The sequence below is a fragment of the Canis lupus genome, chromosome 17 (genome assembly GCF_048164855.1).
Source record: "Canis lupus baileyi chromosome 17, mCanLup2.hap1, whole genome shotgun sequence".
Lineage (NCBI taxonomy): Eukaryota > Metazoa > Chordata > Mammalia > Carnivora > Canidae > Canis > Canis lupus.
The window spans coordinates 44,329,840-44,401,928 of record NC_132854.1 but is presented as its reverse complement, the minus strand read 5'-3'; the positions used below and the strand labels follow the sequence as shown (position 1 = coordinate 44,401,928).

The following is a 72,089-nucleotide window of genomic DNA, read 5'->3' as shown; positions in this document are numbered from 1 at the left end:
CCCCCCCAATGTCAAATCATCAGAATATAGAAGAAACAAACAAACAAAAAGACGTGATTAATACAGTACTGACAGTATCCTGGTTAATTAAACAGTTGTCCTTACCAAGGAGAGGAGAACAACTCTATTTTCAGCTCAGGAATATCACAGTTTAAGAATTAGGTTGTTCTCTTATCTGTGATAAAAAAAGTATTTTATATTGCCAACTAAATTCAAGTTGTGGAAAAACTGAGTACAGACTAGCATGTAAGTCTTTTCATTTTATTTAAAAAGAAGACCATCCTGAAGAGTCAATATTATTCTCATGTATTTAGGATTGGGTAATTGTAGATGTGAAATGGGTGTTAGAAAAGGCCTTGTGGTCTTTGTACTTCTAAATGCTTGTGGATACTGTAATTTAACATCAGGTAAACAGAGAAAAAACCTCACAGTTTTGAAATTGCCAAGCTATTCATCAAGGGAACATTGTTGGGACACAATTTTTCAGTTGGAATAGGAGGTGGGTAAGCCATTCAGAAGCTCTGCCCTCCAGAAGTCTGGGCTGCATTATCCCTCCCTCCCTAGTCACAGCTATCTAAAGATTTATTTTTTATCACTCAAAGACAGATCTCTAACTTAATTTATAAAATAGAAAATTAATAAAGTGTTAGGCTAAGGGAAAACTCTCATGAGAGAGTTTTAAGATTGGCTTGTTAAACCCGATTGACCACTAAAAAGGAATAGTACTTTCCTATTATTTGAATATAAGAGTATACTCCACTTATCAAGAGTACTCTGAAACAAAACTGAGACATCACTGGTGTTTTCAAAGTCATCCATTATTGAGTTATTCATTTATTTATTCACCATGTATTCATTGATGGCCTCATTGTGAGTCAGGCACTGTTCTATTTGTTGGAATAGAACACTGTTCTCACTATTTAATAGTGAGAATGACAAGCAGTTCCCTGTCATGGTGGATTTATAACATCCTGAGAGTAGGTGGAGATTAGCAAGTAAAGAAATGATTAAGCAAAAAAATAACTTTCAGGCTAGAGATAAAAGCTTCAAAGGAAGTAAATGAGTTAATAAGTAGTAATTGAAGGAAGAGATTGTTTTAGACAGATGGGAAGGTAAAGGCTCTTGGAGAAGGTACCATTTGCATTGAGGTCTGAAGTATGAGAGGGGTTCCTCATATGTGAGGCCAAATTAACTGAATGGTTAGGTAAGAACCTTGGTTAGAAAAGCATATTATATAAGGAAATGAAATTCCACTGAAGGCTTTTAACCAGGCCTAACAAAATCTGACCTTTTGGCAAATTAAGGGAAAAAAAGGTAATATTTTGCTGTTCTGTAACTAAAGGTATCATTATGCCTATTTTTCCAAATAATTTTAATTAATTACATTGTTGTGCCTACATTACACTGAATTAGGTTAGGGATGATAGATGTATTACAATTTTTATTTGAATTTCTTTTTCTTGAATGTCAACTAAAATGGTGCTAGAGAAAAAATTTTACCACATGATTTATGTTACACCCACATCTTAGAGAAATTATTCATCCTAAAATCCAGCTTTTATTTGATTAACCAAATATCACTTATATCACTTAGGAAGTTTCAAATACAAGTACTGGAAACTATGATTTAAGCCCACTCAAAGATTATACAACAAGAGTTAGAGTAGGCTTCGGTAAACAGGATAAGCAAGAATGTGGATTCTCTGGACTCTGGCCTCCCAATGTCAGCTTAGCCTTTAGGTTGACTACTATTATGGTCACACCTTGGCAGCCAGCAGTCATAGAGCAACAAGTTTATTCATCATGCCTAATAAGTGGACAAAGTCTATCCTCTAAATATGAAAGTCCTATCCTATTATCAGATTGTGTCACCCACCTATAGATGAATAACAGTCATTTTGTCATGGAATAATTCTCTAATGTTTGGACTGCTGAAATGCAGAAAAAAAGCACAGGGATTTTAATGATTGGTTTAATCTCACTTAAGAGAAATGCTTCCTGGAACTATGTCACACGTTTCCTTAGATGGGGAAGAGAAGGATTTCACCCACTTTTCGTCTCCTAAAAAATCAGTGTCTCAAAAGGAAGTAACCTTGTTAGAAAAATCACATCCTTTTAATTCTGCAGATATTATTTTTCTACAGGTATTAGGATGAATCTGGGACTTCACTTCTGTCTTCAATAGTGTCTATGAAATACTGCATTGAAAATATGGACTTTAAAGTCATATAGTACCAGTTCAAAAATTTGTTCTTCCTACCATTAAAAACTTTGCCACCTTGGTTGAGTAAATTATTAGCTTCTCAGCCTCCATTAAGATACAAGTTTTAAAATATCTGCTTATAATATAAACTTAACATGTTATTGTTGTATAGATTATCTTATATAATACTGAATTTCTTTTACAGCTTGACATATTGTAATAACATCCCTCACAGGGCCTGATTCTGAGACAGTTTGAGGATGATTTCTTCTTTCTTTTAAAAGGTACATCACTAATAAGTGATTTTGAAGACATAACTATGTCAAAATGTACTGTTCTATTTATATATTTTCTGGTTGCCCATAGATACATTAGATTGTGTACTTGATTCACTGATGATTCTGCAAAGGCCTGGAAGACCTTTGATAAGAACTGTTTCTGGAAACAGATGGTTCAATTTGCTTGCCACTGTTTTAAAGGGTTGTTGCCCCCACTTGTAAGTGTCTCTGGGTTTTCTGGTGTTAATACTATTTGTCCGTTACTGTCATTTTCAGACTTTTTCCGGTTCTCCCATTGCGCTTTTTTTTTTTTTTTTTCTATGATGAGAGTTAATTCTCTTCTGTTAATTACACTTCAGGGCTTCAGGCTCTCATGACACACAAGGCTCTGGAGGTTAATAATAAATAGCTTTGTGTTTCTTAACCATTGAAAATTTTAAGACAACACAGTTAAGCAGAACTTTGTTTAAAAGCTTTTATTAATACTAAGCTCTTAACAATTTTTATAATATCTTCCTGAATCTTTCCAGGATTGGGATTCACTAAAAGCAACCCCACTGTGCCAACACAGCAGTACGCTCAGCTAATCATAAGCATCAAGAATTTTGAAATCCTCTCTTGCAGAATTTATTCTTGTTTTGTTTGTTTTAATGAATCATTCTCAATGTCCTTGCCAATGCTTATTTTTAGTGCTTCATGATCTGAGAACTGATATTATGAGTATTAAAGTTGTTTCCCCTTGCACATTGAGGTAGTTAAGACAACATATTCTAGAGATTTAAACTTTTTCATGTACTTAATCTGCTAGAAAGTCACTTAGAGCATGACTTCAAGTCTCTATCCATATAGACAATCTGGTATTTTCTGTATTGAGTGATATTTTCACATTAGAAATAGCAGAGACAGACTAAAGATGTAAGAGTGCTCTCTCTATAATTCCATAGTTATCTGTCATTGAGAATCATAATTTGGGGAAGGTGTATGAGCCCTCATCTATGAATAAAAGAGATGAACTAATGATCTGTGAGCAGTTCACTTAGGGAAGATTGTTATCTGTTTCTTGCCTTCAAAGTAATTTAACCAGTATTATGATGATTGTTACTAAAATTTGCCTTGATATCTCATTTACTTATTCATTCACTCAGCAAATATGTATTGAGTTTCTTTCCAAGGTATAGGCAATGTGCTAGGCACTACAGACAAAATGATAAACAACATACACATGGTCTTTATAGAGAACTTATGGACTAAAGAAGGGAGGCAGAATATAAAGGAACATGTTTCCGTGAGTTTGATAGTATAGAAATTGACTTGATTCACTTATTTAAAGAAGTGATGACTGAGCTAATGAAGGGCTAGGGATTAGCTTAAGAGGGAAGAAGAGAGCCTTCCAGGAAGGAGAAATTGTTTATATAAAGGATCTTAAATGCAAGAGGGCACGAGTTCTGAAGACAAGCTATAGAGAAGGACAGGGTACTTACCTGAGCAGCATGGTACAGATGAAGCTGAAGAGGTAGGTGGGAATCTGGCCATGCACAGCTTTGAGTTTCATGTTAAGATATTTTGTATCTTTTATAAGAAAAAATATAGGCCACTAAAGAGTTCCATCAGAGGAGGTGATATAACCAGATTCACATTTTGAAGGAGTCACACTGTGTTTCTCAACTGTAGATATTCATCTAAATCAAAATATTATTTTTTCATATACTTTTTACATTTCATTTTCTTCTCCATTATTTTACTTTTCCCCCAGACATATAAATGCATGCTTTCTTCCTTGATTTTTTTTAAAGAAGATTAGACTGATTCGCCATTTGGTCAATGTCTTTTCTTTCAAAATTAGAAGGTCATGTATTTCAGTCTTGAGATGATGAAACTTGACTCAGTCACAAGGAACCATATGTACTTTTCTAGGGACAAAACTGGCTCTACATGATGTTGCCTTGACATTTGATTAACTGCCATTTTTTTCCCTTTTGGCTGTTACTGATATTTGAAACATTTTACAGATTTGCTCTTTGTAATAACATCCTGTCCATCAGCTAGTTTCAATGCTGAGATTTGTGTGTGCAACTCCTACTGAAATCAATGGCAGCTCTGGGAACCAATCCAAGAGCAGACTTGGCTCAGAGTTCACAGAGGTCTGTAGAAGTGACTTCATTTATTCTTTCAGTTTGATACTTATAGACCATTCTTTGATTTATTTACTGAAAATATCAGTATGTCTAAAATCTAGTGAAAAGAATATTTTGTTATGCTTATATATCCACCATATACAAGAAGGTTAACTTCTTATCTTCTTTCCTTCCAATATAAATGTTTATCCATGTGACTTTATTCATTCAAATATATATCATGAGATATTTCAGAAAAGAGACCTGGAATGCCCTATTTGAGATTTCTTCCTTTTGCTGAGGTCCTATCACCTGTCAAAGCCTGTATGAACCATGCTTTCCCTCTTTGAAACTGGTTAAAGACTTCATCATTCTTTCCTTTTAATACCTGCTTTATAACTACTCAGAGTAGCACATATTTACTTGCAAGACTGTGTCCTCCATGACACTGTTTCCCCCTCTTGATTTATAAGAATTTTTTCCCTTCATATTTCTGTCTTGTCCTTCAATATACATTAAGCCTTCAGTGAATACTTTTTGAATGCATGGAGGGAGATTAGAATATCCTAAGGGAAAAGTGCATAAGAGGCCTAGTAAAAACTAGCGTGCCCATATTAAGAAAGAAAAATTTCGAACAGCCCGGGTAGCTCAGTGGTTTAGCACCATTTTTGGCCCAGGTTGTGAACCTGGAGACTCAGGATCAAGTCCCGCATTGGGCTTCCTGTGTGGAGCCTGCTTCTCCCTCTGCCTGTGTCTCTGCGTCTCTCTCTCTCTCTCTCTCTCGCTCTGTGTCTCTCGTGAATAAATAAATAAAATCTTAAAAAAAGAAATAAAGAAAAATTTCCGTGTAAATATTGTTCATCATTAACTAATGTATACAGTAAATATGCAAGTATATAGGTAGATGTACACAGATTCAGAGATGATAGATGATAAATTGATAGTAAGACAAAAGGAACACTTGGAAATTTTTCTATGTGTTGTAGTAGAAAAAAGAACACACAACTAAGAAATCCATGTTTTCCATCTTTCCACCTTAGAATACAAAAATAAGTTTTGAAAAATAATGATTCTTCAATAATGAACAGTTACGAGCATTAAAATATTATTCTTGGATTTGATTTTCTGAGATGTGTTAGAATGATCATACAAACATATTTTCACAGATAGCCAACTTAAAAACAACAGCAAATACTAACTGACCAACCGAAATCAAATCCCAAACTCAGACACTTTAAAATAAATAATTAGATTTGGAAATAGGAAGTCAAGTAAGAGTAAGTTTAAATCTCTCTGATCTTAAAATGACAAGTTTCCCTAAACTCTATGCCATTGATCTTATAGTCATTTTGCTGCTTCCTTTCCCAAACAAACATGGCACAAGAATTATGCTTATTTTATTTGTTCCCACTTCCTCCAATGCAAGTCCTTTTTCAAACCCAGGAGTAATACACAAAATGTCAGAGCACTGATCTTTCTTTTTTTGTCCACAGTATATTTGCATATTTTGTACATTTGATTTCAGAATTTGGATTCACTCATTGGTGGGGTCCAGGGGCTAGCCTGTTGGGGTAGGTATTGGTCTTGGACCCAAAGGTATCTCTTTAAATTAAACTTGAAATTTTTCCATGGTAAGCTGGCACCATAAAGGGCCACCCTCCCTTGGGTAAGAATTGACAAGAATTAACCACAACTACTATCTGCAGCACTAGAAAGGCCTGCTTTAGGACTGAGCAAAATAACTAAGGGAAAAAAGGAAAGGAAACATACTTAATTGTTGTAAACGTTGGGGCAGAGTTAGGCTTTCACATGAATTTATACCCTTGTATGAAAGGCCTACCTGGCCAAGGAACCGTCAAGCTACAAAATTGGTTTGAAGTGATCCCTGATAATGCTCTGAAGCATGATAAAGCCAGGGGGGAAAAGACAGTTAAAAAAATATGCATATACATATCTTCCTCAACTTACAATGGGGTTATGCCCTACCCCATAAACCCATCATAAGTTGAAAATATCACAAGTTGAAAATGTATTCAATACACCTAACCTACCAAACATCATTGCTTAGCTTAGCCTGCCTTGAATGTGCTCAAAACACTCACATTAGCCTACAGGTGGGCAAAATCATCTAATATAAAGCTTATTTTATAATAAAGTATTGAATATCTCATGTAGTTTGTTGAAAACCAGAATGGTTGTAAGTGTATCCGTCGTTGACCCTCATGATCACATGGTTGACTGTCAAACATTAGGAGAGAGTATCTTACCTCATACTGCTAGCCTGGGAAAAGATAAAAATTCAAACTGAAGTATGTTTTCTACTAAATGTGTATTGCTTTCATACCATCATAAAGTTGAAAATTGTAATTCAAACCGTTATAATTGGTACTTTTTGTATTTGGAAATTAAGAAATACAGTTCTAGGCATTTTTAGGGAGTTATTTCCTATCATTGTGCTGTGGGGTCTGGTTGGTCAGGGAAAAGGGCAGGAGAGAAACTCAACATGGGAAATGGAGCTGGAGAAGAATTCAGCACATGGCAGTAGTTGTGAGGGTGGCATGTTGGGAGTGGACCATCTTCATATGCAGGCCTTTCTGACTGGATTAACAGCAGAACTGCCAGCGGAAAGCCACCTGCATGGGACATCATGCATTGCCAAGGCAGAACCAAGTGGGCCACCAGCAGCAGGAGCTGAGCAGTGTAAGCCATGAGGTTCTGTAAAGTCCTGCTGTGGGACAGAAGGCTAAGGCTTTGAAGGCACAGCATATTTCAAACACCCAGATGCTTCTGATAGAGGTTTGATGATGCATTGTGGAAGGCTAAACCATTGTGATCCTGTTCTCTGATGTCCTGCCCACTCAAAGTTAATGGAGTCAGTTGTGGTTTATCCTGTGGATATTGGTTTGGTTGAGGGTATTTTGGTATTTAATAACCAAGACATCCAGCGCATGTTTCACTTGTGCCTCTTTGTTGACACTGACTCCTGTATTCAGTGTCTTTTTTTTTTTTAATTTTTATTTATTTATGATAGTCACACAGAGAGAGAGAGAGAGAGGCAGAGACACAGGCAGAGGGAGAAGCAGGCTCCATGCACTGGGAGCCAGATGTGGGATTCGATCCCGGGTCTTCAGGATCACGCCCTGGGCCAAAGGCAGGTGCCAAACCGCTGCGCCACCCAGGGATCCCCGTATTCAGTGTCTTGAAAGTTTTCCAGAATGTGCACCTTGGGAAGATTTGGGTTAGAATAGGATTTGGTTATAGTAGAGTACATCACCTTTATCAAACCATCTTTCAAGGGGTTCTATTTGTCCACAGGAGTTTGCTGTTGTGAGGATCCCTCTGGGGGTTGACTGTATGGTTGCTGTCACCTTGATTGTGCTACCCATCCAAGACCTTCTGAACAGCAACATCAGCAAATGGCATTGAACAAGGTCCCATTGACAGAGCAACAAAAGGATATTTTGTGAGTCAAGAGTCAATCTTGGATTGTCTTTTGGAAAATAATCCTTCTTAAACCCCAGCAGTGGACTGTATGAGGCAGGTCCTAATAATGATTATGAACACAGTGATAGGGTTTGGAGGTGCCTTTCCTGAGTCTAAGAGTACAACCACAGTATCTATTAAAAGGGGGCATTAGAATAAAGTTGTTACTCATATTTGAATGGAAACCAGTGTATTTTATTGAAATTCAAATTTAGAGGTTATTGAAATTGCATTTCTAATATTTTTACCTGATATTTCATGAGTTTTAAAAATGTCTCTACTGAGAAAAGCCATAAAAGATACGAAAAAGTTTTTTATGCTTGCTCCCAAAAGGAATACTAGTTACATATTTCTTTTGGAAAAATTCAGGAAACCATATTGGCTATGCTACTGTGACCAAGATGCTTTAAGCCAGTTTCTTAGACTTTTATAACCGTGAAGGCAAAGTAAGAAGTATATTTTGTACCATAATCTCATTCACATTCACATACAAAAACAAAAGTTTGAAGAGTATTTTCCCTTATTGCTTGTTATACTCTCTAATATTTTCTGATTCATTATATTTTATAGCAAAATACTAGCTGTGACCCATGAAGCTATGTCATTACCCAGTAGAGGATCATGTTGTCCAGTTATAAAACAGTGATCAAACAGGACCATTTGGAAATTACACTTGGTCTATATTGTCCTGGTTAGTTTTCCTCCCACATAATGGCCATTTCTAAAAAAGCAATCCCTTTGAATTACCTTAAGCAAAACTACAATAGTAACCTATGTTTTCCTTCTTTCTAATACAAATCACTGCAGTTATACAAGATACATTATTTGATCTCGTTTAGGTGATTTATAAAATATAACTGTGCACAAGTTTACTTACATTAGTAACATTTTCTCTGAAATAATCAATAATAACCACCTATTGCTTAGGGAGAAAGAAAAATTTAACACCAAATAAATATGGTGCATTATCTAAAGAAAGAAAAGTAGTAGAGGACAGCATTGGAATAAGTGGCAGATTTCAAATACTGAATGTGAATTACATAGCAATATTGAATCCAAATTAGAGTTCCTGATTATGATAATTGTACAATGATTATATAGACAATGTACACATTCTTGGAAAATACATATTGAAGTATTTCAGGAAAAAGGTGTGTCATGTCTGCAATTTCATCTTAAATGCCAAATGGTTCAGAGAAAAAAGAAAGATATGAGGATGTGTGCATGTAGAGAAAGAGAATAATATAATAACAAATAGGGAAAAAGTTAACACCTGTTGAATCTGGCTAACAGATACAAGATTTATACCATTCTTCATCCCCTTCACACAATTTTAAAATACTTTTGAAATTATATCAAAGTAAAAACCTAGAATAAGAAATATACTTCTAAATAACCTATGATGTATGAAAGAAATCATAATGAAAATCTAAAAATGTTTTGATCTCAATGATAAAAATGATACTTTAGAATGTACATGAAGAACATAGAGGAAGATCTTCAGCTTCAAATGCATAGCCTTTGACAGCTGTCTAAAGATGTTAGCAAAAGAACATTCACCCTCTCCCAGAAGACACACAATTGAAGAAATAAAATAATAAAGACTAGGGATTAATAAAATAGAACACAAAGAAACAACAGAGGGGATCAACAATGCCAAACGTTGTTTCTTTGAGAAGCCAAATAAAATCGGCGAATTTCTGGCAAGATTCATCTAGTGAAAAAGAGAAGGCAACGAGAAGCAAGTCAGAAACAAAGAGGGTTATAACTGGAGAGCTGCAGACTTAGATATATAGTAAGAGCAAATAATGGCTTTCATGAAGACTTCTACAAAGCATTAAAGTAAAAAAAAAAAGTATATCTAAGTGTAAGTGTATATCTTACTGGAAGGAGTTTGTAAAAAAATAATTCTGAATTTCTTTTATAAGGCTTGCAAAAATTGCATTTCAAAATCAAACAATAGTACTGTAAAAAATTACAGATCATTTATGAACATAGATACATATATCCTAAATAAAATACTAGAGGAATGAATGCAGCTATATATAAAAGTACTCCATATAATTAACAACTTGGGTTATCCAAGAAATCAAAGAAAACTTCCTCAATCTGATGAAGGGTATCTATGAATTACCTGCTTCACTGATAACTTGAAATCTTTCCTTTTGAGGTCAGGGACTAGATAAATTGTCTACTATCACTCCTTCTATTTAATGTTGTGGTGGAGGAGGCCTTAGTATGGACATGGAGGTAAGAAAAAAAAAGTTGGGAGAAAGAAACATACTGTCATCAGTATGACATGATTATATGACAAATGTTAGAAAATAATAGAGCTAATATGAAGGCTTAAGCAAGGTTTCTGGAAAGAAAATACATATCAAATAATTAATTGTACTCCTCAATGTAAAGAGATGGATTCAGGGAGAGCACGTTCTGCAGACCCTGGCTGATGGTACCCTTCCATAGGAGTGGTTTTATTTTGCATCTCCTTCCTTCTAGCCTGCAGAGATATTAGCAGAAACTGGAGCCTCCTTAGCCCACAAGATGGAAACTGTGTTGAGAATGACAGAGCACCTACCTGGGAGGGATATGGTCTCCTGACACCATGAAGCCACTGTTTATCCTCAGTCTGTTATGGGAAAGAATTCTCCATTTGTATCTTTTTTAAGCCAGAACTATTTTGTACTTTGCTACAGGAGCAAAACTAGTATTCTAATTAATATATCTAGGAAAAGTTAAGAGAAATTTAAAAGATACATTATTGGAGAACTTGGAAGATATCCGTGACAATCTGGGCTGAGGGAATGGTCTCTGGCAACTCTGTGAGGGATTTCAGACTAAAGTCTCTTTAAGTATAAATATCCTTTAATTAGGGAAAAATGTGAACTTTGAAACTAAAAATGTATTCTATTACGGGTTACTCTATCTCTGTATATAACAAGACCATGCAAACTGAAATATACTGCAGAATTCTAAATAGCTAAATCCTTAGATACTGTAATTGATATCTATCTTCAGGGAAATGGAAAGATAAGATTTAACCTCACAGCTAAAGAAGAAGGCTGTTCTTTAGTCCTCAAGGGAGGCAGGGACATAGGTGATAACTGGGGAGACTCATCAGGACTTCTGAAGCATTTGCTCTCAGCCTATAACAAGTTAGTGTGGAGTGTGTGTTATGTGTAGGAATGCAGGCACATGTGTGTGTGTATGGAGGGGGGGTGTTCAGTTCATTTCCAATTTATGTGTTTAATTTGTATGAATAAATAAAATGGAAAATGCTGTTCATCAAAGCAGAAGAGGGAATGAATTATTAATGTTTTGTTTTCTTTCTGCTTTTCCAGTCTTTCTTCCTCTTGTTCTCTAATCTGCTCATGGTGTGTAGGCAGCTGGCTGCATCACACGGCCATGGACTGTATGTCTGTCATTGTTCTGGTGAGCCAATAGGGTACAGTGGAAAACCCTTGCATTAAACTTGATTTCAAGTTTTCAAATAGCTACATTCTATTTTTGATTTGGGGCAAAGATTTAATTTGCTTAGACCTCAACTCCTCATCAATAAAATGAAGATGGTATCAATATGCCATGCCTGTTTCAAGCCAGAATACATTCTGAAGTTAAAAAACATTGGTTTGAATCTTGATTTTACCACTATCTAGTCATATATTCTTTTTTTTTTTTTTTTTTTAGTCATATATTCTTAAGGATATAAGCAAAATTTCTGGGCCTTGTCATTCCCATCTGGCAAAATGATACTAAATGCACATACATGACAGAATATTTATTAATATTAAATGAATTAATGGAGGTGAAAATGTATAGAATAAGCCCTCACATTAGTGAACCCTTAAAAAAAGTTGATTTAATTAATTTATCATCACTAAGACTGTATAGAATATCAAATAATAATGAGAAGGCATTTTATAATTTAAAAGCAATATACAACTATTATAGGGATGGTATATTCCTAAATAGCTACCTTTCTTTGAAAGATTACCTCTCCGTTTATCATTTAGAGGATGCATCTTCTTAATGCACAGTTGTTATTAGTATCAAGAATGGGTTATGCCTTGGACAAGTAGTATCATGTAAATTATGCCTTTTTAAAAGTATGATTGGCTATTTTAATATAACAAAGGTCAAAATGAGTTTAACCTGAATTTTTTATTCCAGTGCAAAATTCACAAAATTCATATTTTATGAAAAAATTCATGTGATCACATAAAGCTTATTTGTGCTCAAACATGAATTAGAGAGATATTGAATGAATTTTAATATTCATGATCAAAGATTCTCAGATAGCTTAAAAACCTATTCATGCAAAATGAGAAAATAAGGATAGTTATGGAATCATTTCTGACATTCTCTTAGTGAGTTTATGCTATACACCTACAGTAAAATATGCAATGTCATGATTTCTCAGAGAGAGATTTAACAAAACTATGAATCTCATGGAAGGCTCGTTCTTTTTTAAGTTATTTAAAAGTTTAATTATTTTAAATAAAATATATTAAAACATTAATTATATAAAACATTTCTATAGTGATTGCTCTAAAAATGAAAAAAGTCTTATAATTAATTTATGAATTTCCTAATTTCTAGTAAACCATTTCAATATTAGATTTTCTTAAATAAAAGCATTCCCTTATTTCTGAATTACATAAGATGGTAATAGTCTAAGAATACATTTTTTTAATGTTCACTGTGTATAGTTCTTCCTTGGTGTCCTTTCAACAATCAGGTAAAATTAATTTTTAAGAATTAAATACCATAGTATCATTTATCTGTGAGAATATTTAAAATATAAACATTCTTTCTGAACACTTAAAATCTGATATAGTTATGTCAGAAAGAATGAAGAAGCTAATTACATTTTGTGATACAGGAACAAAAGGAGTTCAGAGAAAAAGATCTATATTTTGTGGTGGAAGCTAATTTAATCTGGGCCTTGAAAAATGGATCAAATTTGGATGTTTTATGAGAAAAAACAATCATTTCCCTTGGGAAAATAGTATGAAAACATGGCCATAATATGTATAGTTGGTGAAAAATAAACACATTAATTTGATATAACTAAAGAATTCATACTAAGAAATAATGAGAGACAATGCTAATAGAAAAAATATATATGATCAGGTTATTCCCTGGCCTTAAAAAATAAGCAAGGGTAAAGTAGAAACTAATCTGATAGAATAGCAATATATTATCACTGAAACATCAAAATAGTATTAGAATAAGGTTGCTCTACCAACTAAATGGATGTTAATTATAATATGTAGAATATGTAGATATGTATTCAAAAATTTTGAAAATCTGTTGCCTTAAAGTCATGGTACAAAATATATTACATCAAACAATTAAAGTAATGATGACAAAATAATAATAGTCATCACTTATTAAGTGCTTGTAGAATTGTATTAACTTGTTTATTCCTAACAAAAATCCTTTTGACAGATGAGAAAATGGCTCTATACCCCCTACTTTTTTATTTTTACACTCCAGATGTAAGAGATTTACAAGCAATCATCATACTTGCTAAGCTAGAAAAGAAATTCGAATATCTATTTTTAATATCTGTTATTTGAGATTATTTGAAAATAATTATTTTCTTACTCATTACTAGAAGTTCATCTTTATCATAAAGAGACTTTTCAACTGTGTTTATTCACTCAAAAATACCTATTAGATATGATAAGACATAGAACCAACCAGCTGTCATCAATTAAAAATGTCAATAATTGGGACACCTGATTGAGCATCTGCCTTTGGCTCAGGTTGTGATCACAGGTCTGCATCAGACTCCCTGCAGGGACCCTGCTTCTGCCTATGTCTCTGCCTCTTTCTCTGTATTTCTCATGAATAAATAAATAAAGTCTTTTTTAAAAAGTCAATAATTTTGAATAATGGCTTTATTTACTTTTTCTCTTTTTTTCTTTGGTAAAAGAAAAATGTATAACTCATCTTAAAATTAAATAAAGCCTTTAATTTTTTTGCTATGGATAATCATGCAAACTGTGTGGTTCAAAAGATGTCACATATTACAACATATTTTAAGATTTTAATACATTTCAAGGTCGGTTATTTGTTTGTTTATTGATTGTTTAAAGTGATTGATTTATGAGAGACACAGAGAGAGGGGCAGAGACATAGGCAGAGGGAGAAGCAGGCTCCATGCAGGGAGCCTGATGTGGAACTCCATCTCAGGACTCCTGGATCACACCCTGAGCCAAAGGCAGATGCTCAACCACTGAGCCACTCAGGCATCCCTCAAGGTCTTCTTCATGTAGGTTTAGCTACATCAGAAATAACCTGTAACAACAATGTGCTTCAACTGGCTTTAAGTTTTTGCTACAAGAACTTGCCTATGAATGATGTGTTAAATGAATAGATCTGATATCTTACCCCTGAATCCATAAAAATATCCTAATCCAAGCAGCAACTACACTAGTGGTTAACTTTGGATGGTTACCTGAGAAAATATATTCTATGGTATATCCATATTCCCTTCAATAATTCACAAAGATTAATGGTTAATTATGTTTCATTATTGAAATGTTTATACTTTTCAACTACATATTTTGTTTGTATAAATATTTCTTTAAATATTCAGCATTTTGTTTTCCACAGATATTTATTGAGCAATGGATGTGGTTCAATGGTAATCATATTTTCCAATGTAAATTTCCAAAGGAAAAAAAACTTTTTGACCACTAAAGGAAAACCAAGTATTTCTTCAATACTTTCAGTTTTCCATTAAGAAAACTGAAAAGATGTCTCTAAATATTTAACATTAAATATAGTGAAAGTTATTAAAGTTTTATTAAGTTTATTGCGTGAATTTTAATACTGTTAGAAAAAATTTATAAATGTCCTTAAATTTTGGATGTTACTGTTCAAATGTCTTGCTTTTGATTATAGCATTATGCTTTTATTATCTAGTAGCTCAGCTTATTCTATACCTTACAATCAAGCTTATGGTTACCATATTTCTATATCCATAATTCAGAGAGATTTCTTGAAAATTTTGAAGTATTATGACTGAATATTTAACTTTTTAAAATTTTTCAACATTTTTATTATAATAAACTATGTGTAACATACAAATTACCATTTTAATTATTTTTAAACATATCGCTCAGTGACATTAAGTACATTCATATTGCTGTGCAACATAACCACTAATCATCTCCAGAATGTTTTAATTTGCCTTTTTCTTTTTTTTTTTTAATTGGGGTTAATTGACATATAACACTATAGTGGTTTCAGGTGTATGACATAATGGTTTGAAATTTGTATACACTGCAAAATGATCACCATAATAAGTCTATAATCCATGACCATACATACTTTTAACATTTTTTCTTGTGATGAGAACTTTTAAGATTTACTCTCTTAGCAACTTTCAAGTTTGCACCATAGTGTTATTAACTAAGTCACCATGCTGTATGTTACATACCCATGATTTATTTATAACTGGAAGTCTGTACATTTTAACTTTCTTCATTCATTTTGTCCACCTCCCACCTTGCTTTTCCTTTGGCAACCACTGATTTGTTCTCTGTAGCTATGAACTTGGCTTTTTGTTTTATTTATTTTTAAATTTTGCTTTGTTTTTTAGATTCCACATGTAAGTGAAATCATGGTATTTGTCTTTCTCTGACTTATTTCAGTTAGAATAGTGCCTTCAGGTGCCATTCATGTTGCAAATGGCAAGACTCCATTCTTTTTATGGCATATATATATATATATATGCACCACATTTTTTAACCACTCATCTATCAGTGGACATGTAGGTGGTTTCCATATCTTGGTTATTATAAATAAAATGCTACAGTGGACATAAAGGTGTATAAATCTTTTCCAATTAGTGTTTTCATTTTCTTTGAATAAAGACACAGATGTGGAATTGCTGATTCATATGGTACTTCAATTTTTAATTTAAAAAATACAAATGCCATACTGTTTTCTTATGCTGGGTCTACCAACTTACATTCCCACAGGCAATACACAGGGGTTCCTTTTTCTCCACATTTTCACCTACACTGGATATTTCTTCTCATTTTGGTAGTTGCTATTGTAACAAGTATGATGTGATACCTCATTGTGGTTTTGATGTGCATCTCCCTGGTGATCAGTAATGTGGAGAACCTTTTCATGCGGCATGGTGGCCATTTGTATGTCTTCTTTGGAAAACTGTCTTTTCAGGTCCTCTGCCCATTTTGGATCATTGGTTAACATCATGGAAATTTTCTTAATGCAAAGCCACATACATTTTCATTTTCACACTATTGTTAAAATGATTTTCCAAAATCTCTCTGAATAGACTGAGAAGTTATAAGGCCTAAGTGAAGATCATGTAATCGATGTATGTATAGTGAAAGAGTATCAATCAGGCCTTAAATGTAATTGTTAAAAGTTCCTTAAAACTTTTAAATTCTAGCAATATACTTAATTTTATTTATTTATTTTTAAAAATATACTTAATTTTAAAAAGCATGTAATAAAGGGAAACTATGAGCTTAACCAAAGAGAAAATTATTATGAAAATGCTGTACTCTTCAGAATGCCTCAAAAATGACATTACCAGTTATAAAATTGGTAAAGAAGTCAAAATGACTAATAATGGTTGTGAATAGCAATGCATCCCTGAGATGATGTGCATTATTGCCAATGGCAACACTGTTCAGGAGAATTGATCCTGAGTGTGAAGAAGCTTTGACTCAGACTTGAATACTGAATGTAAAAGAAAAAGTGACCTGTAATTTTGTGTATAAAGCTGTGCTTTTGAAATGGTAAAGAGCATTTTCTGTGAGTATGCTTGTATAGTGTAGTGTTTGGGAAGTTGTAATTTCTCAAAAACCTATCATACCTTTAATGGATCATAAAATTAAGTTAATACAGTATTTATATAGTATGTCTACTTTAGTTCTCCTCTATTCAAGATTGAGAAAATGGAAATACTGGAGTAGAGATTTTTTGTTGCATTTCATATCCCTGTAATTTCATGCAGTTAATAAAAATTAAGTAGTCAAGTGCTTTTCAAGTGCCACTCATTCCTTAGGAGCTATTTAAAACTCTGGCCATATCCACTTTCTGTTTTGTGAGCCTTGTGCATAATGAAGGCAGTCTGTAAATAATAAATGAGAAATAATTGCAGAATCATAAATTTAGCAGTGAGTGACTGAGTTTTACTGGATCATACTGAAATAGTAGTGTTTTTACGCAAAGAGGGGGAAAAGAAGGGAAAGAGAATTCTAGAAAATGCATCAGAGGGGAAATCTTTTCTTGTTCTAGCTTTTTAAATTTTTTTTTCTTAAGAAAAATCCTTGGAGCACCTGGCTGGCTTAGTCAGTGGAGCCTGATACTCTTGATCTCAGGGTTGTAGGTTTGAACCCTACACCCTGTGTGGGGTGTAGTAATTACTTAAAAATAAAATTTTTAAAAAAGGAAGAGAGTTGGGATGCCTGTGTGGGTCAGTGGTTGAGCGTCTGCCTTCGGCTCGGGGTGTGATCCCAGAGTCCCAGGATCGAGTCCGACATCGGGCTCTTTGTATAGAGCCTGCTTCTCTCTCTCTGTCTCTGCCTCTCTCTCTCTCTCTCTGTGTCTCTCATGTATAAATAAATAAAACCTTAAAAACAAAGAGAGAGAAATTCTTTACTAGGATATTTTAAATCCTCCTTCAGTTTAAAATAAATGGAAAATTCAGTATTGTTGAGTGAGCAGAGCATCTGCTCCTTATTAAGTGATACTTAGTATCCACTGAAATGGTGCAAAATGAGAGAGGAAAGCCACTGGGTGAGAACTTAGATGGAAAATGAGACTTATAGATACATTTTATCTAATCATTTGCAAAAAACAGCTTACTAGCAAAAAAGGGGGAAGATTTTTCCACTTTTCTTATATTTTGATAGGAGTAATTGAGATTCTAGAGTACATAAAGAGAACAGTGGTGTGAAAGCACAATCCATATATTTGTAACTGTTTTTGTGTGGAGCACCAGGCTTTACCTCCGGAAAGGGTCCATGATTTATATTGTATATGTATATATATAACATGAGATATCTAAAGTAGTCAAATTCGTAGAGCCAGCAAGTAGACAGTGGTTGCCAGAAGAGGAGGAGCCAGGGGAATGGAGAGTTTTTGTTAAATAGATACAGAGTTTTAGTTTGGGGGAATGAAAAAAGTTCTGAACATGTATTGTGATGGTTGCACAACAGTGTGAATGTTAAAATGGTAACTTTTATTATATATGCTTTACTACAATAAAAACAGTTTTTAAGATGGCATATGTGTGCTCCTGGGGGCATACAAAATCTTTCTAAAGAATACCTTGTACCAAACGTATTGAAGGGAATACTACTTTCAGTGTTCAACCTCTATATATTCCCTCTCTTTAAGATTTTATTCATTTATTCATGAGACACACACACGCAGAGGCAGGGACATAGGCAGAGGGAGAAGCAGGCTCCCTACGGGGAGACCCATGTGGGCCTCCATCCTAGGATGCCAGGATCACGTCCTGAGCCAAAGGCAGACGCTCAACCACTGAGCCACCCAGGGCCCCCTATATGTTCTCTTTTCTAAAAGTGATCTGCCTTGGAGCATTCTTGGGAATAAACTAATCTACTTGCTACCTCCACCACCACAATCACCTACTTTGAATATTGTCATGGTACAAAACCCAAAAGGAACCAAACCAAAGTAAAATGGAAAATATTGGTGTGATAAAAGCTCCTTTAATCAAGGTACAGTAAACTTTTAGTTGGTAGTATTGTCTTTTTCTTCTTATTTATTTAAAAAATGTCTACAAAGTTTCAGTTATACCAGATTAAGTAGTCCTAGAGATGCACCATGTAATATAGTACCTACAGTTAAAAACCTGTATGCATATTTAAAAATTTGCTAGGGCCTCCACCTTGCATCATTTTCTATCCTATCTCATTTTACCTTTGTATGAGTTATAAATGACAAAAGTAATTTTTTACTCCTTCCAGTATAAGCTGTTACCTCATTGCTTTATTTCTGGCACCTGTTATATAGTAGCTGCACAAGATATCTGTGTTTAATGAATAAATAAGGGGAAAAGAGAAAAAAAAAGTAAAAAAGAGAAAAATTTAAAGAGAGAAAGAGGAAGAAAATTGATTGACTTTTGCTTTAAATATAAACACTAAAAGATATGAAAACAGAGCTTCAATTCGGTGTTGTGTACTTTCTAGAAGTTCTGAGGTTCACTTTTACTTTGATTCACCTATACAGTGAATGTTGTTGGACAGTCATGTTGCAGAATTCAGAATCACATTGTGCTATTTCATATCTGAAATCTCCAACTTGCTTTTCCCTACCTCATCCTTTTTCTTTTTCACTAGAAGGTCTGATCCCTGCTCCCAGTGAAACCTTAAATCATGAAGGCCTGTGTGCATTGTTCCTCCTGGAACTCTTCAAAACCTCCAAGAATCCTCCTGATGACTCCCTTTCTCCATGATCACACCCTCCTTGCTCCCTTGCAGCACATACACTCTGTAGCTTTTCAACTGTTACTGTATTACATGCTGTTCTTAATGATTTCTTTGCTGTTTCATGTAAATTGTTCTTAATTCCAGAAATATATTTTGAGAAGGCTGGGCAGAGACCTAGCTTCCCATTTCTCACATGCGGGGCACGTAATGGAATAATCTAAAGATATGACGGGTTTTCTTCCTGCATTCAAGGGAAATTACTACGGTATTTCCACCCTAACGTACAATGTTTTCAGTTTCACCCTCTCCACCAAATATTATCTTTGGTCCTCAATCCCATATTACACAACACAGTTCATCAATCTCTCCCTGTATCTCTCTCAGTTGGTTTTCCTATGATTGCAGCAATATGATTTATGTTTGATTTTATCCAGGATCTGTATCCAGTGCCTGCAGTGTTTCTTCTTTCTTCTACTCACTAATGCACCTTGTGTATGTGATGAAACAATGAATCCCTCAGTTCAACAACTTTATTTATGATTATTATGTTTATGTCTCCTCTTATTTTTCAATACATACTGATTACTCACTGTGCAAGACACCATGCTCAGCATCTCATTCACTGGTGCGCCTGCCATTTGAGGATAATGGGGTTAAATAATATGGAATAGCTGTCTCTCTGTAAATACCATCACATGGAAGATAGTCGAGGCCTCAGAACTGGTCACTAAAATGAAAGAAGCTGATACCTGAAAACCTCTCTAATAGAGAGGTGCCTTCTCCAAGACTCTAAATAAAGTGGCCATGATAGTCCTGCTACCTCCTAACTCAGTCCCAGTCCTTACTCTCTTTCAGTCTGTACAAGCATAGTTACATAAAACCAGAGGAAGTGCTGAAGGCAGATGTCATAGAGAGGACGGGTTTATGGTAACAGGTGAATCTCTCACTTCTAGGTATCTAGCAGACATACTCTCTGGGGTGCAGACACAAAGGGGAAAATCCATTCCTCATTTGGATGTCCTCTGCCATCTTATGCAGTAGCTTACCTGCTCCTAATTGGTTGTCTTCCTAGTTCGTAGACAAGCAAGGGGGAAAAATCAGTGACTACATGTAATTAAAGATCTTTGTTGGGCTAGATTGATTTGGTTAAGTACCTGAAAATGACCTGAAACTAGTGAGATTTTCTCGTTATAGTATTACAAGAAAAAAAAAAAAAAAGATTAGACATAACATAGCTGAAGATATTGGAAGAAAGATATTTTAAAAATAAATTTTCTTTTTTGCATACTACAGAGTTGGAAATGTAGTAAATCAGCTTATTTGAATAAATGAAGGAGTATGGGAATAAAATTCAAGATAAAATACATTCCATTCAACATGAAGTAGTAGAAAGTTCATGGACTTCACAATTAGGGACATTAAAGTTTGAAAATTTTAATCATGACTGTCACCTAGTTGTGTGAACTGGAGAGGGCTGGTCATCATTTCAGTTGTTTTTAATCCATAAAATATGCTCAAATTTATATCAGATGAGGATTTGATGGAGAATAGACAGGTTCGGATCTCTATGCATAATAACCTCTCAAACCTTGGTAACTCCTTTCCTTATTCTTTTTCCTCATTCCCCAAGAATTGGCACCTGACATAAGAGATTTTATCTATAATACAGGATAAGAAATCATATGACAATCACATTTGATTACAAAGACAAGTAGTGTAAGAACTCACAACATAAGAAGCACCTGGGCTCAGTCGGTTAAGCATCAGACTCTAAATTTTGGCTCCCATCATGATCTCTGGGTCCTGAGATCTAGCCCCCACATGGGACTCCCTGATGTGTGTGAAGTCTGCTTAAGATTCTCTCTCTGGGACGCCTGGGTGGCTCAGCTGTTGAGCGTCTACTTTCAGCTCAGGGCATGCCCCTGGGGTCTGGGATCAAGTCCCTCATTGGGCTCCTTTCAGGGAGCCTGCTTCTCCCTCTGCCTGTGTCTCTGCCTCTCTCTCTCTCTCTCTCTCTCTGTGTCTCATGAATAAATTAAAAAAAAATCTTTAAAAAAAGAATCTCTCTCTGCCCCTCCCTGCAAAAAAAAAATAAATAAATAAACAAAAAACCCCTCAAAATATCAGTATAGGACTTCTAGTGATGACTTCCGGTGTTCCTCTGGAATTTGCAGAACAGGTGGAATTTTGACAGACTCAGATTTTGAAGGGGGAGGAATTTAGATAGCAGTATGATTGGAGAGGAAAACAGCTTTTATCTGAGCAAATCAGTCACTGGTCAGCAATGGACAATAACAGGTGAGCTGTGACATGGGCGGGGCCTCGTGGAACTCTCCTAGATGTTGCCAATGAATGGTTTTGATACTACAGATGTCAGTGATCACAAATCATTAGCTTCAAACTTCACTTATAACAAACTATAACTATAGAAGCTATGTTACATCTTTTAAATTAATTGTATTAACTGAATTTTAGGAAATGTTGATAGTTTGTTCCAGAAGTTTTAAACTAAATCCTGGATAAACACATAAGAATGGTACTTAACTCTTGACATTTGAAAAATCTGTTTCCTAAATCTTTTATTCTTTTTTATTTACTAAGTCAATCACCTTAATTTTTAATTCTATTTTTTTAACGCTAAAAATGGTAAGTAGTGTTTTCTGTGGCTGACAAGCCTACTCCTAAGTAATTGTTCAATTCAAGAAGTGTGAAAAGTCTGCTTCTTCTCAAATTAACTAATCAGGAATTAGTAAAATAACATGAAGAACTTGGAAGGGGAAAACTAACAAAACATTCTCATTTACCAGTAGGTATTGACATTTTCTTAAATACATAGATTTGCTCCTCATCCTTCATTTTAAGTTTATTTGCCATTTCCTTTAAAATAGAGATTTTTTTTTAATATTCTATTTATTTATTCATGAGACACACACACACACACACACACAGAGAGAGAGAGAGAGAGAGAGAGAGGCAGAGATAAAGGCAGAGGAAGAAGCAGGCTCCATGCAGGGAGACCAACATGGTCTCCAGAATCAGGTCCTGGGCTGAAGGCGGCGCTAAACCACTGAGCCACCAGGGCTGCCCTAAAACAGTGATTTTTAACACTAGATGTGTGTTATAATAACCTGGACAGATTTTTAAATTTATCAATGCTGAGGACCCACCCACAGAGATTCTGCTTTAATTGGCCTGAACTGGGACCCTGAGTGGCTCAGCGGTTTAGCACCTGCCTTTGGCCCAGGGTACGATCCTGGAGTCCCAGGATCGATTCCCATGTCAGGCTTCTTGCATGAAGCTTGCTTCTCCCTCTACCTGTGTCTCTGCCTCTCTCTCTGTCTTTCATGAATAAATAAATAAAATCTTAAATGACGTTTAATTGGCCTGGACTGGAGCGTGCTTACCATTTGTTTCCAGAGCTTCCCAGGTGATATCAATGTGGATTTACGCTTGAGAGCAATTTCTCTAAGGCTTCCTTCTGCTCTTTCAGAAATGGTGAATTACTCTGTTTTTTGGGGGGTCTCTTGGATCTATTCATAATTCTGGTAGCATTTGTCATGCAGTACTGTAATACATCCATTTATCAGTCCTCTGGGTCTGGATCTGAGAATGTCTAAAAGTAGAAGTTCCTTGTTGAGCATCCAGCATCTATTATAGTGTCTGAGATGATTGGGACAGAGGTCACTAACTTTTCATGGGTGGTCCAACTCTATGCAGGTATTTTAAGCCACATCCCAGGAAAAGCAAAGAGGCAGCCTGTAGCAGGGATCCTGAGCTAGGGTCCATTTCCAAAAGCCTGGACTCCAGCTGTGAGCAGGGTTGTCAAACTGTAGAATTCTTAGGCAGCAACTCAAAATAGATGATTTCTCATCACGTTCATCAATGAATGAACAAAAGATGTGCTATGTAGTGCTCATGTGAGGTAATCTATTAAGATTGATGCAAATGTTAAGGGAATAACAGTATAGACAATAGTTCTGGGAGAAGACAATTTTAGGTAGAAAAATCCTTCATTATGACTCCCTCAATGCTTTTGCTTTTTAACTTTTCCAATTTGCCACACGGATTTAAGAACACCAGCCTTACAGTTTATTTTCTTTATAAAAGTAAGGAGATTATGTGGTGCCTGGGTGGCTCATTCAGTCGAGCATCTGCCTCTTGATTTAGGCTCAGGCCATGATCTCAGGGTCATGGGATCAAGCCCCTCATCAGGCTCCATCCTCAGAGGGAGTCTGCTGGAGACTCTCTCCTTCTGCCCCCCTCACCCCCCACCCCGTCAAACACGTGCATGCTCTCTCTCCCTCTCTTTCTCTCTTTCATAAATAAATAAATCTTAAAAAAAAAAAAGGTAAGGAGATATATCACCCAATTAAATAGCATTCTACTTCAAAGAAGTACTAACATGCATTCAGACACCTGGTTAGCCACCCAGGTGCCCCAGATTAACAGCATTTTAAGACAAATATAGAAGTAGTAAGTAGTTTGTGCATATTTTAGAAAATACATGTACTCATCACTCTAAATGAGAAGCTTCTCCTTGCCTGTCATGGAAGAGTGACCAAAACTCAGTGGACTCAGTCCATGTGGAAGAGAGTTATTGGTTGGAACAAACTAGAAATGAGGGTGAGTTCTTCCAGTGAGACTGAAGAAGAGGCACATTGGTACGCAAACTCCGCCATTTTCTCATCTGAAAAATGTTTTGCCATGCCTCTGGTACTTGCTTGGCAGTCTGTTTCTTACTGTTTAATCAGACCTGCTTAAATCTCAAGACATTAGGCCTTGCTGTGTCTAAACACACTATGAGCTAGAAAAGGACTATCAAAAGAAATCAATATTGCTATAAATATTTCTCTCACATAATTTCATATTTTGCAAAAATGGACGAATGAACGTGTAATCAATCCAATATACTACACTTTCCTTATAGGTCCTCAGAACTAATATCATTCAGGAAATCTCAGAACAAGGGGATGATCTGCAGGATTCAACAGAAAACTCCAAATTAACTAAAAAAAAATATAAGTTTTAGAAAAGCAAAGACACCTGGATGGACTCTAAAGTATACATCTTTGGTTCAATGGCACACATTTGTTGAGCCCTGCAAATTGTGGGATGGTAGGACAGGAGCTGAGTGACACGGATGCTTTGCTTCTCTCTGTCCTTGATATCAGTGGGCAGGACCCCCTCCAAAACAGAACTGTGCTTTGAAATTTTGGGACAGAACAATTTGCATTTCAATCACCTGAGGTGCTTGTTAACACGAAGGTTCATGGACCTTGCACATTGAATTAATTTCTAGCAGCAGAGCTCTGGAATCTGCATTTTAACAGCTCTCTGGGAAATTCTTCTGTATGTTAAAATTGGGAACTTTCCTCCTACTGTGGAACAGTGGATAAGACTTTGGAACAGAAAGTAGGTGATTTGGACTGTAATATCAGTTCATCTAGTAATTAGATATCCCACAAGGCCAGTTCTGTTGTATTTGCTTTTGTATTCCTGATACTGCTTACAAAAAAGGCATACAGTAATGTGTGTTGAGCTTAAGTTAATCAAACGTAAGTTAAATCATTAAACGTTTAGATTTCAGTTTCTTCATTTATAATTTGACTATTCTGGACTAGATGATTTTAACACATCCTCTAGTTCTAACAGTCCATGATCCTAGGTCTTTCTGTAGAGAAGGGAATTAGATTCAGCTTCAAATAAAACAGCTACCTTTTGTTTGTAACACTGTGTCTTATCTGTTTGATCTGCTGTAATAAGATATCAGAGAGCAAGTGGATTATAAACAATAGACATTTCTTTCTAGAGACTGAAAGTCCAAGATCAGGGTGCTCTCTTGGCCAAGTTCTGGTAGGAAGGCCTCTTCCAGATTTCAGACTGCTCACTTCTTGCTGTGTCTTCACATGGTGGATGGGGCAAAGGAATTCTCTAGTGTCTCTTTTATAAGGGCACTAATCCCGTTCATGAGGGCTCTCATTTATCTAGTCCTATGACCTAATTGCCTCCTAAAGGCTCTACTTCCTAATACAATCACTTTAGGGGTTAGGTTTCAACATATGAATTTGGAAGGACACAAACATCCAGACCATAGCATGCAACTTTGAACCCTGAACTTCCTTTCCCTGATAGATGTTCTTTGGAGTATGGGGACCTCAGGGGATTTGTATTGGACTCACAGCTGAGAAATCAAAAATAAGAGAACATGACCAGTTGGCTGGTGTAAAGAACAGCACATAGACATTCGTTGCATTGGGGCTTACTATGCATACAGCTTATAGAGAGGGAAGCAATGCCTGAAGGCTTCCACAGGGAATGGGTCAGCTCCTACCTGAGCAGTTTACCTAATGATGTAGGTAGTCATTAGCGCCAGGGGGGGGGGGGGGGGTGGAATTTGGAAATGGATCAGGGACTCCCTACAAGGGAAATAAGTCAGCTTTAAACCCCTGCCAAGCAAGCCAAGAGTCACACAGTTAAGTCACCATGACAGTACACAGCAAGTAAAACTTACCTGCCCTTTCCACCATTTCCAATTAGGGAGGCCCCAGTGGTAGGCTAGTGATGGGAGACAGAACACCCACACCTCCCTTCACAGTGCAGGCACCTGCTTAAAGCAGTCCCCATCCAGAGAAAAGGAGCAGATTTACATGGAGCTGGAAATTTTAACTATTATATCAAAATAGATGTTTTAGTTACTAAAGCTAGATTGTTTTAGGGATTAAAGAAACTAGAAGATTTACCCTGGATTTCAAATCAGTTTAAAGGAGAAAAAAAGCAGCCTTACAGAGAGGGTTTGAATAAGTAATGAAAGAAAACAGTAAGTTTGGGTTTTTTTTTTTAACATTATATTACAATTCCAGATTCTTGTGTTTTGTTCTAACAGTGAACTTACCAAGATATGTTGAATATTAGTATATGAAGAAAATTATTCCTAGTCTTTGGGTGGTAAAAGGTGTGTATGATATTGCTCCCCTTCTTAGTGAGATTCTATTTTATATCTGGAGGGTAATATGTCAGTAATTCTATTTCAAGATAAAATAACATAAATATAAGTCATATAAAGCTAAATCATGAATCTTAACTGGAAAGATTTGGCAAGTTTCCATATAGCAAGGGTATTATCAAAGTTTCTCGGAGAATGGTAATTTTTTTCTTTAAACGGAGGCAAAGAATAACAGCTCAATGAAAATGGCAGACTAATAAAAAAAAAGGGTATTTTGAAAGAGCATGGAGTTAGAGTGTGGTGGATAGAAGAATGTCAAAAACAGTACCTTGGGAAGGTATTTGTGAGTAAGAACAGAAAGTTTTTTTTTTAACAGAAAGGTTTTTAAATCAAAAAGGCTTGCACTGAACCTATTGAAAGTAAAATGTCATTTTTGAGGTCCAAATGAGAGAAGATATGATTTTATGAGGTTGTAGATATTTGAGTCTCACAAAAAAGCAGAGTATGCATTTCATAAGCAAAATATGTATTTATAGAGTCTAAACTATTAGCCGAATTCTAGAAAATATTACAATATAAGTGTCCCTATGTTTACATTAAACAAATGCCAATGAAATGCTGGTCCCTTTTGGAAAGAGTATTATAAATGAAAGGGAAATATTAATTATCTTTGGAACCAAATTATTGGCCATCTGCATAAGGAAAATTGTGAGTCTAAGAGCTCTATTTCAATAAAAACTTTATGAAACTGGAGATTTAAAGAGTGAAAAGAAAAAGCATATTTGGGGTGATGGTAGTGTATTGTATCAGGAGAAACTAATGTTGACCTTAAAAAACAAAAGAGCCAGCAAACTTAGTTCATTCAGGCAGAGCAGAGGAATTGCAATCTGAGGCAAGCAAACTGTGATGAACCATAGGGAAGTCTGGAGATCAGAGGAGAGGCCTGCTTTTATAAGGGAAAGGAGGAAGCTGGGAGAAGCTTTTTCACTGATTCTCATTGGCTGGGCTGTTGCTGGGCAAGAAGAAATTCTTTCTTCTTCCTGCTGGAGTATTGAAGTAACTGTTGGGGAACGTGAGGTATACTTCTTACCTTGAGCAATACCTGTACTAGTGCTCCCCTTCAGAACTTCCCAGCTCTTTTAAACAAGGATTCCTCGATTTATTTTAACACTAAATAGGTTAGACATTTTTAGTCTGGAAATTTAAAAAGAAAAAAAAAAGTAAATGATGGCAAAACCCATTATGCATATCACCCTGTGTAGCACTTCTCAGTTATATAGGAATGAACACTAGTTAAAAGGAACACTGAAAAAAAAAAAAAAAAAAAAAAAAAAAAAATAAAAGGAACACTGAAATGGACAAAGAAGAATTTTGCAAAATGTTGTCATGCAAATGGTTAAGGACTCCTATGTTTAGTACCATATGATGTAGGTGTAAAATAGAGTTTATTGGGAAGTAATTTACTAGCAGAGAAGTTGCAAAGCACATCCAATTCCCTGAGCTTTTCAAATGACATCACTGTACAGGGCAGAGGTAGGCTGCATGCATGGTGACTACAGTCCCAGTAGAGGGCACCCTGGCCCATAAGAATCTACACATTTATAGGTACAGCAGACAGTAGTGGGGGAAGTGGTCTTTTTGAAAGGGAGAGCTCCAAAGATTCTTAACCATAGGAAATGAACTGAGGGTCGCTTGAAGGGAGGGAAGTGAGGGGATGAGGGTAACTAGGTGACAGACATTAAGGAGGGCACGTGATGTAGTAAGCACTGGGTGTTATATAGGACTGATGAATCACTGACCTCTACCTCTGAAACCAATAATACATTCTATGTTAATTGAATTTAAGTAAAATTTAAAAAATAACACAAGAAATGGAGAGCTCTAGAGTTCACAGTGAATGTAGAATCAAACAAAGTAGAATATTCTTTGGAACTCGACAGCTTTGGATTTTATCTTCGTTTTGCTATATAGACAAATTGCTTCACCTTTCTCAAGCTCATTTTTCTCATCTGTACAGTAGGTTTGTTTTTTTTTTTTTTTTTTTTTTTTTTTTTTTTTTTTAAAGATTTTATTTATTTATTCATGATAGTCACAGAGAGAGAGAGAGGCAGAGACACAGGCAGAGGGAGAAGCAGGCTCCATGCACCGGGAGCCCGACGTGGGACTCGATCCCGGGTCTCCAGGATCGCGCCCTGGGCCAAAGGCAGGCGCCAAACCGCTGCGCCACCCAGGGATCCCTGTACAGTAGGTTTGTATACCATCTGACGTATCTGCTGTTAAAGAAGAAAGTAGAATACAATGTATATAAAATGCATGGCACTGGTGAACACTCCCTGCATGAAAGATTTTATTAATATGACATGTCCTTGAAATATATTTTCCTAGTTTATCAAAACTGGGGGATACTTTATAAAGCTTGAAATATATAAAATGAAAAACAAATATGAGACAACGATATGACACATACTAGGAGGAATGAGCTAAAAATGTAGTTTCTCAAAATTGAATACGTTTATAGAGAAGAGGTTCATAGCGGACTCTTAACAAAACACACACACAAAATTTCATGTTGCCATGTTTAAATATTGTTAAAAATATTTTGGTCCTCTGGAGAACATCCTTTTTATAGCATCATGTAACAGAGAAAATACCAAACTGGTCATCCTTTGTATTTTTATAAAAATAATAAAATATAAGATTATCCAACAATTAATACCATGTCAATGAAAAAGTGAAAATCACTGCTCCTCCGGCCCCTCTCCCCACCTCCATTCTCAATAATCACTCTGGATAGATTTTGATAAACATTTATCTCAATTGAAATTTTAATGTAGCTTTAAAGACCCTACAGTGAATTATTATTTGAATATAAAAGCTTTCCTCTCCTGAGGCAGATGCTAAAATCTGTAGTGTTGAGGTTTCAGGTATTGAAATTTGTTTAGATTTAAATAAATGTTTTCATTTCTGTAACACTAATGGCTTCCCATTGAAGGTATGAATGCACTCGGGGATTCCTGCCGCAGTTCATAAACTACTCAAGTGCTGTGGCCATCTTCTGAATTATGGTATTACAGTCATTTGATGATCATCTATTATCCTATATATCATAATCTTCCATTTCTAGGCTTTGAGTGCATAATTGAAATAATATGTTGGTGTTATATTATTAGAAATACGAATCTATAAGTTATCTTCTCTTGCCGAGTTTAGAGAAAATTTATTAGTATATGTCTCACTAAACTGATGGAGTTCATAAATACAGGTTACATAAATATCAGTTTTAAAGCTATGAATTTTTTTAGTACAGCTTCTCCAACTCATTTTTATCATTCGATTTTGAGGAAATGTCTTTTTTTCAAGGATTAAATAACTGAGCTGTGAAATTAGTTGTTGTTGACTATATATATCAGATGAAAGTAGAATGGGAGGGGGCAAGTGAAAGTAACTCTTCCTTGAGACTTCAGTGAGCCAAGTTCCTGGGAAATGCTTAGTGAGAAACAATAAATTAAAAAGAGTTGAAGGAAGTGCCTTTTATGCAACTCATAATTAACCCTTGGAACCCTGCCATAATATATTATGAAGGCAAATAACTTAGCAAGATTCAACAAGAAATTAGATACTATATCTGAATCAGAATGTCACTTGCAGTTAATCTGCCTCTAGTAAAAATTATAGAGGTTATCAATTGTTAACTTTAAACAGAGCAAAGAGCAATTTTATTTAAGTAAAAAAAAAAAAGTTCATTCTGGAATAGCAGAGGAATTACAATTCTGGACAAGCAGGCTATGTTGAACCATAGGCAAATTTGAAGAGACAAAGGGAAGGTCAACTTTAATTAGGTTTCAGGAGGAAATTGGGAGAGGATTGTTTTGAACAAAAGTTTATTGGAAAAGAACAAGAGTATTGGGTCGTGGCTAATACCCATTGGTGGTTAGTGTGCTCTTCCTGGGGCAGGGAGGGATCTTCTTTTCTTCAAAGCAGGAGATAAAATTCCTATGTGCACTATGTCCTCCCTTGTCAGAGTACTCCTCTTCCTTCTTCCTGCTGATTATGCAATCTTTTGAGAGAGGGACCTGAGTGAGAGTGCTCCCTTCAGGATGTTCTGACTTTGTTTTAAATGAAGCTCCCTCTACTTTCACACAATGCTCATTATGCTTACATTTTAAATGATCACAAACTAGGACAAAAGAATAACATTATTTATGAATTAGCACCAGAAGCTGAGCTACATGTTTTGGAGTTTGGTTAGATCGTGCTACCATGGAGTTTTTAGCTCTTACAAATTTTATTCTTCTGACGTCTATGGTAGTGTTGCAAAAAAACAAAAACAAAAACAAAAACAACAAACAAAAAACAAACAAAACAAAACAAAAACAAACAAACAAACAAAAAAAACCCCAGAAGTATTCTGTCTTTTTCTTTCTGGATCAAAACATCAGATTATTCTTTTTTTCCTCACCTTACTCCCACCCTCATTCATATTTTTAATTACAATGGCAGCTTTCATCATGCCCCTCGACACTGGATAGTGAAAACAGTGAATAGCAGGAACTAAAAGATGCTCTGAATTGTTGTTCGTATTGAATTGGATGTTCATCCGGTTATCATCTCACATGTTGAATTAGGCAGTGGACAGGAGTCTTTTTTAACTTAGCCAAGTAGGTCTATGAGGGTAGACATGCATGTGCTTTCTCGCCTCAGAGGAATAAACTGCCCTGGGAAAATAAGCTATGCAGAACCTCCACAAAATAAAGTGGATCCTGATTTGTTAAGGGTTCAACCCAATTGGAATTTACAAAAATTTAAAATTAGATAATTCCTTTGAGATGTAGTCTAAAGAAAATCTGAGCATTTTCTATTACCCAAAGTCAAAAAGGAGAGTTTGGACTCATTGCTGTCTCTAGTCTGTCCTAGTGATACTGGCTCTTATTTTCAGTATTTTTATATTCATTTCAGTATGTGACTTGCCATGTGATTTTACTTATGACAAGAAAGAGAAGGCAACGGAGTAGGAAAAATCAAAACACAGCAGAAAAGTGCCAAAGTGAGAAACTGTCAGTTTGTGTCATTTGAATACCGTGTCTCCGGTTTGGAATCAGTTCCAGCTCTATCAGTTTGGCCATTTTGTTCCTATTAGTCAGAATATCATACTTCGAGTTATTATTAGGTTCATCCTTATTTATCCTCCTTAAAGGAATGAACTATGAAGAAGCAAAGATTTTTTTTTATCAGAATAAATTAGATATCAAGATATGAACAAATATCCAACAGCATTTTTTAAAAATTAGTATTTGGAAGAGCACTTTTTGTTGAAGCTAAACTACATGTTTCTGTTCTGTGTGTCTGAAGACTTCTCATAGAATTTAATGTGAAAGACTGATGTGGGTTTTCTAAGACAAAGTGAAAGCTTCCTTTCATCAAGTCATAAGTTAGATAATTATAGTAATAATTTTGAATATTTTGCAGTATAATCTTCCAAGCATTTTTACTTTGCCGGAATAACACAAGCCATCTCAACTGTTAATCTTCTGAAAGACAGTACGGTTGCAGGTCTTTTGTTTTATAATGTCCTGTATATGAGCAGATCTGTCTGGTCCCATATTCAGTTTGCAGTTATTAATATAAATACTTTGCGTATATAACTTATTTAAAAGTTTAATTTCTCATCTGTTCCAGTGATCACAGTTGTAAAATCTACTTTCTGGCTACATAGCTCGTTATTAAACTGTAATATTAGTTACCTTATTTTCATGAAAAACTGCGCTGGTTATACTGTGAATATATTAATGCCTATATAAAGTAAAAGTATTGATGCAGAAACTATCGACAGCCACATTTTTCTTCATTATAAATTTTCAATTTAGAAACAACCTGCCATTTTTTCCCTAGGTAGGAGAGCAATTTTTGGCCATTTGAGGGCATGCAAATGTTTCAGTTTAGTATTATAGAAAAGCAATGCTTACTGAATCTGTGGTGGTCTCAGAATTTTCATGTATACCTAGCAAGTTTACTATTAACTACATTTTATTTCTTTATCCCTATTTGGAAATTGTGATGGTAAGCATGTTTGTTTGTTTTTATTAGAGAAGAAAAGGACACAACAGCTGTAATATAAGTGCCTGACAGTTTTGGCATATATATTTTTTTATTGTAATGCAAGTGCCTGACTTAAGTTTTTGATTGCAGAGGCAGACATTTCAAAGACTGGCATCTTGAATAAACACATTGCAAGCCCCATAGTGAAGAGTTAGGCTGGTCCACCCCCCCCCCCCGCCCCGTCGTTTCCTTTGTTTTAGAGATACCTGATTGACTTAATAACAGATTTTTTTGACCTCTGATTTTCTTTTCCTTGCTTTAATGCCCACTCTGATGTTTTATATTCACCAAAGTGAACCTGAGAAACTCTACCCCCTACCCTCACCCCAATCAAAGCAGAACCCCAGGCCAGCACTCTCTCTACCAGCGACCTCACTGTATGGCCCTAGGCATGCTGTGTTCCCTCCAGGACTTATGAGTAATAAACCTTGTCTTTCAAAGTTTCCTGATGCAAGGAACGTTATTGCTTAGGGCATCTTGCAATCATAATAAGAGCCATAAAGGCTGGCCCAGCCACAACATTGGTTTTGAAAGGGGAGAAGTCTGCAAGGAGCTTGCCTGGCTCAGGTGAGTGCCCTCAAGCATTTTTAGCTGGTAACATCTCTACTGATAGGCTGGATCCAGCACACATAGCAACACACCTCTTTAAATCAGTTGGGTTCAAATTTATGAGTCTTGCTTATAGGGTAGAGTGAAAGAAAGCCTATTATGGGTGAAAAATGTTGCCAGATATTTTATATTCACATGTCTTGGTACATTTAAGGTTCACTCAGACTCTACTGAAAGTATGCCTCATTTACATTATCTGGAAAATTGAGGTATTGAAATAAATGCATCTTCAGTAATAGGGCAGGGTTTTGAGATACACACAGAGACTTTCTCTTCTTACTCTGAGTTGCTCAGAGGTTCACCTCGTGATTCAGAGCGCAGCCTGTGGTTCACATTCACTGGGTTTACTGAACCCTAGTTTCGCCCTTCACTACCTTCTACGATCTTAGGCAAAATGGTTAACTCTCTTAGGATATTTTCTGATTTTCCAGTTATAAAGAAGAGAGTAATAATAGAGCCTGCCTCATTCCACATGATGGTTGTTACAGGGATAAATGAAGCAATCCATGTAAAGTGCCGAGCATGGTTCCTGGCATACCAAGCCTAGATACTTATCAAAATTAGTTACTATCATTTACATTTATAAGTGCTCACATATATCCTTGCACAATCTAAAAGATTTCAAAACGGAGCAAGCAAGTAAGCCTCCTTAAGACAGTCTCTTTTTAAAAAAGGGTTTCGTTATTTTTTTTTTTTTAAGATTTTATTTACTTATTCATGAGAAAGGCAGAGACACAGGCAGAGGGAGAAACAGACTCCTCACAGGGAGCCCAATGTGGGACTCGATCCTGGATACCAGCATCATGCCCTGAGCCAAAGACAGACGCTCAACTGCTCCCTAAAGTAGGGTTTTTGAGACTATAAGATAAGAGGAATTTATGCATATTCTCACAGGAGGAACCTTGAACTTTTTAAAAAACCTTTCAGCCAGCCATGAGCCTAATCATTCCCATTCTTGGGAGCCAGTGTGATTTCACAAGTTTCAATACCTCATTTACATATCAACTCAACCAATCCCAGTTAATCTAGTTTTGATCCCTGTTTTGAATAGAGGACCGAATGAGAACTACACTCATAGCCTTTTGCCTATATAACTCTACCTTCCTCTTTGTCTTTCTGGGAGCACAGTTCAGGTTTCTGTTTGAATCTGTGTCCCCCAAATTGCAATTCTAATTGCCTGATTAAATTCCTGTTTTCTTAAATTTTTACTTAAGTCTTGGTCTACATCAAATATATCCTTTCTCTACTCCCATACCTAACATCATAGCAATTATCAGAGCTAGACTTCAATTCAGAGCTTCCACTTTTTATTTTTCTCTTTTTTTCTCTTTATTTTGAAATATCTATACCATGAAACATAGAGTCTGAAATAAAAAAAAATTAAATATATAACAACTGAAATTTAAAAAAATATGAAACCTGGTACAATTTACTGTATGTCATTAAAAAACAAAATTCAGCCCAGTAAATTTGAAGATCTAATTGTCTTTAGACAATGATTTATGAATTGGGCAACATCCCAACTAGCAAGTAGAGGGGAGCTCCAAGGCGCTGTATAATATGGAACGTTTTTAAAGGCAGAGATGAGGTGGGGAAAAAAAGGAATTTAATAGCAAGGAATATGTTGCTTTCAGCAAGGCCCTAACCTTCTGGAAGGGAACTGAAGGAGCAATTAGGGATCATCTCCTGGTGTTAACCAGGAATTTCCAGCTTGGCTGGAAATTAACGTTTATATTCCTAGGGAGGTTGAAACTGTAGTTAGGTTAGCTATTAAATCTTGATTTACTACCATGGGGCCTTAACATAAGTGACTCCATTTGGGGCCTGTGATTTTCTTTTTAACAATGTTCACATGTTGTTTCATTTGCTTTGAATATTTTATCAGAATTTTATAATTCTTTGGGTGCAATTGCTTAAGCCTCCTTTATACTTTATCTCTCCGTAGACACTCCATTCCAATCCCTCTTTTGCTTCTTAGAATAAATCACCACTCTGCAGCTTGTGAGTATCTCTCCCAGTCAAGTTTTTAAAAATTCACCGCATGTGTATGTGTTCAAAAATAATGTAATGATATTGTTTTGTAAGTTTTAAAGTTTTATGTAAATGGCATTATGCCATGTGTATCTTTCTGCAAATTGCTTTTGCCTTCAATATTGTAGTTCTGCAATTTATTTATGGTGAATATAAAGATACAGTTGGTTTATTTGAACAGTTCTAGAATATAACCTGTGTGACTATATCCATTCTCCTATTGATAACACGTAGATTGTTTCCAATTTTCTCTATTACAAAAAGTACAGCAATGAACAACTGTATTCATATCAGATTGTGCAAAAGTGCAAGAATTTCTCAAGAGCTTATATTTAGAATAGAATTGCTGACTAATAGGGCATGTACCTCTCCTGCTCTATTAGTTTTTTATGGATACTGTAATGAATTATCACAGACTGTCTTAAAACAACACTTATTTATTATCTTATTTTTCAGTAGACTCTCAGTATGCCACAGTCTCACTGAGCTTAAATCAGTGTTTCAGCAGGGCTGCATTTCTTACTGGAGCTGTACAGAGAATCTGTTTCCTTGCCTTTTCTTGGTTTTAGAGGCTGTCTGCATTCTTTGGCTCTTGATACCCTTCTTCCATATTCAAAGCCAGCGATGAAGAGTTGAGTCCTCACATTTCATTCCCTGGACATCTTCCATAGTCAGATCTCCCTCTGACTAGAGCTGAGAAAGATCCATATTTAAGAACTCAGGTTATTACATTGGGTCCAGTTAGATAATCCAGAATAATCACCCTATTTTAAGGTCAAGTGATCACACTTGATCTTAGCCAAAAGGCTGAGAAGCCATTAAGGGTCAAATGATCAGTATCCTGAATTCCATCTGCCACTGTAATCCTCTTTTGCTTGTAACCTAACATATTCATAGGTTCCTAGGTTTAGGACACTGACATTTTTGAGGTCGTTATTCTGTCTACCACATCAGCATTTTGTAATATTGTCTAATAGCTCTCTAAGATGTTTGTACCTGCTATGTTCCCACAAGGAGTGGCCGAGTGTTCCCTTTTCTTTATCTCTGGTCAATGTTGAATGTTGTTGGGTATTTGCATTTTTGCCAGTCTGAAGTCTCTCATTGTTGGTTTAATTTTTATTTTCTTAATTAATAGTGAAATTAAACTTTTTATGATATATTCATTAATTATTTTGACCTCCCCTTTTGAGAATTGTTCTGTTATCTATTGTTCCTTTTGCTAGCTGCATTGCTTTTGTTTTCATATTAATTTCAGGAGTTACTTATGTTATCTGTTAATTCTTGGTAGGTTGGGTGGCTTCTCTCAGACTGTCACCTTATTAAAAACTGCTTTTTTTAAAAAAAAATAAATAATGCTTTTACCTGATTTTTATTTAAGAGTTAAAATTTCTTTTTTTTTTTTTTTTTTTTTTTTTTTAGAGTTAAAATTTCAATGCAACAAAATTTATCAATCTTTTTTAGTTTGTATATTTTATTTTTTATTTAAGAAGCCACTCTTAATCACAGGTTAGATATTGCCTTATATTTCTTTAATATTTAAAAAAGGTTTTTCCTTAACACATTTAAGTCCTTAATCCACCTGGAATTTTCTGGGCTGTAAGGCAAAGACTCAATTTTATTTTATTTTCCATATGGATTGCAATTGTTTCAATCCCATATTGAAACATATACTGAATTTTCAATCCTTTCCCCATGCCTTTCCTCCTTCTGGAAGCCTGCCATTACAGATTTCTATTTAAGATTTAATCCTTTGTCTTTAACTACTTACCTGCTTCTACTACAACCCTACTCTCACCAACATTTAATGAATGCTTATCTGCTCTACCTTAACCTGGGTTTTGAGGACATTCATGTATTAGTTTTGCTGCAATAATAAATGGCTTCTAATTTCTTTTAGTTTTCAACACAAAAGTTTATCTGCCATTTAGGTTACATGTTGACTGTGTGTCAGTTGCTCCCCTGCTTCTGCCCCATATGTCTTTTCATTTTTGAATCCAGGCTGAAGTTGGAGATGTTCCCTCTCTGGAAAGTACAGGAAAAAGAGAAAGAGAGCTGTTGGAATCATGTAGTGACTCTCAAAGTCTCTGCTTGAATGTGGACTGCATTATATCCATGCATTTCCATTTGTCAGAGTCATGTGATTAAGCCATATCTTAATGGGGCCAGACAGTACCCCCCTTCAGCAGAAGACATTGCAACTCACAACATACAGAGCAAAGGATGTAGAATTCTTTTTATTTATTTATTTATTTATTTTTTTTTTTAGAATTCTCTTTCAGAATGGGAGAGTGAATAATTGTAAAAATTAATAAGTTTGCCAGAATGAGTATGATTGTATCACTTATATTTGTTAATTGTATATGTTTTAGGTACTTGCATATTTGATATATTTTACATTAAAAATAGTAAATTAATAATCTGTACATCCCAACTGAAAGACTTACTGGATGCAATAGCAGAAAGTATGAAACAAAAAATGAAGAAACTCATGTAGTTTACACTCAGAATATCCCGGTAGAGATAATGATGACATGGTAATATAAAGTTTGAAGAAAAATAAAGAATATTTTCTAGAAATAATGTTTCACATATAGATGAGAAAGGAGCTCACACAGTTCCAACCAAGATGGATAAATGACAAAGTAAAGGAGGAAATTCATAAAAACGAAGAATTGGTTGAACCTGTTACTAATGCCATGTCAATGAAGCTTAGAGTTTTAAGCTGAAGATGTAGCATGTTAGATTCATCCATATATGATTCATCCTGAATTCATTTTCATAGATCATACCAGTTTCCTCTCCATTCTTCTTAAGATCTTTACTTGCCATTTCAGGCATATTGATTTTTTATTTTCTTAAACAGTCATGCTCTTTCATTCCTGCCCAGGCAGTTCTTACTGCCTGGACTTTCCTTCATCTTTTCTATGCTAATAATCACCCCATCCTCTGTGCTTCATTGACCTTTATACATACTTTTGTTATAGTCCTTATCACTCAATGTATACTATGCTTCTCTCTATTTCTACTTACCGACTAATATCTAGGGGAGCAACTTACAGAGTATTTGATTAGTGGGGGAATTGTGCCCCTTACTTTTTTCAGTACTTTTTTCCAACTTTTCTGCTGAGATTTAACCCATCATTCAATACAGTAATTTTTAATGGTAGTCACACCATTCAAGTAGTGCCTCCTGAGAGGAGTAGAAATAATTTTGGGAAAGTGCCACTTCAAGGAAACTTTGGCCTGAAGTCACAGATTCTGTCTTAAGTGTTGAGTGGTCTAAGTGGTTATTTTAGTCTAAGTCTTCTTTATCAAGAAAAAACAAGCCTTAATTAACTTAAAGGTGTTAGAAGGAAAAGTAAGAGATGCCCATTCATTTTTATCATTGTTGTGAAAATAACTTATTATTATAATTACTTTGAGCATAAACAGCACAACTGATCACTTGATTAATGATAAAGACTTTATAAATTGTGGAGAAACCTATATTTTTAAATTATAAGATAAAAATTTAAATAATTTTTCCTTACAGTTTTTGTAACTTTGAATCTCAGGCCTTATTTTTACTATGATAAAATAAAAGATGAATTACAGAAGTGTTTTCATGACCTACAAGTGAGCCAAATATTGTGTTACATGTATTAGAGAGGTACACAATGATAACTTATCTGGGATTTATAAATCCCAGTGGAACAGAGCATTGTACCACCAGTGTCTATTTGATGCAGTTTAAAATTATGAAATACCAACCACATTATAGGATAAGGCAAGGCAGAGGCAGCAAAATTAGGTACCTGGGGGTACCTAATTACCTACCTAATTTATTTTAGTCATCCTCTTTAGAGTGTTCAGTATAATCTAATTTGATTAAATTTGATTTTGAAGGCTGCTTTCATAAATTAGATAGCTGAATGAATATCTGATTTGGGGGTTGGATAACTTAGACTACTATATATTTAGACATTTATATCTGTATATTTGAGGAATTTAGGAAACATTAAGTGTATTTATTCTTATAGTAGTGAATGCTTGAAAATGTAATATAACCAATTAAGCCCAAGGAGGAAAAATAAACCAGAGGTAGTAAAGAGAATGAAAACATAAAGAAGTGTCATAATTTTAAAACATATTGGATATATTATGCCATATAAACTTACAAGAAGTAGTAAAACTTTTGTCTTACATAAATTGTTTATAATGTACTAGAATTCATAGACATATTGGTGGAGGGTTTTGTTTTTTTTTTTTTACTTTAGTTTACTTTTTTTTTTTTTCACTTTCTTATATTGCACTAAATAATTTCGTTTTGGGCAGCCCAATATCTAAATCCATTCCATTCCAGTTTGGGTGAAATCTTACATGAATCATTGTATGTGGCAGAGGCCATGTTTCCCATAATAATAGAATCAGCCATTCTGTCTCTTCTAATGACCCATACCTTGTACATCTTCAAGAATTGTTTAGGTTAACACAGATTTTGTGCTATAGATGTCTATGACTTAAAAAAAATAAACAAGAAGTTATTAAATGGATTCAGATTGCCACAATTCTTAAGAGACTCAACTAGTTAGCAGTCAATTTGGGGTCTCTTTGTACAAAGATCTGTGAATGGTTTGAGATTTTACCTACTTTCAAGTTAACAAGTTTGTCTGTCACAGTTTAATGGATCCTGGTAAAGATATAAGACTTCGGCATCAGAGAAAAAGGATAGTTTTTCCACTCACAGGAACATGCTCACAGCAATAGCAGTAGCCAAAGTACTAGCACTTTTGCATGTTTCCTGAGTCCCATTGTCTTCAGAGCTATATGAAGAGTGGTAGATGACACTTGTATACTCAGTGAGGTGCATGACAAAATAGGAGCATTGAGAGTCTGAATCTTTCATGGACAACAAGCATACCTACTCTTTGCTACAGAAGGAAGCACTATCCGACTCTTGTTTTCTCAAGTGCTTCACTATACAAACATCCTTGAAGGGTAGTAAGTGCCTTGCTCACAAGATGTACAGAAATTTGATAGACTGATCAAAATTTTTTTGATATCCAACACTCATGTATCAGGATTATTCTATATTATAAGATCTATGCCTCAGAATAGTATGCTCTTAAGTGATAACAAGAAAGAAAACTTTAATCTGGAATTTTTTTTTATAATTTTGTATTAATGCTACTATTCTTAAGTAGAAAACACTTATATAAAGAATATCAAATTTAAATTCCATTTACAGGTCTCTTATGAGGAAGAAAAGTGGTAAAGTGTTCTGAGTATAAAGTTTTATAACTCTCAACAAAGATTACCACATATATATTTAATAATTGTTTTATGTCTATTAAAGCCAATGATGAGAGGCAAATCTAATTCTGTTCTAAAGACTAATCATTGACTAACTTATTCCTTGTGATTTAGGAAAAGTTTTGTTTTGTTTTTCCAATTTGAAAAGATTCATTCCATTTTAATGCTAGGTTTATAACAAGCAAACATACTGGTTGAACATGAATTTTTAAGATTTTTTTCCCCATGTTTATTAGACATGTTTTATGGTATATTCATTGTTTGATTTTTATTTATTTATTTTTTAAGATATATTTTTTATTTATTTGAAAGAGAGAGAGAGAGAGAGAGAGGGAAAGCAGCAGGTGGGGTTGGAGGAAGGCAGAAGAAGCAAGAGTCCTAAGCAGATCCTGATGCAGGGGCTCGATCCCACAGCCTTGAGATCAGGACCTTCAGGACCCCAGCTGAAACCAAGAGTCAGATGCTCAACCAACTATACCACCCAGATAAATATTCATTGTTTTAAATGCACACACAGAATTGTTTCTTCAATTTCTTTTTTTCCCCTTGATAATGCCATTTCTGTGGCATTAGCAACTGAATGCTATTTTTTCCATTGTCATGAATAATAGTGACAATGGCATTAGTACCAGATACACAAGTGGCTCTGATAATACATAATCTGACCTTTATCTCTAATCTGATCAGCATGGGCTGCCACCCTTCTAGCTGTGACATAACAGCTGTTTTGATAGCTGACTGCAATCAATCATTGCACTTGCCTGATTCAGCAATGTTGAATTGCTTTGAGCTTTTCTCTGAGAAAGACTACTTCACTCTGGGAGTTGGTGGCTAATATTTGTCTTCCTCTATGTGGCTTTTGAGAAAATCTGATGGAATTATTAATAAAACAGAATGACAATGCATATGCAAGCCTAATTTAAATAAACATATGTTTAAAACTATGTTGTGAACCAAAATTAAAATTAGGGAGCTGGTTTTAGAAGTTTGGAATGAATGTCTTAGATACCAAAGTTAAAAAAAGAAAATCTAATGTCACTTTACATACTTGTTAGGCTCTAATATTAATCTTATTAACTAACAATAAAACTGAATGCCAGTAGAAAACAATGTTTTCTAAGACTTAAAAATTAAACAAAGGTAGACATATTGAATTAAAAGTGCCATTTTATTTATCTTTACTTTTAATACTTGGGGAATATGAGAACTCTGAGAATCTGAGAGGTCATTATATACATGCCCATTGTTTTGTGGGTTCAAAAACTAAAGTATGGAGATATTAAGTGATGTTTCCAACAACCATGGTGGTACCAGAGAAGAGCCTTGGTCAGAAAAAAGACATGTAGTAGAAGTCCACTTATAGAGCTAGAAGAAAGGGGTGAGAGCCTCTGAGAGCCAGTTTTCCTCAAGGCAGAAGTATATAGGTATCAGTAAACTCACCACTAGACGGGGCTTTAAATGACTTATCTGTCCAAATACATAATATATTGGTTTCTTTATGACTGCTGGCAGCCCTATATACACTGTCCAACCCAGAATCTAGTGATGTCTTTGGGGTGCCAGTACAATTACCAATTCATAGTACTGTATTGGAACCAACATGAGTTTTTTCCTTGGTGAGTCAAAAACGACACCAGGTTGAGTTGTCCCACAAAGAAAAGTTGATCTGTAGCACACAAGGAGATCACAAAGAATGGCTTCCAAAGCCATGATGCCCCAAGCAAGCCTTTTATTTAAGGTTCCTTTTATTTAGGGTTAGGATGAATATTTAGACAGGGAAGCTTTGTCATCAGATGTATATAGAGGTGGGCAGAAGGTTGCACATGTGCCTTAAGGAAACATGCCAATACATACATTGTATCTTATGTAAACAAGGCTTGTGCCTTCCTTTGATGGAGATTTTAGTATTCTAATGAGGTAATGGTTATCACTGGTCACACCAGAGGTCACTCCATGGTCCATCTGCACAGATACGAGTCAGGAGTTAAGCTCAAACTGGTCTGAGTGGTCTGGGCCTACTGGAGGTCTTGTCTGGGCAGGTGCAGTTACTCAAGAAGCAGTTTTGCTTTCCATTTGCCTGAGTTAAGAGATAAGCTGGAAAGAAGAGCTTAAGGGAAAATATGGGACAAGGTTGGTGAGTATAAGTAGGTGGGCAGTAAAGGTCAGATCTTAGGATCTAGCTGGTGGCAGTACTACCATAGCCATTTATTTCACCTTGATTTTTTGCTGTAATATTTTAAACTGTCATCTTGTAACTAAGTAGGCTTTTAAAGAGCTGAATAGGGAAATTCTTTTTAAAATGTTTAATAGGGAAATTTTAGCTGATGTTTTTCTTTTCTTCCCTTTAGCAATTTCCCTTATAGCAAGCAGATGCATTTATAATAATTTCTTCGACCTTAAGGCTACTCAAAGCATGGTGGAAACTGATCAGTAATTTTACATCATTGATAATATGATGTTAGTGTTTCTTCAGCTGAAAAGCCAATTATTTAGCTACTTTCTTCATCACAAGGCAAAGTGTCTCTTTCCAGCTCAGCTGAAATAGTTTATTAATTATATTTCCTTATCTATCTAGACTCAACATTTTGTTTGATATTACTTTCACTTGCAAAAGCCAATGTACATACAAATGTGGGTGTAAAAAGTACAAACAAATGGATTCGCATGCATATTCCATGCATTGATATGAATGAAGGCTGTTACTCCTGGTGGTCGATATTAATTAATGAGGTCATAGGAGGAGGTGATGGTTTTCTATGATGTTATACATGTACACATTTCACATACACAATTAAATTTGATAATGTTATTCCATGTCTTATGTTTATACCTATTTTCCCTTTGCTTATGCCTAATGAACATAGACCACATCTTCTAATACTTTCTACTGAGTACTTCTTTTTAAAAAGTATTTTATTTAAATTTGCCAACATATAGTATAACACCCAGTGCTCATCATATCACATACCCTCCTTAATGTCTGTCACCCAGTTACCCAGCCCCTCACCCCCCTTCTGTAACCCTTTGTTTCCCATAATTAGGAGTCTCTCATGGTTTGTCTTCCTCTTTAATTTTTCCCCACTCAGTTTCCTTCCTTTCCCTTATAGTCTCTTTTGCTATTTCTTATATTCCACATATAAGTGAAACCATATCATGATTATCTTTCTCCAATTGACTTATTTTACTCAGCATTATACCCTCCAGTTCCATCCATGTCAAAGCAAATGGTGGGTATTCATCCCTTCTGAATGGCTGAATAATATTCCATTGTGTATATATATAATATATATATGTATTATACACATATATGCATATACATATATATACCACCTCTTTTTTATCCTTTCATCTGTCAAAGGACATCGTGGCTCCTTCCACAGTTTGGCTATTGTGGACATTGCTGCTATGAACATTGGGGTGCATATGTCCCATTGTTTCACTACATCTGTATCTTTGGGGTAAACACCCAGTACTGAGTACTTCTAATACTTCTAACACTAATTCCTTTAAAATTATTTCTCAACATTGTTCTCCATATACTATGAACAATTTCTTGTTTTTAGTGGTGGGGAGGGGACAGGGGCAAAGGGAGAAAGAGAGAGAGAATCCCAGCCAGGCTCCACACCCAATGCGGAGCTTAATGCAGGTTCAATTTCATGATCTTGATCATGACCTGAGCCAAAATCAAGAGTCAGATGCCCAACCTACTGAGCCACATAGCCCCGCTATGTACAATTTCTAAATTATGTTTACTTGTATTATAAAATATAAGACTGCACCTATTCTCTCAAAATGTGCTTGTATTAACTAAAAGTTATACTCTGGCAAACTACTGAGCAGAGAGTTTACTTCAATGTTTTTTTTGATAGTAAATAAACACCTAGGTTAGAACACATTTAATACTATTTTCTTCTGTCTCCTTTATCCCACTCTACTTTTAAAAATTACTAATTTTGACATCCTATTTCATGATGAAGGAAAATGCACTTTTAAATTAAAGTTGTGCAGTTTTAGAATTAGAAGGAATGCCTTATCACCACCAAGTAACCTGATGTTTCTGTTGACTTTATTTTTGGTATTAAGTATTTATTTCATTGCTTTTTTTATTTTCAAGCTTTGTTGAGATCATTAACATATAGCATTGTGTAAGTTTAATGTTTATGGTGTGATGATTTGACTTATGCTTATACTGATAAATTATTAACAAAATAAGGTTGGTTAACATATCCATCATCTCACATCATTATCATTTTGCTTATGAGTGTACTAATAACTTTTCAGATTTACTCTTAACAACTGTTAACAATATAGTATTGTTAACTATAGCCACCATATGGTACATAATATTCCCAGAACTTATTTTTTTTTTTTAATTTTTTTTTTTAATTTTTATTTATTTATGATAGTCACAGAGAGAGAGAATGAGAGACAGAGACACAGGCAGAGGGAGAAGCAGGCTCCATGCACCGGGAGCCTGACGTGGGATTCGATCCCGGGTCTCCAGGATCGCGCCCTGGGCCAAGGGCAGGTGCCAAACCGCTGCGCCACCCAGGGATCCCTCCCAGAACTTATTTATATGATAATTACATATTATAACCATTGGACTACATGCGCTTCTCCCCAGTCCCTCCACCAGCTTATTCTCTATAGACCTCACCAGTGGAGGGCATCTGGGTGGCTCAGTGTTTGAGCATCTGCTTTTGGCTCAGGTCTTGATCCCGGGATCCTGGGATGGACTCCTGCATTGGTTTGCTGTGGGGAGCTTGCTTCTCCCTCTGCCTATGTCTCTGCCTCTTTTTCTGTGACTCTCATGAATAAATAAATAAAATCTTAAAAAAAAAAACATAAATTTTCTGGTCCTGAGTTTTCTTTATTGGGAGCTTATTAATTACTGATTCAATTATGTTATCATTACTAATGGTCAATTAGGTTATCATTCAGGTTTTCTGTGTTTCTTCATGACTCAGTCTGGGTCAATTTTACCTTTCTAAAACTTCATCTATATTTTGCGAGGTTGTCCAGTTTGTTGGTGTGTAGTGTTCATAGTAATCTCTTATGGTTCTTTATAGTTCTGGGATATCTCTTTTAAAGTCTCTTCTTTAACTCATAAATTTATTGATTTGAATCCTCTATCAAAATTTCTTGTTAGTCTACCTAAGGTTTTGTCAGTTTTCTTTATCATTTAAAGAGCCAACACAGTTTTAAAAATATTTTCTGTTGTTTTCCTACCCTCAATTTCATTTATTTCTGCTCTGATCTTTATTGTTTCCTCTCTTCTGCTAACATTGGGCTTAGTTTCTTCTTCTTTCTCTAGTTCTTTGACGTGTATAGTTTGGTTGATTGATATTTTTATTCTTGATATATGTATTTAGCTGTAAATTTTCCTCTTGGAATTGCTTTTGCTGCATACCATAATTTTTGGTATGTTGTGTTTCCATTTTTACTTGACTCAATATATATTTTTTAATTTGAAAAATTTCAATTCCAGTATAATTGACGTATAATATTATATTAGTTTCAGATGTACAATATAGTGATTCAAAAATTCTATACATCATTACTAGTGATGATCAAGATAAATGTACTCATAATCCCCTTTATATATTTTGTCCACCCCTCCCATCCACCTCCCCTCTGGTAACCATCAATTCTCTATCGTTATGGGTTTATTTTTTTGTTTGTCTATTTTTTTCTTTGTTCGTTTAGTTTCTTAAATTCCACATATAAGTGAAATCATATGGTATTTGTCTTTGTCTGACTGACTTATTTCACTTAGTATTATACCCCCTAGATCCATCCATGTTGTTGCAAATGGCAAGATTTCATTCGTTTATATGTCTGAGTAATATCCCATTGTATATATACAAAGTATACATATACACTTTTGTTTTATCCATTCATATGGATATCAGTGGGCCCTTGGGCTGCCTCCATAATTTGATTATTGTAAGTAATGCTACAATAGACAAGGGTCCATATATCTTTCTGAGTTAGTGTTTTCACGTTCTTTGGGTAAATACCCCATAGTGGAATTACTGGGTCATATGGTAGTTCTATTTTTAATTTTTTCAGGGATGTTTATATAGTTTTTCACAGTGGCTGTTTGCATTCCCACCAACAGTGCATGAGGTTTCCTTTTTATCTACATCGTCACCAACACTTGTTTCTTGTGTTTTTTATTTTAGCCATTCTAACAGGTATGAGGTGATATGTCATTAGAGTTTTGATTTTCATTTCCCTCATGATGAGTGATGTTGAGCATTTTTGCAGGTGTCTGTTGGCCATCTGTATGTCTTTGGAGAAATACCTGTTCATGTCTTCTGCCCATTTTTAATCGGTTTATTTGTTTTTCTGGTGTTGAGTTCTATAAGTTCTTTATTTATTTAGGACATTAACCCTTTATTAGATATGTCATTTGAAAATACCTTTTATCATTCAGTAGCTTGTCTTTTAGTTTTGTTGACTGTTTCCTTTGCTGTGCAAAAGCTTTTCATTTTGATATACTCTCAATAGTTTATTTTTGCTTTTGTTTCCCTTGCCTCAGGGGATATATCTAGAAAAATGTTGCCAATGTAAGAGAAATTAATGCCGGTGCTCTCTCCTAGGATTTTTATGGTTTCAGGTCTCACATTTAAGTCCTTAATCCCCAATCTGAGTATTATCTATGAGGTGAGCCTATTATCTTCCTATTTCACCATTTTCCTCAAAAGTATTGTCCCAGTGTATTTTTGATTACCCATTTGATTTCTTATTTGACCCATTGGTTATTCAGGAATGTGTTGTTTAGCTTCCACATATTTGTGAATTTTCTAGTTTTCCTCCTATTACTAATTTCCAGTTTTATACCATTATGTTTGGAAAGATTCCTGATACAGTTTCTATCTTCTTGAATTTGTTGAAATTTGGTTTGTGGCCAAACATGATAGATGCTGGAAATGTTCTGTGTGTGCTTAAAAGAATGTGTATTCTTCTGTTGTTGGATGCAATGTTCTGTATATGTCTATTAGGTCGATTTGGTGTATATTGTTATAAAATCTGCTTTTGCTATATTGATTTTCTGTCTAGATAATCTATCCACTGTTGATAGTGGAGTATTGAAGCTCCATTTATTATTATACTGCTGTATATTTCCCTTTTAGTTCTGTTAGATTTGCTTTATATATTTAGGTGCTCTGATATTAGGTGCATAAATATTTACAATTGTTTAGCTTCTTTTTTTAAAAATATTTTTAAAATTTATTTATTCATGAGACACACACACACACACACACACAGAGAGAGAGAGAGAGAGAGAGAGAGAGAGAGAGAGGAAGAGACACAGGCAGCAGGAGAAGCAGACTCCATGCAGGGAGCCTGATGCGGGACTTGAGGATCAAGCCCTGGGCCAAAGGTGGCACTAAACCGCCAAGCCACCCAGACTGCCCTGTTTTAGCTTCTTGATAATTTGATCCCCCTATCATTATATAATGACCTTTTGTGTCTCTTCTGAACATTTTAATTTTATTTTATTTTTAAAGAGTTTATTTATTTATTTGAGAGAGAAAGAGAAGGTGTGTGAAAGAGAGACCACAAGTATGGGAAAGGGCAGTGGGAGAGGGGGAATTGCTTTCTATCCCAGATATTTTGTTTCTTGCTTCCTCTCATGCTCTCCTCCTTTGTGACTTGATGATTTTGTGGCCATGTGCTTTGATTCCTTTATCATAATCTCTTCTGTATCAGCTATAGGATTTTCCTTTCTGGTTACCTTGAGACTTACATAAAATGTTTTCATAACATTCTATTTTAAGCTCAAAACAATGTACAGAACTTAATACTTTTACTTTTCCTTCCTCACAGTTTAGGTTACTGATGTTACAATTTATATCCATTTCATATTTTGTACCCAATAACAAATTATGATAGTTATAGTTATTTTTAAATAATTTGCTTTTTAGGGATCCCTGGGTGGCGCAGCGGTTTGGCGCCTGCCTTTGGCCCAGGGCGCGATCCTGGAGACCCGGGATCGAGTCCCACGTCGGGCTCCCGGTGCATGGAGCCTGCTTCTCCCTCTCCCTCTGCCTGTGTCTCTGCCTCTCTCTCTATGTGTGACTTTCATAAATAAATTAAAAAAATAAAATAAAAAAAATAATAATTTGCTTTTTAACTTTTAAACTAGAATTTTGTTGATACACCACCATTATAATATTACAGAATCTGACTTTAACTCTATATTTACCTTTACCTATAAGTTTTATACATTCATATGTTTTTACAATGTTCATTAGCATTCTCTCATTTCAACTTGAAGTTCTGTCTTTAGCATTTCTTGTAAAGACATGTCTAGTTATAAAGAATTCCCTCACTTTTTGTTTGCCTGGGAAAGCCTTTGTTTTTCCTTAATTTCTTTTTTTTTAAGATTTTATTTATTTATTCATGAGACACAGAGAGAGAGAGGCAGAGACATAGGCAGAGGGAGAAGCAGGCCCTCCGAGGGGAGCCCAATGTGGAACTCGATCCCAGGACCCTGGGATCATGTCCCAAGCCAGAGGCAGATGCTCAGCCACTACGCCACCCAGGCATCCCTCTTTCATTTCTTATGAACTGTTTGGCAGTATAGCATTCTTGGATGACAGTTTTTTTTCTTTCAGTATATTGAATATATCATTCCACTCTTTCCTGGCCTATAAAGCTTCTGCTAAGAAACCCACTTATAGTCTTATGGGGGCTCTCTTGTATGTGATGGGTTGCTTTTCTCTTGCTAGTTTCAAAATTCTGTCTTTGTCCTTTACTTTTGACAATTATGATATTTCTCATTGCAACCCTTTTCCAATTCAACTTACTCGGATTCTATTGGACCTCAAGAATCTGGAGGTTCATTTCTCTTCCCAAATTTTTGGAGATGCCCAACCATTACTGCTTTCTATCCTTTTATCCTTTTCTGTTTCTTCCAGGAATCTTATAATGAGAATACTGTTACTTTCAGTCCTGTCCATGTGGTCTTTCTTCATCCTATTTCATTTTTTTCCCCCAATAGCTTCTTTGACTGAAGAATTTAAAATAATTTGTTTTCTATATCATTGATTCTTTCTTCTGTTTGGTTGAGTTGATGTAGAAGCTCTTTATTAAATTCTTCAGATTAGCCATATCTTTAGTTCTAGGATTTCTGTTTTCTTTTTCTTTTGATGGTTTCTGTGTCTTTTTGGAACTTCTTATTTTCATCATTCATTATTTTTCTTACTTCTTTTAGTTGTCTGTCTGTGTTCTAGGTTGCTGACATTATTTAAAAGGATTATTCTTAAGTATTGGTCAGACAATTCATAGATTCCCATTTCTTCAGGGTCAGTTATCAGAGTTTAATAGTATCCATTGCTGGTGTGAAGTTTATCTGATCCTTTGTAATCATGGTATCCTTGTAGTTAGTATCTGTGCATTTGAATAAGTTGTTCAGACGTTACAGGTTCTCCTTTTCAAGGGAGGACCTTCACCAGTCAGTTCAACTTGGACTCCAGGATGGATCAGCGGGTAGTGTCCCTGGATAGGCAGGCTTGCTATTACATCTCTAGTTGGGTAAGGTCACTGCCTGTGCTCTGAGGTCAAGGAGGGTGCTGCTGATTGGGCTCTATAGTTGGGTGAACCACTGCTAGCTATGTTCCACAGTCTAATGGAGCCACTGTGTGGTCTGTCTGCTAGGCCAAGCCTGCTGGGTGTGTTATGTCATCAAATGGGGCCACTAGCTTATCTCTACAATCACGTCTGGTCAGGTGTGATCATAGGCTGTGTTTCCTAGTGAGGTAATACTACTGGTTGAAAATCTGCAATTGGGCAGGCTATGGGCTATGGTCTTTCATTGTTTCTGGTCAGTCAGGCCTCTAGTTTTGCTCTTAACTGGTTGGTGCTGCTGGCTGAACTCCATGTTTAAGAAGGACATAGGCTGTGCTTCATGGTCAGATAGTTTCTTTGATTCTATTCTGTAGTCAGGCAGGGCTCCAGGCTGTGTTTTGAAGTTGAGCAGGGCTGCAGGCTAGGCTTCACAGAGGTCATTGGCTATGTTTCAGTGTTGGGCATTGGACCTTGTGGCTGGTTGCAGTCAGGCTCTTTCATCAAGTAGAGCTTTCACCTGTACCCTACAGTAAGGTATTGATGGAAATTGCTGTGTGATTAGGCTGGGTGACTGTCCAGACTTCACTGTTGGGTAAAGCTCCAGAATATGCTCCATATTTGGGCAGGATCATGGCTGGGCTTCCTGCTTGGGTAAGGCTACAGGCTGTGTTCAGCAATCAGGCAGCAATTAGGGTGGGCTCTTCTGCTTGCTGAAATTTTAGACTGGATTCTGTGGCTAGACAGTGCTGTAGACTGGGCTCCAAGGCTCAGGGTTAATGGTTGTAGACTGTAGTTAATGCTGTAGACTGGGCTCCTTGGTACACACAGATGACAGGCATCTGTGGCCAGACTTCCCAGTGGGCTGAGACTGGAAGCTATGCTTTGAAACTGAGTAAGGCTGCTAATTTTGCTCCCCTGCCTTGGTGAGAATATAGAATAGTCTCCATGGCCAGTATGGCCCTTTAGCTGAGAACTCAAATCAGGTAGAACTATCAATCAAGTTCCCTAGCCAGACCTAGCTACTGGCTCAGTTCTACAGATGGATAGAGCCAATGGCTGAGATTTCTGTTTGGGTGCTGCTGCAAGCAAGATTTTGGGTCTACAAGATCTAAGCACTAATAACTGTTCTCTACCCCTTTCAATTTCTGTCAGATCCCCAATGTTAGAGTTCCACAATTTCTCTGTGTGATCCCTGTGAGGTAAGATCTGTGTGGGCCTCTTAAAAAATGTTTTGCAATACTGCAAATGCAAATGCCCACCTTCAGTCTCTTTTTCCCTTTGGAAAAACAGTAGGCCCAAGAGGGCGTTCTTGGTGCTGCACTACACCAATCTGGTGGGGGTGGGGCATGATGCAGTCAAAGCAAAGCTGTTCCTCTTAACTCCTTTAATGGGGTTCTTCCCAGTCTTTGTGTTTTGGGAGACTGCTTCACCTTTATACCCAGGTTCTGGGATTTTCACAACGGTGTCTTGCCTATGGAAAGTTGTTAGTTGGCCTTCTTGTCAGGGGAACAGAAATTAGGGACAACCTCTGTCAACATCTTAATGTTACTCTTCTACTGGCTCTTTTTTAAGTTTGAGGCCATAGAGCTACTTCAGGAGTGTAGTCAGAATAGAAATCCTAAATTTAGGCCAACAGAGCTTTTTCAAGATGCTACTCTGATATTTAAAGATTATTGGATTTTCCTGGGCAGAAATCATATCTCATTAACCTGCTTACCATTCTCTCTCAATATCAAAATTTTCCTCAAAGGTCAGTTTCAGTTATTTATTTTTTTGAACCTCAAATCCTAGCTTATATCTATTATTTGTCAAGATCACAGTGATCCTGTGCATTTCACAACTTTTCCTGAAATGTAACCTTAGGGACTGACAGTGAAGAAACAAATTAGAATTTTCCTGCTGATCAAACCCCCAGGGTAAAATGAATTGCTTCAGAGCGTTCTGTGGAAAGAGAAGGCAAAGGGGACAATTTATGTGTATCAGTTTAACCTCTCTGGGCTGTTGACATTGGAACTGCCTAATGGCAAACTGTTAAGACCTATTAAGTTCTCATTAGCGATGCCCCTGGATTAGAGCCATGTGGTACAGGACATCATTTAATAGTAAATATTAAAACATATTTATGAAAAGAAGAGAAAGGCACATCTGCATTATTTAAAAGAAAATAGAAGAGTAGAACTTAATTGGTATCAAAACCAGGTCAGAGACTAATTATGATTTCAGTTCCATGTAACTTTACCTTCTCATTTCTTGACTTAGTAATTGTTTCGGGCAGTGCTATGGCTAGAAGAATAAAGTGCTTTCAGAAATGTGAGCAGCTCAGAATCATTATTAACCTCAGGCTGTCTACACAATTAATAATTCAATGTAATTTTATCTATACTAGTTTTCAGAATGCTTTGTTATGAGATAAGGTATTATTAATCCATCTGCCAGGGAGCAATCTCTAAAAAAGAATACAACTCATATATCAATTAATTTATTGTTAGTTTGGAAGTCTGTATGTGGACTGCAGTGTGGCATGCCAATTATTAATGATTTAAATCTGAGTGAATCCTTAAATATCATTGAAATATTAAGGTACAATAAAGCAAACGTAGCAACACATATTGTCATGCTGATAGCACTGAAAAGATCTATATAAAACGTGTGCAAAAGCTGAGTGTATTTCAAGGCATCAGAAGAAAAACTTAGTCACACCTTATGAGAACCATCATATTCATTTGTGAGCTTTATGTACATATATTTTAAATTTCTTATAATAAACACATAATTACGTGGTCAAAACAGTATATATTGTATGAAGACATTAAGTGGCCATTTTATTTAAGTTCAGTTCTCTTAAATTTGATTAGCTCTCCTTAAGTACTTACCTGGAGACCACTTGTTAGACTGTTTTAAACAAATTAGATTTATTATTATACATTGAATGTTTGTTTTTTGTGTCTAAGATTGTTCATTGTCTAAAATTGTCTGATCTATGAAAAAAAATTAACATAAAACTTTGAAGATCAAAAAAACTTTAGCAATGCAGAATTTAAAACTAGGGACAATGTAAACACCCAGAATTAAAATTTAGATAAAAACAGTATTTTACTGAAAGAAATTGTTAACCTTTTTATATTCTGCTTTTGTCTTACTGTGTGACCATATGCACATCAGTGTGCCTGTCTATTTTGACTTCCTTATCTGTAATGTGCAGTTAATACATTCTACTTAGTTTATTAGTTTGTAGTGAGAGTGTAAAAGTGAAGTATAGTGTTATATTTGTAAAGCACCCAGTTTGGGTGTTAATGGCAGATGAAAATCTCATTAACATTCTGAGAGCCGTTTAATCTCTCTCTTCTTCTTCGTTTGCAAAGTGTTCTGAGTATTACAGATAAACTGTCAAGCACCAGGCACACAGTAGGTATTTAGCCAGTGGATCTATTTTCTAATCTTATTTACTACACAAGACTCTGTAGGAAGACTGATAACCTATTGTAAATTTCTCAAAGTGCAGTTTTCCGCTAACACTGAGGAAAGGACAATGTTGTGCAAATAACAATATATGCACATAACAATATATGCACAAATAACAATATGAAACCATGATTTTGGTATGTACATTCAATCAAACTATTATGACAAATTATACTTCATGATGATAGATGATTTTGTCTAAACACTTAGCTCTTTAGCAGTCTCCATTTTATTTATTTATTTTTTTAAATTTTTTTATATTTATTTAAGATTTTATTTATTTGACAGAGAGAGAACACAAGCAGGGGGAGCAGATGGCAGAGGGAGAGGCAGACTTCCCGCTGTGCAGGGAGCCTGACATGGTGTGTGTTGGGGGGTTGATCCCAGGACCCTGGGATCATGACCTGAGCTGAAGGCAGATGCTTAACCCACAGAGCTACCCAGGAGCCCCTCAGAGTGTCTAATTGTGAATTTTATCCTACAGGTATCTATTGGGTACTGAAAATTCACAATACTTTTTTTTTTCCACAGAAAGTTTTAGGGTTCCCAAGTAAAAGCCAATTTCCTGCCATATTCAACAGAAACATAAGTAGCAGTTTTGAATCTCTATTACCTAGAAGACATAGTTTGATAGCAATAATTCCAAATTGCTCCTTTGAATGTCTTTGAATCTCAAGTATTAAACTCCCAACCCAGCCTGGTTTGGGAGCTGAGTCAAGAGGTGAATGGAGCTTAACTGGATTGAGAATAATGGTAACTTCAGCAGCATGGAAATTAAAAGGGAGAGTCAATGAAGGGAAAGTCTCTAGCAGCAGGGAGGCAGGGTAAAAAGTAAAAACTTATGCCTATAGTTCATTGAAGGTTGAAGATTGACAATGTCTTCCCTTATGATTTACTACGTACATATGCCAGATGTGGTGGGATGTAATGTATGACACTCTTGACATGTGTATCTATGTTATAAGTCATAGAATCTCACATTTGGAGGAGACATTAGTGATTATTTACTATAACCCGTGTGCAATTTCAAATCTCATAAGCTCAATTTATAAGTTATCCTTGGATTAAATGAGAACTTCAGTATCAGTATTTATTTTGATGTACCTGTTTTATATCCTCTCTTTTTCACTTTAATAAGAATATATGTGATTTAGACTTTGTGCCATTTAGTTCAATTTAAATTGACAGCTTATAGAGCAGGAGCCCTCTTGTTGACTACTGAGCACTAGTAAAATGAATGATTGGCAACTTTGACTCTGCTCATTACTTAAAAAAGAAAAAGAAAAAAAAAGAAATTTGATGATAATAGTAATAATAAAGTGAAGGTTCTGTAGCAACATATTTCCAGTTAGTTGATACCCACTTAATACTTAGCTGCTTTTGGAAAAAACAACAAAAAGCCACTAGAATACACAATGCTATTTATAGTGACCAAATCTAGAAAAACCATAATATTTTTCTTAGAGGATCAGTGGGGATTTTTATCAAAAGCTGGAAGTGACAGCTGATAGATTTTATTTTATTATTTGCTATAAGAAAGGGATACATTTTGTCTCCTGAATGTGTGGCATATACTTTGTCAAAGGAAACAATAGTACCTTCCAAATGGATTTAAATCACATATATATAATAATTCCCATTATCTCAAAAAGCTGCTTTGTGTCTATTCATAGATTATAAAAAGAAACCCTTAATAATTTAAAATTATAAATTTTTAAATTGTTTATGATTGGATATAAGGACAAGAAGGTGGTATTTTCCACACCTTTCATTTTTTATACATTAGAAACCCGTAACAACCACCACAAATAGAGATTTGGTTTGGGCTTTATTTGTTTATTTTCTCTTGTGGTTTTGATCTATAAATTTTAGGTATTTTTAAAGACATGAATTACCGGAGATGGAAAATTCTTAGCCAAAAATATAGGATAATAAAGCAAATTCCTTTAGATGAGCTTAACTGCCATAAAAAAGATAAAGGTATTTTATGTTATGGCCTGAGGCATTATATCTAGACTTGTGAATATCCACATACTATGAAATTTTTATATCTTGGGAAATTATAAAATAAAAGCACCTAGTGGTGTAGAACCTGTATAAAGTATATTTTGGAGAGTAGAAAAAGAGAAAAAGAGGACAATTTGGAGGCACCAAAATGTTAATTTACATTTGATTTAGTTGTAAACACTTCCAAGTTGTGATGCTAAAATTATAAGATCTTAATCTTATAAGCATAGACATGTCTTGATTATCACTAAAATATTATTCATGCCCCAAAGTAGTCTGCAGTTTCTACACTCTTTAACTTCTGTGCACCTCTCCATAATCTGGAACTAAACTTTGGTTGGCTAATCAAAAACTGAATACTCAGCCTTCTGTTAGTTTTCACTGTAGTGAGGAAATAAGGTTTTACTACTCAACCATGACCTCTCTAGGTTTGGTTAGGCTTTTCTGAGCTCTCTAAAGACAAGGGAAGAATAGTCTTTTTTGTACCTGTTATTTCCCAGCTACCTTCAATGACATAAATATATTATTTTAAGGAAATTTGCCAATACATTGTAGCATACAATGCACTCCTACTCAGATTTTCAGGAGAGATATTAGCATGTGATGGCAAGGAAAGTGATGATAAATTATCTAAGAGAGTTAAGAAAAATTGTGTGTGCATTTAATAGGAAATTTTAAAAATAGACACTTGACAACAAAATTGACTTAAATTTTAAGCAAGAGAAAAATATATTAGATATGTTTCTTGGAGCTATAGACTATCACTGTGATAAGGTCATAATTACATTTAATTAGTTTTACATGGTTATTTTGTTTCTTTTAATCTTGGGCATGCCAGAGAGTGCAGATAACTTTGACGGATAAAAGGTAAAGACTTTTCAAATATGCCAGGCTTTACTGTTTGTTGCAAATGGAGCTATTGACAGCTTCACTTGAAATTTTCTGGCAAATTTGGTAGGCCATCTTTACCAATAATATGAATAACCCCAGGGTAAAAAAAAATGTAGTTGTTGATTTTAAATGACATAATAAATTGTCAACTGATAGAGTGGAAAATTTAATTCATGGCCCAGGAAAGAAATCTATAAAATATACAAGTTATATTTTTGCTTTTGTTTGATTGCTTTTTTCCATGCGACCAGTCATCTCTTTTTCTTTCTTTCTTTCTTTCTTTCTTTCTTTCTTTCTTTCTTTCTTTCTTTCTTTCTGAGAGAGATAATCAGAGCATGAGCGGGGTGAGGGGCAGAGGGAGAAGTGGACTCTCCGCTGAGCAGGGCGCCGAACATGAATCTTGATCCTAGAATTCTAGGATCATGACCTGAGCCAAAAGTGGACACTCAACTGACTGAGCCACCCAGGCATCCCAGGACTAGTCATCTTCTAAAATGTTCTCTCCATATTTTCCAAAGATTTTACTATTTAATAGATGTGAATTTGTATGTGTGGGTATGTGGATGTATGGGGAGAGATAGACAGATAGACAGGTAGACAGACAACAGATAATGTAACCACAAGAGAAATAAAATGTGTTATCTAATAGTCTTGGGTTATTGATTTCAACAATAAAGATCACTGGTGTTTGAGTTTGTCCTGCATGATCACTCATGAGGTGAAAAGTCTGAACATTTGTTTATGGATTAGCAAGAAGTTTTTATTTTATTTTAGTTTTATTCATTCTAACCACAAGTCGATCACATACAACTCCACTAATTGACATAATTGGCAACTCTTCAGACTAGTTTCGAACATTAAGATTCATTGTGACATCTTTCCTTTTGGGACAACTTAACACTAAAGTAACCCATCTACCTGATGGAGCATATAGTCTCAATCAAATCAGTACTGGAAAATTTTCAAAATAAGAAAGATTCATTTGTGGAAACAATAGGTATTTTTTTCTTATAAAACAATTTAAAATACTGAAAGCATATATAGTTATATATGTACAACATAAAATATTACATTTTTGTTGTCTATTGTTGATTAATAATGTGAATCACTGGGCAGCCCAGGTGGCTCAGCGGTTTGGCGCCACCTTCGGCCCAGGGCGTGATCCTGTAGACCCAAGATCAAGTCCTGCATCTGGCTCCCTGCATGGAGCCTGCTTCTCCCTCTGCCTGTGTTTCTGCCTCTCTCTCTTTCTCTGTCTCTAATAAATAATAAATAAAATCTTAAAAAATAATAATACTGTGAATCATCCTAAAACATTAGTAGCTTAAACACAATATTTTTCTGTAACAATTCTGTGGCTTGGCAAGGCTCAAATAGGTGGTTCTATCTTTCATGTGATTATTGTCAGAAAGCTGTTGGGCTGGAGATGTCTGGAGACCCAGCTGGACCAGATATCCAAGATGGCTTGCTCACATGGATGACAGTTGATGCTACTTGTCATCAGAGAGCAGAGTGGCTGTCTACAGTACCTTGTGCATAGTCTCCTGAGATGTTTTAGGCTCCTTACAGCAAGGCAGTTGAGTTCCAAGAATGAGTAATTTGAGAGGCAGGAAACGGCTGCCAATATTGTAAGGCCCACAGACAGAAACTGTGTCAACATTTCCACCACGGTATGTCAAAGTGGACACAAAACCTGCTCACCTTCCCAGGAAGAAAATATTAACCTCACTTTTCCATGGTAGGAGTAAAAGGAATTTGTGGCTGATTTTATTTCCCCATAATATTTGTTTTATAAATAATTTCAGTAATGTACTACATAGTCTTGCTTTTTGTGAAAACGAGGAAAGTACTATCTTTCCCAGTTCCATTCTGTTCCCTTGATAAATCATTTTATTTTGGTAACTAGATTTGCATAACTTGAATAAAATTTTCATAAATGAAATAATTTTCTATGAGAAAGACTTGGGAAATACATAAATAATATGTAAATAATAAATAGCTAATTATCAATCTGCGTCTAGTGATCAATCTATGATCTAAGTTAAACAATTAAAGATTTCAGAATAATTGAGCCAAACATCCATATAAATGTATTGCACTATGACTCTGGTAGATAGGTACAAATTAACAATTTATAAAGAACTTTCAACTTTTAAATGCTTAGTGACTTTTAAATTATTTTGTCTCATTGACTTTATGACAGTTTACTATGGTTTTTTCAAAGTGAGGAAGATTTCAGTTATTCTTTTAATATCTGAAAATTATCAAAAAAATTATCATACCAAATGCCTACGGATTGGTAGATTCTGAAGAATAATTTGGGAGTGGGCTATGAGTAAAATCAAAAGCTACAAACGTTTCAGAATAGAGTACTTCTGAAAATTGGTACATTTTTCCTTCTCATTTGACATTTATTATGGTCTTCACTGCATTTCTCTTTGAACAGTGTCTTTTTTAATTATTAATTTTTTTTAAAGTTGGCTCTGTGCCCAACATGGGGCTCAAAATTCATAATCTTGAGATCACAGTTACCAACTCTACCAACTCTGCCAGCAGGAAGCCCCTGAACACTGTCTTTTTATTCCTTTAATTATTTGTTTCACTGATACAGTAATCATAATATATCATTATAAATGTTGCATAGTGAATATGGTGATAGAGTATTTTAACAAAAAATATTGAAAAAGGGAAATTAGTGTTATTTTACCTTTCTCCACCTTTATGATACAAATAGGAATTTACATATTTGTGGTGACTTACCTTTTATAAATGTATGTAGCTGTAACTGTATTTAAAATGAATACAGTATAATAAAAGGTGATGATAATTAAATGTAATATAAGAAATTTTCTTATTAGACATTTTGTCTACCAAAAAAAATTAATGAAATAGTATGTCAAATACCTGCAATGAGCCATACTTCCTTTCTTGTTAAATAACCCTAAATGAAGCAAATCAGATTTTTTTTCAATTGATTCCACATTATAGAATGACATAGTACCTGAGCTAACTTTGAGTTCCCTTTGGTCAATTGCCCTGAAATGATAATCTTCAAAGTTTGTAGGTGAAATGTAATGATAGTTTTTGTAAGTCTCCACTAAAAGAACAAAAAACAGAAGAATGTGTAAGAAGAATATGTACAATTCTAGGCTGCCATGTTATTCATAGTGTTAATACTTTTCTACCTTATTATTCTAGAATATCAATGATGGTCTCATCTCAAATTTATATTTTCCTAGAAGTAGAATAGATTCTTAGACTTCCTTTAGAATAACCTGTTTTTGCAGGCATAATTAAATCCTTATTATTATAAAAAGTATGTCATAACCTCTTAAAAAGTTTTACAAATGAAACCTTTCAAACATCTATTTCGAGCCGTATCTTCCTAAACTATGACTTTAATTGCCTAATTTAGGTACACATTTCTTTGTTGTTAAGATATAATTTCATATCATTTGAGAAAAAGATTTTGCTTACCGTAGAAAGAAGAATCCTGAACAAAATTATTGCATAAGACATTACCATGAGTCATATCAAATTCATTGTTTAAAAAAGAGGTAAAATTTCAACAACTGTGAAAATTTAAAAATTTTATCCTACTTAGAAGCTAACAAATTAGCCTACCATAGTTTCATGAATGGTGATAGAAGACATGAGACTCTTGGGTCAGAGATGGACAGTTTATTGTTCACAGCAATAGAAGACACAGTGTTATCATTTTGCTCCATTTTACAAAACTCCAATTGTCATACAGAAACATTAAAGAGAGTCAACTGATACATGTGCATATGGTAGATGCATTATAGGAGAGGAACCCTGAATTTAGGGGACCTGAAGTATGCCTATTCTTTGCCCTTCAGGAGACATTATCTTTATTCCATCAAACAGTAAGCATATATTGCTTTTGCTCCAGAGGGGCATGATCTGTATGTTGGAAGGCTTTAAGCAAGCCTGTCCTTTCATACTTTTTACTATACAAACATCCTTAAAAAGACAATGTGGATCAATGGGTCATCAGTGCCTCACTTTGCTAAATGAGCAAAAATATAAGAAACCCATGGAGAATTGTTTCTCAACAGTAAAATGTACAATATAAATTTCCTAAAACAAAAATAAGATAGAAATAAAGACTAGCAGTGTAACACATTGACTGTTCATTCATAATGCCTCAATTGAATGTCTAATTGGGTAGCAACTTTTCAAGTTTCTTATTTATACAAAATATTGAAATAGTAAGTTTTAGGAAAATATCAGTCATTTGACTTTTTCCACAAAATCTGAAAGTGAACAAATGGTACCTCGTTTTTGCAAATTTATGCTAGGCATTATGGCAGTACCAAAAAATTATATGCTCTGAAATAATGTATGATTTCTTTGGAGAGACATAATGTCCATATATAAAGCAAGCTAGAGAACAACTTATTGTACTGTATATTGAAATACTAGATTGTGGATATAGAATTAATATCCTATTGATTTAATTTATAAACCATTTTAGCATATATTGCCTCATTTTGTATCCATGCCTCATTTGTATTATGATATTTTATTGATTTTTGCAATTTAAAATTTTTATCATCTCTGAAATAACCATGGATCTTATATTTGGTGGCATCTTACAAATAAAACAGCAGTATTTTCTGAGTGGTACAGACAATAATGGTACATTTTTCATCATTTGAAATGCATAATTTCCATTTGGAGAAGAAAGTGAAGCTCAAAAATATTAAGTTATTTTCCCAGGATGTCACAGCCAGTAGATGTAGAAGACATAATTTCTATCTAGGTCTTTTTATTCTATCACTCTTTAATCTAAGAAGAAGTGCTTTCTGCCTCTTGGCTTAACACCTCATGCTATTTCATTATTGATAGCACTGAGAGTTTCAAAAGAATACTATTTGCTCAGATTAGCTTAATATCAAACAGATCTTTTGTTTTAGTCCCACTGAGAATATCTTCAAAGAGTTTAAAGGTTAAATACAATAAGGCTGATGCGAAAATGAAGGAAAATACTATATGTTTGCCTGCGACCATCTGAGCTGTGTTTTTCTTCCTCTTTAGTATATAGATCTTTTACTGTATTAGTAACATAAAAACTTTGTCATAAGTATTTAAGATGTTTTCATTTTTTAGTTTTTGTTGGTTTTATGCTCTGTCTTTTGCTAAACTAGAATAATCTATATTTCAAGCCTTCAATATAAATTTATAAACTTTCACATAGTTTGTTTATGCACTCTTTCATATGTGTGGTTTTTATTTTCATTATTGACATTGATATTTTTACTTTTATTATTATTATTATTATTATTATTTGTTTATTTTAACAAATCAGTCTTTTCTGTTTCTTTTGTAATTGTTTGAAGATTTGTGAGTCTGGATAAGGTAAGATGGATCACAAAGTGGTCCAGTTTTAAGGACTGATGAAGTTACCGGATTCACCCAAGGCAACTTCTACTAAATTTATAAATTAGCATTGCAATACTCCAAATGTTTGCATATGAAACAAATGAGTGTCAGGATCCTCAGTGGGTACCACAACCTGGTCCCTCCCTTCTTCCTCTGGCAGATACTCCCTAAAGTTTGGTCTAAACTATGGATGCAGATTGAGGAATAGTTTGAAAGAAGTTCCTGACCGTACTTTTTAGTAGGAATTGGGGCACAGTGGTAACCCACGTTGCTTGAACCTAAAGTACAGATTCCAAGTTTTTGCTGTCGTAGAGTTCTATATTCTAGTTACAGAATGCTTACAAATTCACTGTTTTCATATTTTATTTCAGATTTCATCTCCACAGGCTCTGTTATGGTCTCCCACAGTAGGATGCTAGGGGGAGGTTAATTATAGTTCTGTGCTTAAGAGAATGTCTGTAAGTATAAACAAGCCAAAGATATGTGGCCTATTTTGGGGTTTCCTGGGGCCTGATGACTCATAGAAGTACAGGCCATGCTATTTGTCTTTTTGATCTCCTAGGTAACTCATATTTTTATGGTCTTTTCTTAATAGTTAGGAAGTAATAGAAATTCTCCTTATCTTCATACCTTGAGAAATAGGACTTTTTAATTTCATTTTTTTCTCTCCTTTTTAGTTTCTTCTTTCATTTTTCTTTTCTTTTTTTGATGGGAGCAGTACCAGAGAACCTGTATCATGTCATCTCCTAATCAGTACTCTCAAAACTAAACACCATATTGACTTTTCTTACCTTCAGTGTCTTGCAAAATTATCTGGAAAGAGAGAGGTCACACCTTCTTATTCTCAAAGGGATCTGTATCCCTCAAAAGTTAACTAACATTTTTCTGGAAGTGTAATCATTATGATACTATAGTGAGTTGTTGAAAGAAAAGAGTGTAAAAGTGTATTATCTTAGAACCACTTAGTTTTAACTTCAAATATAATACCAGGTACTGCATACTATAAAAATGTAGCAAACAGGAAGTAGAGGATCTAGAAAAATAAAATGTATTGATCATCTACTGTGTGTCAGGCATTACATTTGAATTATTTCTAGTTTAGTGATTACTGTGATGCATTTCAGATTCCCAAGACAGTGTTTAGAAACATTGTGAAAGAGAGATAGCAATTATGGGCATCTGGATTGCCCTAGGCATGACTCAAACATTTTTATCTATCCTCTCCTTTTAAATGAGAGTGGTATCTAACACTGACTGCCTAGATAAGAATATTGCCAAGAACAGTAATGAAATTACAAAGTCTTAATTGCTGTATATTTTTATGATTGAAATTTATTATTACTTGAAATTTCTTTTGTCTTTTTTTGCAACTTGCTGAGAATTTGTTTTTAGAGGATGGTCTTATTACCTTATAATAATCTAGTAATTTCCTCCAAGATTCTTCAACCTGGGTTTTTCAACTTAGGTTCATAGGCTTTGAGGGGAACTAGAAAAGGTTAGACATCAGGATCTTTCATTACTTCTTACTCTTATTTATAGTTTAAATAAGTATGGGTCTGTAAACATTCTACTCCATTTTTCCTGCTTCCTTTTTATATTTTACTATAAATACAAATGACTATAATCATTGAGTATATATTATTTTTTTGTCTGGCTTAATATTGTGAGATTCTTCTGTATTGTCATTAAAAAATTTATACATTCAGGTGAGGGCTTAATAGTATCTCATGATATTGATGGCCATTTCTCTGAATATTTTCCATCTGGATAATCTTATAACAGTTTATTGCAAATTATGCTGTTGTTAAATATAAGGGAGGAAAAAATAACCATGATAATGAAGAAAAAAGGGAAAAAAGAGAAAAAAAGAAAAAAGACAATTTGGTGATTTACAATAGAAAATATATTTTTCATACACGGTCCTCAGTCATCTTGAGTTGACTGACTCTCCTCCATAGGTTCTATACCCTGGGACCTAAGCTGATGAAGAAGCCTCATTACGAGCATTGCTTGTCTCATGCCAAATGGAAAGGAGAACATGGTAGGTACACCCCATGGCTGAAAGCTTTTACTCAGAAGTGACACATGTCACTAGTATTTTTACTCAGAAGTGACACATTTTCACTAGTATTTCATTAGCCATAGGAATTTTCATGGTGAAAATTTTTCATCATTGATCCATTTTTCTCCTTGATCAGTTTTCCTTCCAACTTGTTAGTGCTTTTACTTTGGTTTTGTTGGTCTTCCTTTATTTTTTTCTATTTTATTAGTTCCCCATTTTATCTTTGCTATTTATTTATAATAATCCTTAATTTAGTGTGTCTTTCATATATTGACCTCTGATGTATACTTGGCTTGTTGATTACCAACATTCTCATTTTTAATATATACATTTGATGGTATACATAATGATATATATTTCCCTCTGATTTAAGTTGTACCTCACAAGTTTTAACATGTGCTATTTTCATTGTCATTCAAAGTACTTTTAAAAAAAATTAAATCATGACTTTTTAATTCAATCAATAAGTTAAAATTTCTAAACACCTTGAGATTTACTCATTCATTTGTAGCTTAATTGTGGTTATGGAAATACTTTGTATGATTTCCATCTCTTCACCTTAATTGTCAGGAATAGGGAAGTTATGTAATAAGTGTTCTCTATGCAGAAAAAGGTATATTGTAGTTATTAATAGGGAAATGGCCTACATGCACATTCTTATAAGATCAATTTATTAATCTCTTTTGTTCAGTATATTATATCAAGTGGTGTGGAAAGCTCAAGACAACTTTCCTGGGGCTAATCTACGTATTTTTTCCCTCCTCGAGATTAATGACAGATGTGGAGAGCTTGAAATCTGCCATGGTGGGAGAACTAACGCCACAAAAATTAGTAAATCCTCCAAACCAGGGCTTTTATTCTTGAGAGCCAGTAATTACACATTTACCAGGACCAGTGGCTATATTCTTATGTGTTTGTATGTGCATTCATACTACCAGCCATTGAGAATAAGTATGTTAACGTTTCCCGCAAATATCATGTATAGATATATTCCTGGTAGGGTTGTCAATGGTTATATATTTTGAAGCTACATCATTCTAAATTTAAAATGGTTACTTCTGATTGCTGAATTGAACCTTTTATTACAATGAGCTGTCCTTCTTTATCTCTAGTGATAGTTTTGCTTTATCATCTTTGAAATTAACAGCAACACCAGTTACTTTTATGAGATTTTCCATGGAATATATCTTTCTATTCTTTGCTTCCATCCTGAAAAGTTATGTTTAAATATGCCTCTCCTAAATAGAATATAATTGAGGTTTTATTTTTTATTCAATTGACAATCTTGTCTAATAAATGAAGCACTTAGTTGATTTACATTTAATATTGTTATTCACATATTTCAGTTTAAATCTCCCAATTTATTAAGTGATTTGTCTTTGCTTCATCTGTACTATGTCTTGGTTCTGTTGGAAGTGATTGTGTGAATGTTATTATTTTATTTTTTCTTTTCTTCCAATTTAGAAATATTCTTTAAAATTCACTTTCAAGTGAATTTATATTTATATTCAGAAAAACAAAAATGGAAAGAATATTGTGTCTACTTAAATTAATATAGACAGAGAGAGGGGGTGTATTATAATATTAGGGAATATTTAACTTTTAAGCTAATGAAAAGAAAAATAAAACAAAATGCACATAGTCATTCCTGAAAGGTACAAGGACAGTGAGAAAAAAAAAGCATAGAATGAAGCAAAGGGAAATCACTTAATAAAATGGTACATTTAAGTAACAATATCAAAAGTAAGTAAACTAAATGTTCCATTTATAAGGCCAGATTATTAAACCGGATGAAAATTTTCAATTATATTCTGTTTGTAATAGGTTTTATAGTTTTTTTTTTAAGTCTATTGCTAATAACTCCAGTATCTGTAGTGCTCATAGTTCTGCTTCTATTTTTTGTTGTTTCTCTGGGTTTTGTTAATTTATCTACTCAATTTTTGGATTATTTTTATAGTGTGTTAGATATTGAATTTGCAATATTGTTTATAGAAATATTTGTATGGCTGGCATGTTATTCCTCCAAGAAGGATTTACAGTTGTTTCTGCCAGTCAGCCATAGAAAGTAGCCATCCAGAATCACAGCAATCAGTTTCATGTATTGAGTTAATTGGAAGCTGAATTTAAGTCCTAGTGGTAGTCTGTCATTTCTTACTCAGATTCATGCCTGAATTTCAGCCCTTTGTTAGTTCAGCCAAAGCAAGGACTTTCATCAAGGATCTTCTAAAGAGTCCTTTGATTACATCTCTGTACCCCTGAGTGCCCTAGGCCACTAAATTCTCTCTCAGCATCTCTGCTTCTCAGTTGTCTCTCTCTTCAACGGAAGGTTCCGATTTCTTGTCTTACTTCTCTTAAACATTTGAGAACTTAAAAATATTTTTCCAGCAGGATACTTATTCCAGTTTTAGTCAATCATTACTGAAAAGTAAGCCGTTGATATCATGGGAATTTATTTTGATAAATTTGACAAAAAGCTATTATCTTTTAGTGCCTTACTTTTTTAGCAAGCTGTTCCAGTCTTTATCGTTAGGAAATTCATTTTCCTTTTAAGTTGAAATATGGAAAGGAATCATCTCCATTGTACACACAACACAATTAAGACATAGGATATGAGGCATGAATATGTTAGTTTATTATATATCTCATTAACATGGATACAAAGTTGGGGATTTGAGTACTTAACTTCTTTCTACATAAGTAGCATTAGCAGTGATAGAGGATCCTGGCTACAGCTGAACTAGGAGAAATGGCCATATTAAGATTTCTCCTTTTTCTTTTACATACCAAATGGCTGACCTTAAGAATAACACACCTTCCCTAGGCTTATGTCTTATTTAGATGAAAAGTGATTGTTAGGGATCCCTGGGTGGCGCAGCGGTTTGGCGCCTGCCTTTGGCCCAGGGCGTGATCCTGGAGACCCGGGATCGAATCCCACATCGGCCTCCCGGTGCATGGAGCCTGCTTCTCCCTCTGCCTGTGTCTCTGTCTCTCTCTCTCTCTCTGTGTGTGACTATCATAAATAAATAAAAATTTATAAAAAAAAAATAACCTAAATCCTTTCTAATGTTGTTCTATTGAAACTGAAATTCATTACAATATCTTTTTTTTCTTTTTTGCACATTAATGATATTTAATGATATGTTCTATAAGAAACAGTTGGATTTCTGGTTACATAAAAAATAATAACTTTCTATGTGGAACATAAAAATATAAAAGCATTCTCATGTCTATTTATCTGTGGCAACACATTTCATTTGGATATATCTGACAGAGAATGGTATTTTAATATAGTTGAGATTAAGATTTCTCTTGAAAGATTAAGAAAAAGCATTTCAAAATTTTATAACCTATCTATCGGATCCTATATGATGTTTATTACCCACCATAGGTCTTTCCTCACTTATTATAGTTTGCATCCCCAGAGCTGTACAATAGGTCACTGCTCATATTTATAGGCAGTTTCATCTGGATGAAATCAGGAAAGAATTCTTTTAATTAGATAAATTAAATGCAATCTGGGGAATTTATACTTCTGTATGTGCAGCAAATTTATCTCCTCCACTAGGTTTGGTAACATAAAATGAAAACCTGTAATAATGAGATTAACATGAATTATTATACATGATTATAGCTGTCAGAAGGGAATTGGATATATATAAACAGATGCATGCTCTAATCTTCCTTGAGGGTCATCATATTCTAGGATGTGATTGCAAAATACCGGCAGTGTGATTGGTGGCTGTGTTTCCCCTATCACATTAAACTTGTCAAAATTTTATAATAAAACTAATCTAGGAAAGACTAGGAGAATGAGAAGTCATCTCGTTACTTGTTTCTCTTAATCCCTAATCTGTCCTCCCTTTCCTCAAAGGGAATTTTGACAGGGCAGTCAAAGTGATATAAAAATTACAAACAGTAGTCCAACAGGAGGAAAAATGTAATAACGTAGTAGTAATGTAGTATGAATGAAGCAAGAGGTATTGCTACTTTTTGATCTAATTCCATAAAAGAAGGTAATGGCTACTTGCCTGTGCTGTGCGATTATAGAAATGTCAGTATAATTTTAAGGTTTTATATAGCCCATGGGTTTTTAACTTAAATTAGATCCAGCAAGAATAGAAAAGATTTAAAGACAAGCCAGGAGATAGTCATTTAGTGTGGTATTCAAAGAGGATTCTGCTATAACTGGAAGTAGTATGAGTAGTATGAAAAATATTTATATCTTTTCCAGTTTAGTGATTAACCAATAATTCACAAAAGGAACCTACTAACATCAGATATTTTCCAAATTTTATGGAGTTTCTTCTGAATAATCTGATAGATGGTGGCTTTTACTGTTCATGTTGCATTTTAGCTTCCAAAGGCAGTATATTAGAGATTTTTACGGGAGAGAGATAGCAATTAGGGACACCTGGAATGCTCCGGGCATGACCCAAACATTTTCTACTTGTCTTCTCTTCAATGAGAATAATGATATCTAACCCTGACTGCCTTGGTGAGAACTTTGCCAAGAACAGTAATAAAATTACACAGTATCTTTTTACAATTAAAATGTAATATCACCATGGAAATTTATGTACTATTTATGCAACATGTTGAGAATTTAGAAGATGGGCTTTTTGCCTTATAATAACCTAATCATTTCTTCCAGTGTAGAATTCCTTAATCAGGGGACAAGGATTTTGTGGGATTTATAAATGGGATGGACCTCAGGAACCAGAAGCACAATTTATGGATTTCATGGCTTCTTCACATTCTGAAAGGAATCTTCATTCCCCAAAAGCTAACACTCATTTGAGAATGAGATCCTTACATTACTACATCGCATTTTGAAAGAAAGGCACATGAGGAAGAGTCATATCCTAGGATGGTATATTTATAATTAGCACATAAAACACTTACTGTTATTAGGACATTTAAATGTAGATTATTAAAGCACAGCAAACAGGAAGGGAAAGTCCTAGATAAACTAAATGCATTGATGACGAGTATATATATTCCTTCAGGCATTATGTTGTGCCCATCATGCAGATTTCATTCTTGTAGAATAAGTTGTATACTTGTACATAGCTAAATATGATGACTATTTGGGATAAAAATGGTTTTTAATGTCAACATTAATTATACTTTAATGGAAATCATTGGGTTTGGCAGAAGCTAATGATTGGTGGCTCTCCACCTTTGCTCCATATTAGTTAGAATCACCCTGGAAATTTTTTTAAAACTCCAGAGCAAAGTCCCATCCAGATTATTTGGATCAAAAACTCTAGGGGGAAGGGTTGTGCGCTGGTGTTTTAAAATATCTCCTTAGGTGACTCCATTGTTCAGAGGGTGTTGAGAACTAGTGCTCAACTACTGAAATGAATAATACCTAATTATATCATTTAAGCAGTAAGTACATTCAAGTACAATTTTACTTAATTTATCCTGACAAACTAACAATTCGTTCATTCATTATTCATTAAATATACATTTATAGAATGCCTGCTGACAAGTGAGCATTTTCTAAGACGTTGACAATTAGTGATAAATGTTTGGGTTTTATTCTCAAGGACATTACAGACATAAAAGGAAAATTATTATTCTATTTAGGTTTGACTTACCATTCACAGAAAGTTGCTCAAGTAGTTTTGAGAGAAAAGTGGTTTTAAAAAATTCTTTGTGGTTTTGATATCGTGAGGTTTTTCAAATAGACCAGACATTTTTTTTTTCGTAGTCTTCATTGTTCATTTCATCCCACTGTCAAAAATTTAGCACAGTCTTATTATACTTCCTACACTGGCAACTGAACTCAAACAGAGTAAAACACTTTACCTTTTATCTCTACATGCAAGACTCTAAAATCTTCTTTGAGCATTCAGTAGAGAGCAGCAGTCCTACTTTATTTCCTTATAAGCTAACTTTTAAATTTTTCTTACAGGTTAGAACTAACAAATGAGTTCAGCCATATTGCAAGTTCACAGATAAATATGTAAAATCAAGTATACTCTATGTACTTGTAAATGGTATGAACATGAGAGTAAGAAAACAATTGTATGTAAAATAGCGGGCTGGAGGAGGGAAGGGGTGAAATGAGCTTGGGTTTCTTTGTGAGGTGAGGACAATGTTCTAAAATGGATTGTGTGGCTGGTTGCAAAATTCTGGTAAGCTACTAGAAAACAATTGAATTGTATACTTAAGATAGTGAAATTTTCTGGTATGGGAGTTATATTTTAATAATTTCATTAAAAAGTTCCATTATAGGACTATCACATGTCATCTCTCCTCCCGACAGTACCACCTCTATAATCATTTTCCGCTTAACTCTGGCCTTCTATTTCTTAAAACAAAAAAGCCAAAAAACAAAAACAAAACCAAGAAAAAAACCACTCAAGAGGAGTGAAAGTGCACCCCTAATTTTCTAGCCTCAATGCAGCCCTAATTTTCTAGCTTCCTCTGGGTTCTTTAGGGTTTCTTTTTCCCCCTGAGTTCTCTGTGTTGGCATTCTAGATTCTATCCATGGAACTCTACATAGGCCAAGTTCTTAGATAATCAGAACCAGTCTCATGGCATCAAATACTCTCCACATACTAATGAATTCCATGTGGATCTCTAGCTTAGTGTTTGTCTTAAACTCTGTAGCTGTCTGTCCTGGCTGCCAACTCAATATCTAAAACTTCATTTCCAGTGCTTAACTCATTATTATTCCATACACGTTCCAAACCTTTTTCTCCCTCCATGTTCTTCACTGTCTCAGCAAATGACAACTTGAGCCTTCTATGTGTTTAGACCCAAACCTGTGGAATCTTTCTTGATTTCTTTCTCTAGCTAAATCTCGAAGATGAGTTTTCATTTCCTGGGCTGCTACCATCCTAGTCTATACCACAATGATAACATTAAGTCTCATTCTGGTGCTCTGGGTGTCCAGTGGGGAAATACTAACATTCAAAATGTTTACTTAATCACCATGATTTTAGTGCAGTGCCTCTCTGTTCTTAGTATGACATACATTCTATATTTCATAAGCTCTCTTGTGCAACCACTAAAAAGTACTCTTCTGGTCTTTTTGTTGGAGTAGCAGTCCTCCGTCAGAGTAGAGAGGGACAGGAGATTTAGGCCTGTTTCTTTTTTATATATTATTTCAACCAACATCTCTGTACTCAATCCAATCTGTTTAACCAGTTTCTTTCTTTCTTTTTAAGAATTTATTTATTTATTTGAGAGACAGTGAGCGAGAGAGAGCACAAGCAGGGGAAAGAGCAGAGGGAGAAGGCTGGATCCCAGGATCCTGACATCATGACCTGACCCAAAGGCAGATGCTTAACCAACTGAGCCACCCAGGCATCCCTCAATGACCTTCAGAAACACCTGGTATTATTCAGTAATGCACTGTTTGAGAGCTTTCCCCATGGTCAGCTGAATTTTCAGTTTTCTAGGTTTGCTCTTCCAGTTGCCACTTTTCAGGTTTTTGCCGTATCTAAAATTTTGTATCTATTATTTCCTCAGACCCTGTCTTTTGATGTTTTTCCCTTAAAATATTTTTTTTTTCTGTCATTGGAATGCAGTCTCTGGAGAACCAGCAATAAGCAGTTTTTAAAACTTATGTTTGCTCATATACCCATTATCTTTTTAATTAATTCCAATTAAGTTTTCATCTTTACCACTTCACTTAAGCTATTCTTTTCATGGCCTCAAATATTTCAGTTTGCTAATCCAGTGCTCAACATCTCAACAACTTTTAACAAAATCGTTCACTCATCTAGTCTTGAAATATCATTAACACTTGGTTTTCAGAATACCATTTTCTCACTCATTTATGGTTTTTCTTCCACTTCAGGGGACACACCATCCATATTGGTTTTCTTAGCCGGCTTCTATTTTTCTTCTAGGCCTTGATGTATTGGTGAATTCCAAGGGTTCTGGTTTTAGATTTCTCTTTTCTATCTACATTTTCTTTAAATGAGTTCATTTATTTACCATGGACTTCAACTTTGTTTAAATGCATAACTCTAAGATTTATATACAATCCTGACCTCTTCCTTAAGGTACAAAGCTAATTGTACACATATCTTGTCTACAACTAAGTAGACAATACAAGACTTGCTTATATCTTGTTCATATTGCCACTCCATTCCCTTTCTTAATCTGATCCCATTCTCTTCCCTTATTACCTCATCTTCATTATTTCCACAGAGATATTC

General features: G+C 34.9%; 1 long non-coding RNA gene across 1 annotated transcript; it reads right to left on the bottom strand.

The window, feature by feature from the left end:
• Positions 1 to 35,661: 35,661 nt before the first annotated feature.
• LOC140608058 (uncharacterized) lies at positions 35,662 to 70,352 on the bottom strand. The gene is made up of 3 exons (XR_012010012.1): positions 69,724 to 70,352; positions 69,513 to 69,648; positions 35,662 to 35,903 (listed from the first exon to the last, which is right to left on the bottom strand). It is a non-coding gene; the product is annotated as an uncharacterized lncRNA (long non-coding RNA).
• Between the last annotated feature and the right edge of the window lie 1,737 nt (positions 70,353 to 72,089).